This window comes from Oncorhynchus tshawytscha, unplaced genomic scaffold (assembly GCF_018296145.1).
Source record: "Oncorhynchus tshawytscha isolate Ot180627B unplaced genomic scaffold, Otsh_v2.0 Un_contig_2336_pilon_pilon, whole genome shotgun sequence".
Lineage (NCBI taxonomy): Eukaryota > Metazoa > Chordata > Actinopteri > Salmoniformes > Salmonidae > Oncorhynchus > Oncorhynchus tshawytscha.
The window spans coordinates 67,841-134,302 of NW_024609295.1; the positions used below are offsets into that span (position 1 = coordinate 67,841).

At 43.4% G+C, this 66,462-nt stretch overlaps 1 protein-coding gene and 1 pseudogene across 2 annotated transcripts; both read left to right on the top strand.

Annotated features, from left to right (window-relative positions):
* Positions 1-15,938: 15,938 nt before the first annotated feature.
* mrps33 (mitochondrial ribosomal protein S33) lies at positions 15,939-24,531 on the top strand. Of its 2 annotated transcripts, XM_042314786.1 has the most exons (4): positions 15,939-16,135; positions 22,486-22,706; positions 23,321-23,450; positions 23,488-24,531. In XM_042314786.1, exons 2-3 carry the CDS (start codon positions 22,492-22,494, stop codon positions 23,424-23,426), a joined length of 321 nt encoding a protein of 106 aa, XP_042170720.1. In that variant the 5' UTR covers positions 15,939-16,135; positions 22,486-22,491; the 3' UTR covers positions 23,427-23,450; positions 23,488-24,531. The 2 variants fall into 2 exon arrangements, with proteins under 2 accessions (XP_042170720.1, XP_042170719.1); XM_042314785.1 differs by having other exon boundaries at positions 15,940-16,135; positions 23,321-24,531.
* A 5,887-nt stretch (positions 24,532-30,418) lies between these two features.
* LOC121844551 lies at positions 30,419-59,220 on the top strand (annotated as a pseudogene).
* Positions 59,221-66,462: the final 7,242 nt, after the last annotated feature.

The following is a 66,462-nucleotide window of genomic DNA, read 5'->3' on the forward strand; positions in this document are numbered from 1 at the left end:
GATCTACTGTCTCTATTATATTATGACAGACCAGCTAGATCTACTGTCTCTATTATATTATGACAGACCAGCTAGATCTACTGTCTCTATTATATTATGACAGACCAGCTAGATCTACTGTCTCTATTATATTATGACAGACCAGCTAGATCTACTGTCTCTATTATATTATGACAGACCAGCTAGATCTACTGTCTCTATTATATTATGACAGACCAGCTAGATCTACTGTCTCTATTATATTATGACAGACCAGCTAGATCTACTGTCTCTATTATATTATGACAGACCAGCTAGATCTACTGTCTCTATTATATTATGACAGACCAGCTAGATCTACTGTCTCTATTATATTATGACAGACCAGCTAGATCTACTGTCTCTATTATATTATGACAGACCAGCTAGATCTACTGTCTCTATTATATTATGACAGACCAGCTAGATCTACTGTCTCTATTATATTATGACAGACCAGCTAGATCTACTGTCTCTATTATATTATGACAGACCAGCTAGATCTACTGTCTCTATTATATTATGACAGACCAGCTAGATCTACTGTCTCTATTATATTATGACAGACCAGCTAGATCTACTGTCTCTATTATATTATGACAGACCAGCTAGATCTACTGTCTCTATTATATTATGACAGACCAGCTAGATCTACTGTCTCTATTATATTATGACAGACCAGCAAGATTTACTGTCCCATTATATTATGACAGACCAGCTAGATCTACTGTCTCTATTATATTATGACAGACCAGCTAGATCTACTGTCTCTATTATATTATGACAGACCAGCTAGATCTTCTGTCTCTATTATATTATGACAGACCAGCTAGATCTACTGTCTCTATTATATTATGACAGACCAGCTAGATCTACTGTCTCTATTATATTATGACAGACCAGCAAGATTTGCTGTCTCCATTATATTATGACATACCAGCTAGATCTACTGTCTCTATTATATTATGACAGACCAGCTAGATCTACTGTCTCTATTATATTATGACAGACCAGCTAGATCTACTGTCTCTATTATATTATGACAGACCAGCTCAGATATACTGTCTCTATTATATTATGACAGACCAGCCAGATCTACTCTCTCTATTTTATTATGACAGCCCAGCTAGATCTACTGTCTCTATTATAATATGACAGACCAGGTAGATCTAATGTCTCTATTATATTATGACAGACGGGCTAGATCTACTGTCTCTATTATATTATGACAGACCAGCTAGATCTACTGCCTCTATTATATTATGACAGACCAGCTAGATCTACTGTCTCTATTATATTATGACAGACCAGCAAGATATACTGTCTCCATTATATTATGACATACCAGCTAGATCTACTGTCTCTATTATATTATGACAGACCAGCTAGATCTACTGCCTCTATTATATTATGACAGACCAGCTAGATCTACTGTCTCTATTATATTATGACAGACCAGCTAGATCTACTGTCTCTATTATATTATGACAGACCAGCTAGATCTACTGTCTCTATTATATTATGACAGACCAGCTAGATCTACTGTCTCTATTATATTATGACAGACCAGCTAGATCTACTGTCTCTATTATATTATGACAGACCAGGTAGATCTACTGTCTCTATTATATTATGACAGACCAGCTAGATCTACTGTCTCTATTATATTATGACAGACCAGGTAGATCTACTGTCTCCATTATATTATGACAGACCAGCTAGATCTACTGTCTCTATTATATTATGACAGACCAGCTAGATCTACTGTCTCTATTATAATATGACAGACCAGCTAGATCTACTGTCTCTATTATATTATGACAGAGCAGCTAGATCTACTGTCTCTATTATATTATGACAGAGCAGCTAGATCTACTGTCTTTATTATATTATGACAGACCAGCTAGATCTACTGTCTCTATTATAATATGACAGACCAGCTAGATCTACTGTCTCTATTGTAATATGACAGACCAGCTAGATCTACTGTCTTTATTATATTATGACAGACCAGCTAGATCTACTGTCTCTATTATAATATGACAGACCAGCTAGATCTACTGTCTCTATTATATTATGACAGACCAGCTAGATCTACTGTCTCTATTATATTATGACAGACCAGCTAGATCTACTGTCTCTATTATATTTATGACAGACCAGCTAGATCTACTGTCTCTATTATATTATGACAGACCAGCTAGATCTACTGTCTCTATTATATTATGACAGACCAGCAAAATATACTGTCTCTATTATATTATGACAGACAAGCTAGATCTAATGCCTCTATTATATTATGACAGACCAGCTAGATCTACTGTCTCTATTATATTATGACAGACCAGCTAGATCTACTGCCTCAATTATAATATGACAGACCAGCTAGATCTACTGTCTCTATTATATTATTACAGACCAGCAAGATTTGCTGTCTCCATTATATTATGACATACCAGCTAGATCTACTGTCTCTATTATATTATGACAGACCAGCTAGATCTACTGTCTCTATTATAATATGACAGACCAGCTAGATCTACTGTCTCTATTATATTATGACAGACCAGCTAGATCTACTGTCTCTATTATATTATGACAGACCAGCTAGATCTACTGTCTCTATTATATTATGACAGACCAGCTAGATCTACTGTCTCTATTATATTATGACAGACCAGCTAGATCTACTGTCTCTATTATATTATGACAGACCAGCTAGATCTACTGTCTCAATTATATTATGACAGACCAGCTAGATCTACTGTCTCTATTGTATTATGACAGACCAGCGAGATCTGCTGTCTCTATTATATTATGACAGACCAGCTAGATCTACTGTCTCTATTATATTATGACAGACCAGCTAGATCTACTGTCTCTATTATAATATGACAGACCAGCTAGATCTACTGTCTCTATTATATTATGACAGACCAGCTAGATCTACTGTCTCTATTATATTATGACAGACCAGCTAGATCTACTGTCTCTATTATATTATGACAGACCAGCTAGATCTACTGTCTCTATTATATTATGACAGACCAGCTAGATCTACTGTCTCTATTATATTATGACAGACCAGCTAGATTAACTGTCTCTATTATATTATGACAGACCAGCTAGATCTACTGTCTCTATTATATTATGACAGACCAGCTAGATTTACTGTCTCTATTATAATATGACAGACCAGCTAGATCTGCTGTCTCTATTAAATTATGACAGACCAGCTAGATCTACTGCCTCAATTATAATATGACAGACCAGCTAGATCTACTGTCTCTATTACATTATGACAGACCAGCAAGATTTACTGTCTCTATTATATTATGACAGACCAGCTAGATCTACTGTCTCTATTATATTATGACAGACCAGCTAGATCTACTGTCTCTATTATATTATGACAGACCAGCTAGATCTACTGTCTCTATTATATTATGATAGACCACCTAGATCTACTGTCTCTTTTATATTATGACAGACCAGCTAGATCTACTGCCTCAATTATAATATGACAGACCATCTAGATGTACTGTCTCTATTATATTATTACAGACCAGCAAGATTTGCTGTCTCCATTATATTATGATAGACCACCTAGATCTACTGTCTCTATTATATTATGACAGACCAGCTAGATCTATTGCCTCTATTATAATATGACAGACCAGTTAGATCTACTGTCTCTATTATATTATGACAGACCAGCTAGATCTACTGTCTCTATTATATTATGATAGACCAGCTAGATCTACTGTCTCTATTATATTATGACAGACCAGCTAGATCTACTGCCTCTATTATAATATGACAGACCAGCTAGATCTACTGTCTCTATTATATTATGACAGACCAGCTAGATCTACTGTCTCTATTATATTATGACAGACCAGCTAGATCTACTGTCTCTATTATATTATGACAGACCAGCTAGATCTACTGTCTCTATTATATTATGACAGACCAGCTAGATCTACTGTCTCTATTATATTATGACAGACCAGCTAGATCTACTGTCTCTATTATATTATGACAGACCAGCTAGATCTACTGTCTCTATTATATTATGACAGACCAGCTAGATCTACTGTCTCTATTATATTATGACAGACCAGCTAGATCTACTGTCTCTATTATATTATGACAGACCAGCTAGATCTACTGTCTCTATTATATTATGACAGACCAGCTAGATCTACTGTCTCTATTATATTATGACAGACCAGCTAGATCTACTGTCTCTATTATATTATGACAGACCAGCTAGATCTACTGTCTCTATTATATTATGACAGACCAGCTAGATCTACTGTCTCTATTATATTATGACAGACCAGCTAGATCTACTGTCTCTATTATATTATGACAGACCAGCTAGATCTACTGTCTCTATTATATTATGACAGACCAGCTAGATCTACTGTCTCTATTATATTATGACAGACCAGCTAGATCTACTGTCTCTATTATATTATGACAGACCAGCTAGATCTACTGTCTCTATTATATTATGACAGACCAGCTAGATCTACTGTCTCTATTATATTATGACAGACCAGCTAGATCTACTGTCTCTATTATATTATGACAGACCAGCTCAATATACTGTCTCTATTATATGATGACAGACCAGCAAGATATACTGTCTCTATTATATTATGACAGACCAGCTAGATCTACTGTCTCTAATATTTTATGACAGACCAGCTAGATCTACTGTCTCTATTATATTGTGACAGACCAGCTAGATCTACTGTCTCGATTACATTATGACAGACCAGCAAGATTTACTGTCTCTATTATATTATGACAGACGAGCTAGATCTACTGTCTCTATTATATTATGACAGACCAGCAAGATTTGCTGTCTCCATTATATGATGACATACCAGCTAGATCTACTGTCTTTATTATATTATGACAGACCAGCTAGATCTACTGCCTCTATTATAATATGACAGACCAGTTAGATCTACTGTCTCTATTATATTATGACAGACCAGCTAGATCTACTGTCTCTATTATATTATGACAGACCAGCTAGATCTACTGTCTCTATTATATTATGACAGACCAGCTAGATCTACTGTCTCTATTATATTATGACAGACCAGCAAGATCTACTGTCTCTATTATATTATGACAGACCAGCTAGATCTACTGTCTCTATTATATTATGACAGACCAGCTAGATCTACTGTCTCTATTATATTATGACAGACCAGCTAGATCTACTGTCTCTATTATATTATGACAGACCAGCTAGATCTACTGTCTCTATTATATTATGACAGACCAGCTAGATCTACTGCCTCAATTATAATATGACAGACCAGCTAGATCTACTGTCTCTATTATATTATTACAGACCAGCAAGATTTGCTGTCTCCATTATATTATGACATACCAGCTAGATCTACTGTCTCTATTATATTATGACAGACCAGCTAGATCTACTGCCTCTATTATAATATGACAGACCAGCTAGATCTACTGTCTCTATTATATTATGACAGACCAGCTCAGATATACTGTCTCTATTATATTATGACAGACCAGCTAGATCTACTGTCTCTATTATATTATGACAGACCAGCTAGATCTACTGTCTCTATTATATTATGACAGACCAGCTAGATCTACTGTCTCTATTATATTATGACAGACCAGCTAGATCTACTGTCTCTATTATATTATGACAGACCAGCTAGATCTACTGTCTCTATTATATTATGACAGACCAGCTAGATCTACTGTCTCTATTATATTATGACAGACCAGGTAGATCTACTGTCTATGTTATATTATGACAGAACAGGTAGATCTACTGTCTCTATTATATTATGACAGACAAGCTAGATCACTGTCTCAATTGTATTGTGACAGACCAGCTGGATCTACTGTCTCAATTATAATATGACAGACCAGATAGATCTAATGCCTCTATTATAATATGACAGACCAGCTAGATCTACTGTCTCTATTATATGATGACAGACCAGCAAGATTTGCTGTCTCCATTATATTATGGCAGACCAGCTAGATCTCCTGTCTCTATTATATTATGACAGACCAGCTAGATCTACCGTCTCTATTATATTATGACAGACCATCTAGATCTCCTGTCTCTATTATATTATGACAGACCAGCTAGATCTACTGTCTCTATTATATTATGACATACCAGCTAGATCTACTGTCTCTATTATATTATGACAGACCAGCTAGATCTACTGTCTCTATTATATTATGACAGACCAGCTAGATCTACTGTCTCTATTATATTATGACAGACCAGCTAGATCTACTGTCTCTATTATATTATGACAGACCAGCTAGATCTACTGTCTCTATTATATTATGACAGACCAGCTAGATCTACTGTCTCTATTATATTATGACAGACCAGCTAGATCTACTGTCTCTATTATATTATGACAGACCAGCTAGATCTACTGTCTCTATTATATTATGACAGACCAGCTAGATCTACTGTCTCTATTATATTATGACAGACCAGCTAGATCTACTGTCTCTATTATATTATGACAGACCAGCTAGATCTACTGTCTCTATTATATTATGACAGACCAGCTAGATCTACTGTCTCTATTATATTATGACAGACCAGCTAGATCTACTGTCTCTATTATATTATGACAGACCAGCTAGATCTACTGTCTCTATTATATTATGACAGACCAGCTAGATCTACTGTCTCTATTATATTATGACAGACCAGCTAGATCTACTGTCTCTATTATATTATGACAGACCAGCTAGATCTACTGTCTCTATTATATTATGACAGACCAGCTAGATCTACTGTCTCTATTATATTATGACAGACCAGCTAGATCTACTGTCTCTATTATATTATGACAGACCAGCTAGATCTACTGTCTCTATTATATTATGACAGACCAGCTCAGATCTACTGTCTCTATTATATTATGACAGACCAGCTAGATCTACTGTCTCTATTATATTATGACAGACCAGCTAGATCTACTGTCTCTATTATATTATGACAGACCAGCTAGATCTACTGTCTCTATTATATTATGACAGACCAGCTAGATCTACTGTCTCTATTATATTATGACAGACCAGCTAGATCTACTGTCTCTATTATATTATGACAGACCAGCTAGATCTACTGTCTCTATTATATTATGACAGACCAGCTAGATCTACTGTCTCTATTATATTATGACAGACCAGCTAGATCTACTGTCTCTATTATATTATGACAGACCAGCTAGATCTACTGTCTCTATTATATTATGACAGACCAGCTAGATCTACTGTCTCTATTATATTATGACAGACCAGCTAGATCTACTGTCTCTATTATATTATGACAGACCAGCTAGATCTACTGTCTCTATTATATTATGACAGACCAGCTAGATCTACTGTCTCTATTATATTATGACAGACCAGCTAGATCTACTGTCTCTATTATATTATGACAGACCAGCTAGATCTACTGTCTCTATTATATTATGACAGACCAGCTAGATCTACTGTCTCTATTATATTATGACAGACCAGCTAGATCTACTGTCTCTATTATATTATGACAGACCAGCTAGATCTACTGTCTCTATTATATTATGACAGACCAGCTAGATCTACTGTCTCTATTATATTATGACAGACCAGCTAGATCTACTGTCTCTATTATATTATGACAGACCAGCTAGATCTACTGTCTCTATTATATTATGACAGACCAGCTAGATCTACTGTCTCTATTATATTATGACAGACCAGCTAGATCTACTGTCTCTATTATATTATGACAGACCAGCTAGATCTACTGTCTCTATTATATTATGACAGACCAGCTAGATCTACTGTCTCTATTATATTATGACAGACCAGCTAGATCTACTGTCTCTATTATATTATGACAGACCAGCTAGATCTACTGTCTCTATTATATTATGACAGACCAGCTAGATCTACTGTCTCTATTATATTATGACAGACCAGCTAGATCTACTGTCTCTATTATATTATGACAGACCAGCTAGATCTACTGTCTCTATTATATTATGACAGACCAGCTAGATCTACTGTCTCTATTATATTATGACAGACCAGCTAGATCTACTGTCTCTATTATATTATGACAGACCAGCTAGATCTACTGTCTCTATTATATTATGACAGACCAGCTAGATCTACTGTCTCTATTATATTATGACAGACCAGCTAGATCTACTGTCTCTATTATATTATGACAGACCAGCTAGATCTACTGTCTCTATTATATTATGACAGACCAGCTAGATCTACTGTCTCTATTATATTATGACAGACCAGCTAGATCTACTGTCTCTATTATATTATGACAGACCAGCTAGATCTACTGTCTCTATTATATTATGACAGACCAGCTAGATCTACTGTCTCTATTATATTATGACAGACCAGCTAGATCTACTGTCTCTATTATATTATGACAGACCAGCTAGATCTACTGTCTCTATTATATTATGACAGACCAGCTAGATCTACTGTCTCTATTATATTATGACAGACCAGCTAGATCTACTGTCTCTATTATATTATGACAGACCAGCTAGATCTACTGTCTCTATTATATTATGACAGACCAGCTAGATCTACTGTCTCTATTATATTATGACAGACCAGCTAGATCTACTGTCTCTATTATATTATGACAGACCAGCTAGATCTACTGTCTCTATTATATTATGACAGACCAGCTAGATCTACTGTCTCTATTATATTATGACAGACCAGCTAGATCTACTGTCTCTATTATATTATGACAGACCAGCTAGATCTACTGTCTCTATTATATTATGACAGACCAGCTAGATCTACTGTCTCTATTATATTATGACAGACCAGCTAGATCTACTGTCTCTATTATATTATGACAGACCAGCTAGATCTACTGTCTCTATTATATTATGACAGACCAGCAAGATATACTGTCTCTATTATATTATGACAGACCAGCTAGATCTACTGTCTCTATTATATTATGACAGACCAGCTAGATCTACTGTCTCTATTATATTATGACAGACCAGCTAGATCTACTGTCTCTATTATATTATGACAGACCAGCTAGATCTACTGTCTCTATTATATTATGACAGACCAGCTAGATCTACTGTCTCTATTATATTATGACAGACCAGCTAGATCTACTGTCTCTATTATATTATGACAGACCAGCTAGATCTACTGTCTCTATTATATTATGACAGACCAGCTAGATCTACTGTCTCTATTATATTATGACAGACCAGCTAGATCTACTGTCTCTATTATATTATGACAGACCAGCTAGATCTACTGTCTCTATTATATTATGACAGACCAGCTAGATCTACTGTCTCTATTATATTATGACAGACCAGCTAGATCTACTGTCTCTATTATATTATGACAGACCAGCTAGATCTACTGTCTCTATTATATTATGACAGACCAGCTAGATCTACTGTCTCTATTATATTATGACAGACCAGCTAGATCTACTGTCTCTATTATATTATGACAGACCAGCTAGATCTACTGTCTCTATTATATTATGACAGACCAGCTAGATCTACTGTCTCTATTATATTATGACAGACCAGCTAGATCTACTGTCTCTATTATATTATGACAGACCAGCTAGATCTACTGTCTCTATTATATTATGACAGACCAGCTAGATCTACTGTCTCTATTATATTATGACAGACCAGCTAGATCTACTGTCTCTATTATATTATGACAGACCAGCTAGATCTACTGTCTCTATTATATTATGACAGACCAGCTAGATCTACTGTCTCTATTATATTATGACAGACCAGCTAGATCTACTGTCTCTATTATATTATGACAGACCAGCTAGATCTACTGTCTCTATTATATTATGACAGACCAGCTAGATCTACTGTCTCTATTATATTATGACAGACCAGCTAGATCTACTGTCTCTATTATATTATGACAGACCAGCTAGATCTACTGTCTCTATTATATTATGACAGACCAGCTAGATCTACTGTCTCTATTATATTATGACAGACCAGCTAGATCTACTGTCTCTATTATATTATGACAGACCAGCTAGATCTACTGTCTCTATTATATTATGACAGACCAGCTAGATCTACTGTCTCTATTATATTATGACAGACCAGCTAGATCTACTGTCTCTATTATATTATGACAGACCAGCTAGATCTACTGTCTCTATTATATTATGACAGACCAGCTAGATCTACTGTCTCTATTATATTATGACAGACCAGCTAGATCTACTGTCTCTATTATATTATGACAGACCAGCTAGATCTACTGTCTCTATTATATTATGACAGACCAGCTAGATCTACTGTCTCTATTATATTATGACAGACCAGCTAGATCTACTGTCTCTATTATATTATGACAGACCAGCTAGATCTACTGTCTCTATTATATTATGACAGACCAGCTAGATCTACTGTCTCTATTATATTATGACAGACCAGCTAGATCTACTGTCTCTATTATATTATGACAGACCAGCTAGATCTACTGTCTCTATTATATTATGACAGACCAGCTAGATCTACTGTCTCTATTATATTATGACAGACCAGCTAGATCTACTGTCTCTATTATATTATGACAGACCAGCTAGATCTACTGTCTCTATTATATTATGACAGACCAGCTAGATCTACTGTCTCTATTATATTATGACAGACCAGCTAGATCTACTGTCTCTATTATATTATGACAGACCAGCTAGATCTACTGTCTCTATTATATTATGACAGACCAGCTAGATCTACTGTCTCTATTATAATATAACAGACCAGCTAGATCTACTGTCTCAATTATATTATGACAGACCAGCAAGATATACTGTCTCTATTATATTATGACAGACCAGCTAGATCTACTGTCTCTATTATATTATGACAGACCAGCTAGATCTACTGTCTCTATTATATTATGACAGACCAGCAAGATATACTGTCTCTATTATATTATGACAGACCAGCTAGATCTACTGTCTCTATTATATTATGATAGACCAGCTTGATCTACTGTCTCTATTATATTATGAAAGACCAGCTTGATCTACTGTCTCTATTATATTATGAAAGACCAGCTAGATCTACTGTCTCTATTATATTATGACAGACCAGCTTGATCTACTGTCTCTATTATATTATGACAGACCAGCTAGATCTACTGTCTCTAATATATTATGACATACCAGATAGATCTACTGCCTCTGTTATATTATGACAGACCAGTTAGATCTACTGTCCCTATTATATTTTGACAGACCAGCTCAATATACTGTCTCTATTATATTATGACAGGCCAGCTAGATCTACCGTCTCTATTATATTATGATAGACCAGCTAGATCTACTGTCTCTATTGTATTATGACAGACCAGCTAGATCTACTGCCTCAATAATAATATAACAGACCAGCTAGATCTACTGTCTCTATTAACAGACCAGCTAGATCTGTCCAGATATTATGACAGTCTCAATTATATTATGACAGGCCAGCAAGATATACTGTCTCTATTATATTATGACAGACCAGCTAGATCTACTGTCTCTATTATATTATGATAGACCAGCTAGATCTACTGTCTCTATTATATTATGACAGACCAGCTAGATCTACTGTCTCTATTATATTATGACAGACCAGCAAGATCTACTGTCTCTATTATATTATGACAGACCAGCTAGATCTACTGTCTCTATTATATTATGATAGACCAGCTTGATCTACTGTCTCTATTATATTATGATAGACCAGCCAGATCTACTGTCTCTATTATATTATGATAGACCAGCTAGATCTACTGTCTCTATTATATTATGATAGACCAGCTTGATCTACTGTCTCTATTATATTATGATAGACCAGCTAGATCTACTGTCTCTATTATAATATGATAGACCAGCTAGATCTACTGTCTCTATTATATTATGACAGACCAGCTTGATCTACTGTCTCTATTATATTATGATAGACCAGCTTGTATTATGACAGGCCAGCTAGATCTACTTCCTCAATTATTATATGACAGACCAGCTAGGTCTACTGTCTCTATTATATTATGACAGACCAGCTAGATCTACTGTCTCTATTATATTATGACAGACCAGCAAGATATACTGTCTCTATTATATTATGACAGACCAGTTAGATCTACTGTCTCTATTATATTATGACAGGCCAGCTAGATCTACTGTCTCTATTATATTATGACAGACCAGCTAGATCTACTGCCTCTATTATAATATGACAGACCAGTTAGATCTACTGTCTCTATTATATTATGACAGACCACCTATATCTACTGTCTCTATTATATTATGACAGACCAGCTAGATCTACTGTCTCTATTATAATATGACAGACCAGCTAGATCTACTGTCTCTATTATATTATGACAGACCAGCTAGATCTACTGTCTCTATTATATTATGATAGACCAGCTAGATCTACTGTCTCTATTATATTATGGCAGACCACCTAGATCTACTGTCTCTAATATATTATGACATACCAGATAGATCTACTGCCTCTGTTATATTATGACAGACCAGTTAGATCTACTGTCCCTATTATATTATGACAGACCAGCTAGATCTACTGTCTCAATTATAATATGACAGACCATTAAACTGGATAAACAGATGTGTGCTCTGAATCTGTATGGTATGTATGTTCATTCCCCGTCATATATTTATAAAATGGGGTTGTCTTCAATTTTTTATGGATGTGCAATTATTCTCCAGCAAAATTACCCATGAAACTGTCCGAGTTTCATGAACAAGCCCTATCCTGGAAACTATGTTGATGTATACAACTTTTCAACCACACAAGACGACACATCTGTGGAACAACAAAGATGTCTTTGTTCTTTCCTAAGTGGTTTGTAATAAATATTATATTTGTGCTTGATTTATTTGATAAATAAGGAAATATACTCTCTTATAGGAAGGTCTTGGAAACATAGAACTTACCAAAACATAAATGTAATTCTATCTGCAAAGCAACACCTTCAAGATTTACTCAATTCATGAAATGTCATTTGTGTTTTGGAGAACGTGTCAAGATAGATGTGGAATTTATGTTTGAAGGTTTCCCCCCTGCTGGATAAGAAATGTAATAATAATAACTCCAACCAGATCTCTCCTAGAGGGAAATTCTTCTGGAATGCATATATTACTGAAATTTAACGGAAGAGAGCTTGGTTGCTCCCTCACACATTTAAAAAATAAAATAAAGTCAAGTCAAATAAGTTGACTTTAAAATGTTGCACAAAATATACCCTTGCAATAACTTGTCTAGTCATGGACTTAAAAGAAATACGCCTTTTCTGTGACAAAGGGGAAACTATTATACAAAAAAGAATTGATGAGTGTGTGACTCTGTGACGTTACAGTGCCTTGCGAAAGTATTCGGCCCCCTTGAACTTTGCGACCTTTTGCCACATTTCAGGCTTCAAACATAAAGATGTAAAACTGTATTTTTTTGTGAAGAATCAACAAGTGGGACACAATCATGAAGTGGAACGACATTTATTGGATATTTCAAACTTTTTTAACAAATCAAAAACTGAAAAATTGGGCGTGCAAAATCAGCCCCCTTAAGTTAATACTTTGTAGCGCCACCTTTTGCTGCGATTACAGCTGTAAGTCACTTGGGGTATGTCTCTATCAGTTTTGCACATCAGTTTTGCACATCGAGAGACTGACATATATACAAAGAAATTGTATTGTAATTTGAAATGTTATCATTTTAAAAAATCATCTAAATAAATAAAGATCTGACTGTACGACTTTACGACTTTAAAATTCCAATTTACTCAGTTGCATCTGACCGCAATCCACTGTCTTATCAGCCCAGCCCGGCAATTTATAAACTTGATCTCCACTATAAAAAGCATCTAGACATTATCTCACATTTCTTTTAGACTAATATTTCGATTTCAACAGTGGAGATTTGAATAAACCTTGCTGTCTCTCCAACGTTTTCAACATTGTTTCAATATTCAAATTCCATCTCCAGCTGTCCCATATCATAGCAATGAACAAGTAGGAGTCGCGACGAGACAGGCAGGCAGGCAGCGTTTCTCAGCCAGCCAAAATCATGAATCAGCTGGCATCATTTTTATGGATATATATATACAAAGAAATGTCACAAAACGAATTGCAGCAGCCTTTACAGCATCTGTGTTTAAACTGATATTGTTCCTGTAGCTGTGTTGTTGGCTAGCTCCTCTGAACAACTGTGTCCTGAAGAGAGAGCACATGTATCCAAATCAACGTCACTAGAAAAACAGCTTAAACAAATGTAACTGTAGCCAGTGTTATTCTTTTTTGAAGTGACTGTAAGTTAGCCGTAGTTGGCTAGCTAGCAAGAAGGGATAAGAACGAATTTGTCTCAGGCATCAAATTCAAAAGGGAAATAACCCAAGATGCCCTAACAATGTGCCGGTGTTGCCGTTTAATCTTGATTTACTTTTGTTGCACACGGAACTATTTTTGCGCTCGGTGTTTGCCCTTGCATAAACTGAAGAAACGTATGCTACCGATGCTTTTTGGCCCTTGGACTAAAATAAAAAAATCACTATATTGAACGTCTTCTGAAAAAACCCAGTTTAGCCACATAGTTTCTAAACAACCAACTTGTTTATGAAAGAGCTTCGTTGGTTTTAAAACCAATTGAAAAATCATAGCCAACAAGTCATAAATGTTCATGATCAGTTTCAAAACAATGCTCATCTGTCCTTTGATCTGATGAGTCCGAATTTGAGGTTTTTGGTTCCAATCACCATGTCTTTGTGAGACCAGAGTAGGTGATCGGATGATCGCTGCATGTGTAGTTCCCACTGTGAAGCATGGAGGAGGAAGTGTGATGGTGTGGGGGTGCTTTGCTGGCGCCACTGTCTGTGATTTATTTAGATTTCAAGGCACACTTAACCAGCATGGCTACCACAGCATTCTGCAGTGATTCTCCATCCCATCTGGTTTGGGCTTAGAGGGACTTAGTGGGACTATCATTTGTTTTCAACAGGACAATGACCCAACACACCTCCAAGCTGTGTAAGGGCTAAATATCCAAGAAGGAAAGTGATGGAGTGTTGCATCAGATGACCTGGCCTCCACAATCACTTGACCTCAACCCAATTGAAATGGTTTGGGATGAGTTGGACCGCAGAGTGAAGGAAAAGCAGCCAACAAGTGCTCAGCATATGTGGGAACTCCTTCAAGACTGTTGGAAAAGCACTCCAGGTGAAGCTGGTTGAGAGAATGTGAAGAGTGTGCAAAGCTGTCAAGGTAGCTACTTTGAAGAATATAAAATATATTTTAATTTAACACTTTTGGTTACGACATGATTCCACATGTGTTATTTCATAGTTTTGATGTCTTCACTATTATTCTACAGTGTAGAAAATAGTACAAATAAAGAAAAACCCTTGAATGAGTAGGTGTGTCCAAACTTTTGACTGGTACAATATGCTTCAGTAAGATTAGATTTTTAGTATTTATAGCAGTGGTTATCAACTGTACTGTAGGGATGGGACGTAAGTCGCTGGATATTGAGGTCGTGGTGGCAGCTGCAGTGAGGTATTTGGGTGTACAAGACTTGACATCAGAAGAGTTACAGGGTGTGTTGAGTGATGGTGTCCCGCCCTTTCAGGCTGTTGGTCTGAGGTAGAACTAGAGAGATTTAAATAGTGGAGTAAGGTGGTGGGTTTTTAGTGAGTGCAGGGTTAGATCGTAGGGTATTTTTTTTAAATGTATTTATTTTACATTTTCAAGCCACGTATAAGGTAGTTATACTCCAGTCTAGTAGGTGGCGGTAATGCAACATGTATTGGCTGCCAACCGCCGTTAAACATAATCGAAGAAGAATATTATAGAAGTGGAGGCATGCTTGAAGGTTAGCGACACATTGAACGAAATACAATAACAACTACTAGTGACACACAAACTGAGTAGCAAGTTATGCAATTATCGTGTAGAACATGGTAATATAATCTACATTTGGATATAACAAAGCCACAACACAAGTCGCGGTGATTCCAGGTATGTATTTGGCTGTGGACGCAGTGAGCCATTTTGTCATTCAGTCATATGTTTTCCTCTGTTGTAAAACTGATCATGAACGTTTATGATGTGTTTGACTATGATTTTTTCGATTGGTATTAAACCATGACCAATGAAGCGCTTTCATAAACTGGTTGGTTGCTTAGAAACTATGTGGCTAAACTGGGTTTACAGAAGACGTTCAATATGGCGATTTTTAATTTTAATCCCAGGGCCAAAAAAAGACCGGTAAACGTGTGTTTCTTCAGTTTATACAAGGACAAACACCGAGCGCACAAACAGTTCCGTGTGCAACAAAAGTAATCAAGGTAAAACGGCAACACCGAAATGTTTTTAGGGAAATAAACCCAAGATGTGCTGGGATTTCGATGCAAACATTCGTAACTTTTATTTTAAAAAATAATAATAATTGCAACTTTTTTACAAGTTGAGCCACAGTGTTAATTTAAATGAAAATGCCCGAGAAGCCGGTGTTTGCAGGATATTGTCACGGGTGTTAGGCCCGAGACAACCCTTCTTCCTTGTTTGCAAGCTGGCCAATTTAGTCCAGTCAAACAGATGAACAGTATCTACATTTTGTTTTAAGCTGTTGTCTAGTGACGTTTATTTGGATACATACATAACAATGAGCTAATGGGGCGTGGTTTCAGACCACGTGCTCTCTGTTCAGCGGACAGTAACACGGTCACTTTTCTTCTTCTTTTTTCAATTGAAATGTATGTCTCTGTCTCTCTCTAGCTGAGAAACGCTGTCGCGACTCTTACTTGTTCATTACTTTGATATGGGACAGCTGGAGATGGAATTTGAATATTGAAACAATGTTGCAAATGTCGGAGAGGCAGACAGCAACGTTTATACAAATCTCCGCTGTTGAAAACTAAATGTTGTTCTAAAAGAAATGTGAGATAATGTCTAGATGCTTTTTATAGTGGAGATCAAGTTCATAAATTGCCTGGCTGGGCTTATGAAACAGTGGATTGCTGTCAGATGCAACTGAGTAAATTGGAATTTTAAAGTCGTAGATTTAGCCAGTGGTAATTTGTGGAATAGACACTGGCTGGAATGTGCTTTTAACCAATCAGCATTCTGGATTAGACCCAATCGTTGTATACATTCATAACATTATCTAAGTGATGTTGTTGACGTTTAGTTACCTGGGTCAAGGTACAGCACATTTTTGGTGGGTGGCCCTTGGACTATTTAAAGAGGAACTACTTTGCAGATATGAAACACACAGTGGTGGAAAAAGTGCCTAACTGTTATACTTGAGTGAAAGTAAAGATTCCTTTTTATAGAAAATGACTCAAGTGAAAGTCACCCAGTAAAATACTACATGAGTAAGTGTTTGGATATAAATATACTTATGTGTCAAAAGTTAAAGTATAACTCATTTCAAATTCCTTATATTAAGCAAACCAGACGGCACGATTTTCTTGTTTAAATTGTTTTTTGACTGATGGCCAAGGGGCATACACCAACACTCAGACATAATTTACAAACAAAGTGTTTGTGTTTAGTGAGTCTGCCAGATCAGAGGCAGAAAACACTCAGGCACACTCAGGCACACTCAGGCACACTCAGGCACACTCAGGCACACTCAGGCACACTCAGGCACACTCAGGCACACTCAGGCACACTCAGGCAGGCACACTCAGGCACACTCAGGCACACTCAGGCACACTCAGGCACACTCAGGCACACTCAGGCACACTCCGGCACACTCAGACATAAATTACAAACTAAGAATGTGTTTCAGTGAGTCCACCTGATCAAAAGGCATTAGGGATGACCAGGGATGTTCTCTGTTTAGTGAGTCCTCCAGATCAGAGGCAGTAGGGATGACCAGGGATGTTCTCTGTTTAGTGAGTCCTCCAGATCAGAGGCAGTAGGGATGACCAGGGATGTTCTCTGTTTAGTGAGTCCTCCAGATCAGAGGCAGTAGGGATGATCAGGGATGTTCTCTTTGAAGTGCGTGAAATAGATTATTTTCCTGTCCTGCTAAGCATTCAACATGTAAAGAGTGCTTTTGGGTGTCAGGGAAAATGTACGGAGTAGAAGGTACATTTTATTTTCTTTACGAATGTAGTAAAGTAAAAGTTGACCGATTTTTAAATAGTAAAGTACAGATACCCCAAACGACTTCAGTAGTACTTTAAAGTATTTTTACTTCAGTAGTACTTTAAAGTATTTTACTTAAGTAGTACTTTAAAGTATTTTTATTTAAGTAGTACTTTAAAGTATTTTTACTTCAGTACTTTACACCACTGAAAACAGACAATCCATAATATCAGTCAAAAATATACAATTCCCAGTTTATGCTACGAAACCAACTTTTATAAGAGATTTTATAAATAGGTTATATTTGACTCTACATTCCATGACATACACCAAGGCATTGTTGTCAGAATAGGTCGATGCGGTTCAACACATGATTTATATAATAAACTAATACATTTCTTGGTACTCCAGAAAATATTGCTATCGTGTTGTAAATCAAATCAAATTTATTTATATAGCCCTTCATACATCAGCTGATATCTCAAAGTGCTGTACAGAAACCCAGCCTAAAACACCAAACAGCAAGCAATGCAGGTGTAGAAGCACGTGTGTAAGTCACAGCGGGCCTGGTACCATTCGGAATGCAGTCTGTTTCAATGGCTCATTATGTTTTTGGGGCAAAAATGGACAAATGTAACTAAGGCTGGGAATGTCAATACAATCACCGAGAGATTGAAAACCAGCTTCTATCTCAAGGCCATCAGATTTGCTAAAAAGCCATCTCTAACTCAGAGAAGCTTCTGCCTACATTGAGACCCAATCACTGGCCACTTTTTAATAAATAGACCGCTAGTCACTTTAAACAATGTCACTTGAAATAATGACACTTTAATTTTGTTTACATATCTTACATTAGTCATATCACATGTATATACTGTGTTTTATACCATTGATTGCACCCTGCCTGTGCTGCTCGGCCATCGCTCATCCATATATTTATATGTACATATTCTCATTCACCCCTTTAGATTAGTGTGTATTAGGTACTTTTGGGGAATTGTTACATATTACTGCACTGTCGGAACTAGAAGCATTTCGCTGAACTCTCATTTACATCTGCTAACAATGTGTATGTGACCAATAAGATTTGATTCAATCAAACTAGCAAGGCCAATGATCACAAGTCAGTTATAATGTGGCTGATAGGCTAGCGTATCTATTTATGGAGCAAGATAAAAAAACAGACTACATTTAACTAGATAGCTAGTTGCTAGGAGGATGTCATTGGAGGAGTGGGTGAGTGACTGACTTTTCCGGTGGCTACAGAGCTAGGGATGCAGGTGGCATTTGGTTAAGCTAGCAAGAAATATGAATCACTATTCTTAAATAAGAGTGAATTTGCAAACGCAAGAGATATGCTATCTACTTTGATTTCAGAGCGCAGAATAACTGCTGAATTTACCGATGCGCAACACCTGCTGAATATGACCGGTGTCAGTAAATGTAGGCTAAGTTAGACACCACACAAACAGCCTAACCAGCTCTGCTAGGTGGGAGTCAAATGGTCAGAGGTGAGGTGTTCTCTCATTTTGTGTCTGGAAGTAACTAACAAGCCAACTTTAGCCAGTTAGCTTGAGTGCTTGGTTGGGACAAGCCTGCATGGTTGGAAGGCTACAGAAGGGCGAGGAGGCTACAATTCCCCGTCGCTTTATTACATTATCCTTTTTTCTTCCCATGTTAGTGGTTTTCAATTGGTCAATTGGTCAATTTCCTGATATCTAATTGGTCGTTACAGTCTTGTCTCATCGCTGCAACTCCCGTACGGACTCGGGAGAGTCGAAGGTCGAGAGCCGTGCTCTCTCCGAAACACAACCCAGCCAAGCCGCACTGGTTCTTGACACAATGCCCGCTTAACCCGGAAGCCAGCCGCACCAATTGTGTCGGAGGAAACACCGTACACCTGGGGACCGTGTCAGCATGCACTACGCCCGGCCCGCCACAGGAGTCGCTAGTGCGCAATGGGACAAGAACATCACTGCCGGACAAACCCTCCCCTAACCCAGCCAATTGTATGCCGCCCCATGGGTCTCCCGGTCGAGACCGTTTGCGACAGATCCTGGACTCGAACCCAGAATCTCTAGTGGCACATCTAGCACCGTGATGCAGTGCCTTTGACCACTCTAGAGGCCCTAACAGTGCAATTTTGATGGCCAACTAGCTAAAAAAAGTTTGAGGGGTTGTGCTAATCTGGCTCTGACTAGCATTAGTTGTTGATCTTGTTGATGTGTGTGTATATAGTGAAAAGAGCCCACCTTGTCATGATTGTTTGATCAACAGGACTGAAGTTCCCAAATGTAAGAGGACCCCTGTGGTATTTGCAGAAATCCATTCAGGTGTATTTGTGGCTTTTGGTGAATGTGTTCTATTGCTCTAAAGTCGTGTTGTTGCAACTTCCTGTAAACACACAGTCCAGTTCAAAGTGAATAATGACAGGCCTCTGTGCAAATGGCTTTTGTATATAAGCCTACTGTAGTTCTGATTGGCTATGGGGCACCAGTCTGCATAGACTCTGATCCTGGACGAGACAGATGTTTTATTTACTGCAGTGTCTACTAATTGTCCAAACGCACGGCCACTTTCCCTCTATATTGCTATAGCATTTTCACAAATGCCCAAACATTTATGAACATGTGAAAATGGCCATATGACCAAGTGCTCGCTTGTCAGAAATGTCTGGGTTGTATAGGAACAGATTTTAATCAGAGTTCATGTTGCTAAAATGCAGTCCGTTCCACTTTAAATCCAGGAAACAGCCATTCAACTTGCCATTCACCAGCTTTTCAAGCTTAATAATGTCAAAATACATTTGCTAACTAGCTACCAACGAATGGAGTTTCGCTGAGCAGCTATCGTCATTACTGCCGTCACGACCTGTATGCACTTCCTAATGAGGTCTGGAAATAATCTATATTACATTCTGGGGGGAGAGCAGGCGGAATAGTATTACATTCTGGGGGGAGAGCAGGTGGAATAGTATTACATTCTGGGGGAGAGCAGGTGGAATAGTATTACATTCTAGAGCAGGTGGAATAGTATTACATTCTGGGGGGGGTAGAGCATTCTGGGGGGGGAATAGTATTACATTCTGGGAGTAGAGCAGGGGTAGAGCATTCTGGGGGGGGAATAGTATTACATTCTGGGGGTAGAGCAGGTGGAATAGTATTACATTCTGAGCAGGGGAGTACATTCTGGGAGCAGGTGGAATAGTATTACATTCTGGGGTTGAGCAGGTGGAATAGTATTACATTCTGGGAGTAGAGCAGGTGGGGGGAATAGTATTACATTCTAGAGGGGGTCTGAGCAGGTGGAATAGTATTACATTCTGGGGGAGAGCAGGGGTAGAGCAGGTGGAATAGTATTACATTCTGGGGGAGAGCAGGTGGAATAGTATTACATTCTGGGGGAGAGCAGGTGGAATAGTATTACATTCTGGGGGAGAGCAGGTGGAATAGGGGGAGAGCAGGTGGAATAGTATATTACATTCTAGTATTACATTCTGGGGGAGAGCAGGTGGAATAGTATTACATTCTGGGGGAGAGCAGGTGGAATAGTATTACATTCTGGGGGAGAGCAGGTGGAATAGTATTACATTCTGGGGGAGAGCAGGGGAATAGTATTACATTCTGGGGGAGAGCAGGGGAATAGTATTACATTCTGGGGGAGAGCAGGTGGAATAGTATTACATTCTGGGGGGAGAGCATTCTGGGGGGGAATAGTATTACATTCTGGGGGAGAGCAGGTGGAATAGTATTACATTCTGGGGGAGAGGGGGAATAGATTCTGGGGGAGCAGGGGAATAGTATTACATTCTGGGGGGAGAGCAGGTGGAATAGTATTACATTCTGGGGGTAGAGCAGGTTTAAACAACCAATTTAGATGTTATGTTCCTACACTGTTGTAGGTGATAAAACGGAGATCTGTCTATAATTACGAGATGCTCATGCCTCTGCTCTACCAATGGAAGTCGTTGTTACAAAGGCGACAAGTTTTCGTCCAATATAAGCCAATAGAAACAATATCTTAGGTCCAATATAAGCCAATAGTAACAATATCTTAGGTCCAATATAAGCCAATAGTAACAATATCTTAGGTCCAATATAAGCCAATAGTAACAATATCTGGCCATCCAGAAATACAACACAGATTTCTGCCCCATTGAAGCGCGCGTGTAATTTTTTGTGACGTTGTCAGCTAACCCGTCTATAGAAGTTATTATTTTTTAGGACATATTTGACCGATGTTTGCTGCTTCTCTTTCCTCTTGTCTTTCAGCGAGCTATGGCCAGCCTGTCCAACTACGCCGTACGCATGGCGCGTCTCAGTGCACGTATCTTTGGGGATGTGGCGCGTCCTACGGACAACAAGTCCATGAAGGTGGTCCAGCTGTTCAGGGAGCCGCCCATGGCCCAGAAAAAGGAGGTGTACGACTGGTACCCTCAACACAAGATCTACTATGCCCTTACGCAGAAGCTACGATACATGGGACTCTTCAGGTAGTACATGATGTGGTGATGGGCTTCATAGATCCATAGGGCTATTCATGGGAAAGGGATCTGGGTTGTTTTGGCATGTCTGTGTTTGGCAGTGTGCCGTAATGTTTACAGCCCTACTCTAGCCAGAACCACTGCTAGAGGCTTTAGAAGGTTCTTCTGGCTAACCACAGACAGGGAAATTAGTGTTCTAGACCCTGTTTGTCTCTGTGTTCTAACCAGACAGTGTTCTAGACCCTGTTTGTCTCTGTGTTCCAGACCCTGTTTGTCTCTGTGTTCCAGACCCTGTTTGTCTCTGTGTTCCAGACCCTGTTTGTCTCTGTGTTCCAGACCCTGTTTGTCTCTGTGTTCCAGACCCTGTTTGTCTCTGTGTTCCAGACCCTGTTTGTCTCTGTGTTCCAGACCCTGTTTGTCTCTGTGTTCCAGACCCTGTTTGTCTCTGTGTTCCAGACCCTGTTTGTCTCTGTGTTCCAGACCCTGTTTGTCTCTGTGTTCCAGACCCTGTTTGTCTCTGTGTTCCAGACCCTGTTTGTCTCTGTTCTTCAGTACAACTCCTTCAGTGTAGTATTAATTTAGCCCACATCAGTAACACCATTTCCTCCCTGTTTCCCCACCAGAGATGAACACGAGGACTTCAAGGAGGAGATGCGGCGGCTGAGGAAACTGAGAGGCAAAGGGAAACCCAAGAAGGGTGAGGGAAAGAGAGCCACCAAGAAGAAATGAGCACTTCCTTTCCCTGTCCTATAGGACCTGTGGATAAACCCAGCCCTGCCCTGTCATATAGGACCTGTGGATAAACCCAGCCCTGCCCTGTCATATAGGACCTGTGGATAAACCCAGCCCTGCCCTGTCATATAGGACCTGTGGATAAACCCAGCCTTTCCCTCTCATATAGGACCTGTGGATAAACCCAGCCCTGCCCTGTCATATAGGACCTGTGGATAAACCCAGCCCTGCCCTGTCATATAGGACCTGTGGATAAACCCAGCCTTGCCCTGTCCTATAGGACCTGTGGATAAACCCAGCCCTGCCCTGTCATATAGGACCTGTGGATAAACCCAGCCTTGCCCTCTCCTATAGGACCTGTGGATAAACCCAGCCCTGCCCTGTCATATAGGACCTGTGGATAAACCCAGCCAGCCCTCTCATATAGGACCTGTGGATAAACCCAGCCCTGCCCTGTCATATAGGACCTGTGGATAAACCCAGCCTTGCCCTGTCATATAGGACCTGTGGATAAACCCAGCCTTGCCCTGTCATATAGGACCTGTGGATAAACCCAGCCTTGCCCTATCATATAGGACCTGTGGATAAACCCAGCCTGTGGATAAACCCAGCCCTACCCTCTCATATAGGACCTGTGGATAAACCCAGCCCTACCCTCTCATATAGTACCTGTGGATAAACCCAGCCCTACCCTCTCATATAGTACCTGTGGGGGAATCACAACAGTCCTCGTTTGCTTTGGGACACCAGAGGAATGGCCTCCCTAACTGTGTTCACAACAGTAACATGTGACCCCACTCAGGATGTTCATAATGAATGGATCCTTGGAACAGCTGATGATGTGTGTTGAGAGGATCCTTTCATGTCCCCATCACAGAAGATCCTGTCTGATAAGTGACCGGTCTTTGACCGCTGTGTGTTTGGTACATAAAGCATTTCTGTTCTCATAGTCTCTGTACAGTGAAAGGGTGAAGGAGAACTGGAGGGCATCGGGTCATAGAACTGTGATGCTGGTATGTTCCTATTGACTGAGACAAAGCTGGTGTTTTACATCTGTTCTGAGTAACACCAGGTGTCATGAATTAAAAATACTGAAAACAAATCTGCTGAAATGTGACTCTCCAGTTTGTGACTGGTTTATTGCCATGCAAATACTGTGTTATACAATGTTGTTACTAGTGACTTAGTGTAACTACAGGAAACCCATTTAAAAACCTGATCTGTTCTCTTTATGAATTGAGGCCCAGTTTTTCAAAAGTGATCTGTATTTCTCCTATCGGATAAACTGGATAGATGTCGGTTCTATTCATTATATTTCTAATCATTTAGTCTGTTTATCTGACAGGAGATATGAATGGAGAGTCCGGTTCTATTCATTATATTTCTAATCATTTAGTCTGTTTATCTGACAGGAGATATGAATGGAGAGTCCTGTTCTATTCATTATATTTCTAATCATTTAGTCTGTTTATCTGACAGGAGATATGAATGGAGAGTCCTGTTCTATTCATTATATTTCTAATCATTTAGTCTGTTTATCTGACAGGAGAAACTCAGATAACTGTTGACAAACTAGTCCCAGAGGGTGGCTAGAGTTTGGATGTCACTCAATACGTGGATGTCTTTAATGTTGCTGATACACACACACACACACACACACACACACCGTTCGTAAAGCCATGTGAGTTCAGACCACCTTGATACACATGGGTACTGGTGTCGTGGGTCTTTTCCAGAGACTGACTGAGTACTTCCACCCTATTCCCTATGTAGTGCACTACTTTAGACCAGAGCCCTATTCCCTATATAGTACACTACTATAGACCAGAACCCTATTCCCTATATAGTGCACTACTTTAGACCAGAGCCCTATTCCCTATATAGTACACTACTTTAGACCAGAGCCCTATTCCCTATGTAGTGCACTACTTTAGACCAGGGCCCTATTCCCTATATAGTGCACTACTTTAGACCAGAGCCATATTCCCTATATAGTGCACTACTTTAGACCAGAGCCTTATTCCCTATATAGTACACTACTATAGACCAGAACCCTATTCCCTATATAGTGCACTACTTTAGACCAGAGAGCCCTATTCCCTATGTAGTGCACTACTATAGACCAGAGAGCCCTATTCCCTATATAGTACACTACTATAGACCTTTCTATAAAAGGAACAGGGTGGCATTTGGGAAGGACACTGATATTACTGGGCTCCTCTCTCTGTCCTCGCTGTCTCTCTCTCTCTCTGTCCTCGCTGTCTCTGTCCTCGCTGTCTCTCTCTCTCTCGGTCCTCGCTGTCTCTCTCTCTGTCCTCGCTGTCTCTCTCTCTCTCTGTCCTCGCTGTCTCTCTCTCTGTCCTCGCTGTCTCTCTCTCTGTATCTCTCGCTGCCTCGCTCGCGTAATATCCTCTGTCCCAGAGAGCTGTGTGGTTGCTCATCATGAGACCAGAACACTCATTTAACACCATGGTAGTTAAGCCAGAACCATAATCTTGATTATGTCCAATATAATACATTTAACATAACCCCAAAGATAGGTTTCAGTACGTGAAGGTAGGGACTTGTAAGATGTGTTTTTGACTATGCCCCCCCTTCTACATGCAGCCCTTCTACACTGAACAAAAATATAAATGCAGCAGTTTTGGTTCCATGAGCTGAAATGAAAGATATCATAAATGTTCCAGACGCACAAAAAGCTGATTTCTCTCCAATGTTAGACTCAAATGTGTTTGCATCCCTGTTAGTGAGCAGTTCTCCTTTACTGAGACCACATCCACCTGACAGGAGTGGCATACCAAGAAGCTGATTAAACAGAATGATTGTTACACAGGTGCACCTTGTGCTGGAGACAAAGGCCACTCTAAAATGTGCCGTTTTGTTACACAACACAATGCCAGAGATTTCTCAAGTTTTGAGGAAGAGTGTAATTGGCATGTTGACTGTTGGAATGTCCAGAACTGTTGCCAGAGAATTGAATGTTTATTTCTCTACCATAAGCCACCTTCAATGTTTTAGAATTTGGCAGTACGTCCAACCGGCCTCGCTACCGCACAACAATGTGTATGGCGTTGTGTGTGCAAGCGGTTTGCTGATGTCAACTTTGAGAACAGAGTGCCCAAAGGTGGCAGTTGGATTATGGTATGTGTAGGCATAAGCTACAGACAGTGAAAACAATGGCATTTTATCAATGGCAATTTAAATGCACAGAGATTCCGTAACGAGATCCTGAGGCCCATTGTCGTGCCATTCATCCTCCATCACCTCATGTTTCAACATGATAATGCACAGCCCCATGTCACTAGGATCTGTACACAATTCTTGGAAGCTGAAAATGTCCCAGTTCTTCCATGGCCTTCATACTCACCAGACATGACACCCATTGAGCATGTTTGGGATGCTCTGGATCGACCTGTACGACAGCGTGTTCCAGTTCCCGCCAATATCCAGCAACTTCACACAGCCATTGAAGAGGAGTGGGACAACATTCCACAGACCACAATCAACAGCCTGATCAACTCTATGTGAAGGAGACGTGTCGCGCTGCATAAGGCAAATGGTGGTCACACCAGATAGTGACTGGTTTTCTGATCCACACCAGATACTGACTGGTTTTCTGATCCACACCAGATACTGACTGGTTTTCTGATCCACACCAGATACTGACTGGTTTTCTGATCCACACCAGATACTGACTGGTTTTCTGATCCACACCAGATACTGACTGGTTTTCTGATCCACACCAGATACTGACTGGTTTTCTGATCCACACCAGATACTGACTGGTTTTCTGATCCACACCAGATACTGACTGATCCACACCAGGACTTTTCTGATCCACACCAGATACTGACTGGTTTTCTGATCCACACCAGATACTGACTGATCCACACCAGATACTGGGTTTCTGATCCACACCAGATACTGACTGGGTTTCTGATCCACACCAGATACTGACTGATCCACACCAGGTTTCTGATCCACACCAGATACTGACTGGGTTTCTGATCCACACCAGATACTGACTGGGTTTCTGATCCACACCAGATACTGACTGGGTTTCTGATCCACACCAGATACTGACTGGGTTTCTGATCCACACCAGATACTGACTGGGTTTCTGATCCACACCCCTACCTTTTATTTACGGTTTCTGTGACCAACAGATGCATGTCTTTCTTCCTAGTCATGAAATTGATAGATTAGTGCCACATTTATTTATTTCAGTTGACTGATTTCCTTACATAAACTGCAACTCAGTAAAATAATTTAAATTGTTGCATGTTGTGTTTATATTTTTGTTCAGTATAATTGGCAGGGTTGACTTGCCTACAGATTAAACCTGCCGTTTGATTTAACCAGAGATTCAGATAAAATGAAGAGATACCTACTGTATGTCTCCACCCTGACAATGGAAACTGTTGTCCATAGAGCGGGGAAGACTGCCTGTCACGCTCCCACCTCACTTTGGATTGGTGGATACATCTAGTTTATTTGAATATTTGGTTGAATATTCGATGAGGGGTTCCTGACGTCACCTGTCTGTAATTACGTCGAGAGTGAGACGCCTCATGAACAAGACTGTCAAGAACTGGGATAAACTGATTTGAAGTGGGGTTTTTTCTCAAAGTTGCCGGGATGTCACGTGTTCTACTTATATCAGCACGCTCGTAACAACCTAAACATGACAAATATTCTATTCAATCAAATTAGCCTCAAAAAGCAAATAAGCCATTACACTTTTTTGTTGACCAAAAGTCAACACTCCTTCTCATTATTTTACGTTGGGTTACTCAAATCAAATTCAAATCCAAGCTGCTTTATTGGCATGAAAAACATTGCGTCAATATTGCCCAAGCAACAATGTATACAATATAAATTGTAATAAAATAATGCAGAATAATAATATCAAATGGTAATACATAATAAAATAATAAAATGGTAACAGTTAATAGTATAAAAATAATAGGAATGAAAAAAAGCTAAAAATGGAAAATTAAACTATAACTAACTCACCATTACATCAGTACTACCACTAGCATCACCATGACTAATTCAGTACTATACCACCACTACCACAACCATCATTAATTAAACTGATATCATTACCATCACCCCTGCTACTCGTACCACTACTATTAGGAATAATAATCCCAACCATAATAATAATTAAGTTAATTATTCAATGTCTCTCAGGCTTTGGGAGGCAAATACATATTTGGCTGCAAGAGGAGTCGTTGCTCCTTCACCTATGCGTATTTGTTGTTTTTCCTTTTAATAAGATCAAATGTGGAATAAATGTAGTAATTTCTACGAATAATGAATCTCTTGGTGAGGATTATATTTCTCACAGTAAAGGAGAAAGTGCATCTCTGTTTCTACCTCCCCTGTCGTGCAGTGACCACATACACGCTCCTCTTTGGGTCGCCATGTCTTTACATCTCTGTTTCTACCTCCCCTGTCGTGCAGTGACCACATACACGCTCCTCTTTGGGTCGCCATGTCTTTACATCTCTGTTTCTACCTCCCCTGTCGTGCAGTGACCACATACACGCTCCTCTTTGGGTCGCCATGTCTTTACATCTCTGTTTCTACCTCCCCTGTCGTGCAGTGACCACATACACGCTCCTCTTTGGGTCGCCATGTCACATCTCTGTTTCTACCTCCCCTGCTGCAGTGACCACATACACAGTCCTCTTTGGGTCGCCATGTCTTTACATCTCTGTTTCTACCTCCCCTGTCGTGCAGTGACCACATACACAGTCCTCTTTGGGTAGCCATGTCTTTACATCTCTGTTTCTACCTCCCCTGTCGTGCAGTGACCACATACACAGTCCTCAGTCTTTACATGTCCCCTTTACATCTCTGTTTCTTTACATCTCTGTTTCTACCCCTGTCGTGCAGTGACCACATACACGCTCCTCTTTGGGTCGCCATGTCTTTACATCTCTGTTTCTACCTCCCCTGTCGTGCAGTGACCACATACACGCTCCTCTTTGGGTCGCCATGTCTTTACATCTCTGTTTCTACCTCCCCTGTCGTGCAGTGACCACATACACGCTCCTCTTTGGGTCGCCATGTCTTTTATTGTCTGGTTTCTATGTCAATCGGAGGTCACTCAGCCTGTACTTGGTAAGGATCTGTCTCTGCATCGTATCTCTGACAGAGTAGAGATAATCCATTCAATTTCAATTTAAGGTGCTTTATTGGCATGGGAAACATGTGTTTACATTGCCAAAGCAAGTGAAGTAGATAATAAACAAAAGTGAAATAAACAATAAAAATTAACAGTAAACATAACACTCACAACAGTTCCAAAAGAATAAAGACATTTCAAATGTCATATTATTATATATATATATATATATATATATATATACAGTGTTGTAACGATGTGCAAATAGTTAAAGTAAAAAAGGGACAATAAATAAGCATAAACATGGGTTGTATTTACAATGGTGTTTGTTCTTCACTGGTTTCCCTTTTCCTGTGGCTACGTTGGTCTCCATATAAATACTCCTCGCCTGGTGGACGAAACAACGCCACCTGCTGGAGGAGACAGATTTTGGGCCAAATTACCCCTCTCAGTTCGCCTTTTTACCTCTCTGGTCTAGCTGAGATTTTAACTACTGGAGTTAAAATCTCAGCTAGAGTTTGGTTTGCCTGTCTGTGTATGGTGGTAGACCTACAAAGGTTGGTGCTATACATTTGTTTTGTGGTTAATGTTTATTTGTATTTTGTTGAGAAGCGTTTTATTTTGCAGGTGCACTTGATGCAGTTGTAATTGGACCAGCTACTAATCAGTAAGCAAAATCATATGCGGTCACTGAAACAAATTAAATACTCGTTATTGACATAATAAACCAATAGAAATAGTCACTGACACAGAAAAGAGGAAAGTGGTACCCTGATTTCCTCGTGTACCCCAAAACCATCACATCCCGGTGCTTTACTAGGCAGCTACATTTCTTGAATCTGTCTCCCCCTCCTGTCTCCTCTCCTCGATTATTTTCCACTCAGCTGATCGCAGTTTAAAATGGCGGCGTTGAGGAGCGCCGAGTCCCCACCGCCCGTCTTCAACGGTGACACGATGGACCGAGACCCGGAGCGGGAGCGGGGACTGGAGGAGCTGGGAGCCTGCCTGGACCCCGCCTGTTCGGTGGGGATCCCGGAATGTCCGCAGGACGAGGAGGTATGGACCGGGGAGACGGGGGTGAAGCTGGGCATGGCGACACGGGGGTACCGAGTGGAGGTTGCTGGATGGGGATCTTTAGGAAACACCGGCTGTAATATGGATCGTGGGGATGCATTGCAGGGGGCGAGATGATGCACTAAAATGGAAATGATTTCCATCACTAACGTCTCCTTCGTCCTCTTGCCGTTATTCCTTAAGGTGCATTTTGCGTTAGACTACATCGATCACGTTAGATGTGTGTAATAGTACGCTGACGGCAGTGTTTATTTCAGGCCTGCCTATATTTCATTTGGTTTTCGAGTTTTTTTTTCTCTCTCCAGCAGGTCTCTCTCTCTCTCTCTCTCTCTCTCTCTCTCTCTGCGGCGGCTGCATCCCAGCTCTCTGTTCGCTACCTGGCACCGTTTGACTTCAACGATCTACCGCGTACGGCTTGATAATACATCGTTTTATATCGATATAGCTACAAACTTTTATTTATATTTATGAACAATTCATCAGGGATTTTCGTCAATTCGATGCAGAGAACCCCTTCGTGGGCTGTCGACGGGAGCTGATATGTTTGTACAAAGATCGGCTTTGTTTTGGTTGATAAAAATGTACATTATTTTACAATATAGATCCAATGTTATGGAGGTTCATGCAGAATTATTAGCGCACGAATATTAATAGCGATACACTAAGCTAGGCCTCTTCCATCGCCATGGCTCAAATGATATGCTCCTTGCTAACGTTACATTTATGTAAAGTTAAAACATATTTTTCAACAGCTATTTAAAAAAATATATTTTTGCTTTCAAAGCAAGAAGGCCTGTATCGAAGACATGCAATTCAAATAAAGATCATGATGCAACAGTCAAAAGGTATTTTGTGAGTGACATATCAAGCCCATCCAATTGACCATAATATAAAATAATGCCAAAATCACAATCACGTCATATTGTATCTAAATAGTCAAATAGAAAAAGCTGTAAGTTGTGCAACGAGCCAAACCAAAATCCTCAATCAATTCCCTGTCAGCTTAACTTTGGGACCTTGAGTAACCTGCTGTTGATACTAGTGGTTTCTCTGGTTACAGTAGAACTCATAAACCAATTCACCTGGGATCCAGGTAATTACATCAATTAGTAGGCCAAATTAGTCCGATTTTTTTTAAAGGTATATTCAGATAGCTAAACTTTCTCCTTCCCAAAAGTGCTTGACCGATGTTATTGTATGCCTTCTCAATAAATACAATATCTTTATTGTCTGTTGAAATTTTGTCCGCGCGGGATATCTGCAAATCTTCAGGATATCTTCCAAGCTTAGTGAATAACATTGGCCCCCATTCAGCAGTCAACAGAATCCAAATAGAATCAAACAGAATTCAAATAGAATGCACATAGAATCAAACAGAATTCAAATAGAACAGTTAGACAGGCTCCAGAACTTTGGCTACTAGTAAGTATTTTTGAAACCTCCAGCTTTGGGCAGGATGTGTCAATGTGTAGTTCATACATGCATAATCTATGCGCAAGAATTACTGTCTTACCTCAATTAGCCACGGAATCCCGAGTTTGAAAGCAACAGTATTTCTGGAAGCTGTGCTGCTGCCCCCCCCAACCCCTCCTCCCACATGGGCTATCCCCCTAGCAATTTGATTTCTAGCCAATGAGCTTCAGCCCCTCGCCATTTTGAGTGACAACGAATCAAGATGCAGAGTGGAGAGAGTAATGACATATCTGTTCCGATGTGACGTAGTACGCAATTTTATCGAGAACCACTATTGGCTAGTGAGCGTTACTTTCAGAACTACTTAGCTAAAAAGTACCGGAGAATCTCTTTAATGGTCATAGAATCAGAGAATGTCATTGAATTTGAATTATATAATTTTTGATCACAAGTCATATTGCCCCAAAACAGTAAAACATTGTCCAGACTGAGGCCAATTAGAGTCCAGAGGTGTCACAGCCACCTGCCCCAGATATGCACATGATGTGCGCATTCGGAGTTATTTTCATGAAACAGTACTTGCCGGCCTCACGTTTCTATCCACAGTTTTTATGCAAGTAGTCATACCGTATTAAAAGTGGGAGTTTCTCCCATTCTTCTCTGCAGATCCTCTCAAGCTCTGTTCGGGTTGCATTGCTACACAGCTATTTTCAGGTCTCTCCAGAGATGTTTGATCGGGTTCAAGTCCGGGCTCCGGCTGGGCCACTCAAGGACATTCAGAGACTTGTCCCGAAGCCACTCCTGTATTATCTTGGCTGTGTGCTTAGGGTCGTTGTCCTGTTGGAAGGTGAACCTTTATCCCAGTCTGAGGTCCTGAGAGCTCTGGAGCAGGTTTTCATCAAGGATCTCTCTGTACTTTGCTCCGTTCATCTTTCTCTCGATCTTGACTAGTCTCCCAGGCCCTGCTGCTGAAAAACATCCCCACAGCATGATGCTGCGACCACCATGCTTCACCGTAGGGATAGTGCCAGGTTTCCTCCAGAAGTGACGCTTGGCATTCAGGTCAAAGAGTTCAATCTTGGTTTCATCAGACCAGAGAATCTTGTTTCTCATGGTCTGAGAGTCCTTCAAGTGCCTGTTTGGCAAACTCCAAGCTAGCTGTCATGTTCCTTTAACTGAGGAGTGGCTTCCGTCTGGCCACTCAACCATAAAGGCCTGATTGGTGGAGTGCTGCAGAGATAGTTGTCCTTCTGGAAGCTTCTCCCATCTCCACAGAGGAACTCTGGAGCTCTGTCAGTGACAATCAGGTTCTTGGTCACCTCCCTGACCAAGGCCCTTCTACCCCGATTGCTCAGTTTGGCGGGGTTGCCAGCTCTATGAAGAGTCTTGGTGGTTCCAAACTTCTTCCATTTTAAGAATGATTGGAGGGCACTTGGGGACCTTCAGTGCTGCTGACATTTTTTGCTACCCTTCCCCAGATCTGTGCCTCAACACAATCCTGTCTCGGAGCTCTACGGACAATTCCATCGACCTCCATGGCTTGGTTTTTGCTCTGACATGCCCTGGCAACTGTGGGACCTTTTTATAGACACTTATGTGCCTTTCCAAATCATGTCCAATCAATTGAATTTACCACAGCTGGACTCCAAGTTGTAGAAACATCTCAAGGATGATCAATGGAAACAGGATGCACCTGAGCTCATTTTCGAGCCTCATCGCAAAGGCCCTGAATACTTAAGTTAATAAGCTATTTCTGTTTTGTTTTTAATACATTTCTAAAAACTTGTTTTGGCTTTGTCATTATGGGGTATTGTGATGTCATTATGGGGTATTGTGACGTCATTATGGGGTATTGTGTGTAGATTGAGGAGTGTTTTTTTAAAAACATTTTTAAAGCGATTTTAGAATAAGGCTGGAACGTACCAAATGTGGAAAAAGTCAAGGGGTCTGAGTACTTTCCGCAGTCACTTTACATATATTTAAATGATTTGTGCTCATAAAGAATGTGGACGGTACTCAAACCACTCAAGATTGATCAGAGTATCAAACTCTTATGTAGCTTACGATCATTTCAATGAGACCATTTCAATGAGACCCCTAAAATGCTAGAAAGGATTTGGTTGGGCTTTTCAAGACCGCCCTAATATCAAATCATGTTCTGAGATCTATCATATCTGGGGGGGGGGGGCTTGTCTTTAGTTCTAGGCCTACTCTCTGGATGTACAGGCGCTTCCATGCATTTAACCAGTGACGGGGAAGGTTTGTGTGACTGGTTATTTTAGGATCCGTGGCCCACGGTAGAGACACTGGTTTATCAAGCATTTTCTCACATAGAACATGTTCTTTCTAACTGAAGCCCCTGAAGAGGAATTGGTTTGTTATGGTGGGATACTGTCTATACAAAGACTAGTGGTGCATGGTTATGGTGGGATACTGTCTATACAAAGACTAGTGGTGCATGGTTATGGTGGGATACTGTCTATACAAAGACTAGTGGTGCATGGTTATGGTGGGATACTGTCTATACAAAGACTAGTGGTGCATGGTTATGGTGGGATACTGTCTATACAAAGACTAGTGGTGCATGGTTATGGTGGGATACTGTCTATACAAAGACTAGTGGTGCATGGTTATGGTGGGATACTGTCTATACAAAGACTAGTGGTGCATGGTTATGGTGGGATACTGTCTATACAAAGACTAGTGGTGCATGGTTATGGTGGGATACTGTCTATACAAAGACTAGTGGTGCATGGTTATGGTGGGATACTGTCTATACAAAGACTAGTGGTGCATGGTTATGGTGGGATACTGTCTATACAAAGACTAGTGGTGCATGGTTATGGTGGGATACTGTCTATACAAAGACTAGTGGTGCATGGTTATGGTGGGATACTGTCTATACAAAGACTAGTGGTGCATGGTTATGGTGGGATACTGTCTATACAAAGACTAGTGGTGCATGGTTATGGTGGGATACTGTCTATACAAAGACTAGTGGTGCATGGTTATGGTGGGATACTGTCTATACAAAGACTAGTGGTGCATGGTTATGGTGGGATACTGTCTATACAAAGACTAGTGGTGCATGGTTATGGTGGGATACTGTCTATTAACAAAGACTAGTGGTGCATGGTTATGGTGGGATACTGTCATTATGACAAAGACTAGTGATTGCATGGTTATGGTGGGATTTCTGTTTTGACAAAGACGAGTGGTGCATTTATTTTGGGATACTGTCTATTCAAAGACTAGTGGTGCATTTATTTTGGTTGTTGTGTGAAGACATTTTGACAGGGTGTGATTTCATTTTGACAGTCGGTTGTGATTTCATTTTGACAGTCGGTTGTGATTTCATTTTGACAGTCGGTTGTGATTTCATTTTGACAGTCGGTTGTGATTTCATTTTGACAGTCGGTTGTGATTTCATTTTGACAGTCGGTTGTGATTTCATTTTGACAGTCGGTTGTGTAATGATGTGTATTTTAATGTTTACAGTCGGTTGTGAAGTTTGGGACGCAGCGAAGAGACAGAACAACCAGTAGCTTAGTCTTCCACTACTAGTGTCTAATGGCTGCTTCCAAAACGCCACCCCTAGTCCCTTTGTTTAGCCTACTGCTCTACTTTTGACCACGACCGATAGGGACCCATAGTGCACTACTTTAGACCAGAGCCCTATGTAGGGAATAGGGCTCTGGTCTAAAGTAGTGGACTATATAGGGAATAGGGCTCTGGTCTAAAGTAGTGGACTATATAGGGAATAGGGCTCTGGTCTAAAGTAGTGGACTATATAGGGAATAGGGCTCTGGTCTAAAGTAGTGCACTATATAGGGAATAGGGCTCCATTTGGAACAGAGACATGCTATGCCTCTGCAATGTCTATAGTCACCATCTCAGTCAATGTCATTAGGCTATATAACGGTATGATGTGACGTTCATAATTAGTATGTGTGTGTGTGTGTCCTCTTAGATCTGGAATATCAAACAGATGATCAAGCTGACACAGGAGCACTTAGAGGCACTACTGGACAAGTTTGGAGGAGAATGTAACCCCCCGTCCATATACCTGGAGGTGAGTTACCCTGTGAGGAGGAGGAGGTACCCCTCTGTCCATATACCTGGAGGTGAGTTACCCTGTGAGGAGGAGGAGGTACCCCTCTGTCCATATACCTGGAGGTGAGTTACCCTGTGAGGAGGAGGAGGTACCCCTCTGTCCATATACCTGGAGGTGAGTTACCCTGTGAGGAGGAGGAGGTACCCCTCTGTCCATATACCTGGAGGTGAGTTACCCTGTGAGGAGGAGGAGGAGGTACCCCTCTGTCCATATACCTGGAGGTGAGTTACCCTGTGAGGAGGAGGAGGTACCCCTCTGTCCATATACCTGGAGGTGAGTTACCCTGTGAGGAGGAGGAGGTACCCCTCTGTCCATATACCTGGAGGTGAGTTACCCTGTGAGGTGAGGAGGAGGAGGAGGTACCCCTCTGTCCATATACCTGGAGGTGAGTTACCCTGTGAGGAGGAGGAGGTACCCCTCTGTCCATATACCTGGAGGTGAGTTACCCTGTGAGGAGGAGGAGGTACCCCTCTGTCCATATACCTGGAGGTGAGTTACCCTGTGAGGAGGAGGAGGTACCCCTCTGTCCATATACCTGGAGGTGAGTTACCCTGTGAGGAGGAGGAGGTACCCCTCTGTCCATATACCTGGAGGTGAGTTACCCTGTGAGGAGGAGGATGTACCCCTCTGTCCATATACCTGGAGGTGAGTTACCCTGTGAGGAGGAGGAGGAGGTGAGTTACCCTGTGAGGAGGAGGAGGTACCCTCTGTCCATATACCTGGAGGTGAGTTACCCTGTGAGGAGGAGGAGGTACCCCTCTGTCCATATACCTGGAGGTGAGTTACCCTGGAGGTGAGGAGGAGGAGGTACCCCTCTGTCCATATACCTGGAGGTGAGTTACCCTGTGAGGAGGAGGAGGTACCCCTCTGTCCTGGAGGTGAGTTACCCTGAGGAGGAGGAGGTACCCCTCTGTCCATATACCTGGAGGTGAGTTACCCTGTGAGGAGGAGGAGGTACCCCTCTGTCCATATACCTGGAGGTGAGTTACCCTGTGAGGAGGAGGAGGTACCCCTCTGTCCATATACCTGGAGGTGAGTTACCCTGTGAGGAGGAGGAGGTACCCCTCTGTCCATATACCTGGAGGTGAGTTACCCTGTGAGGAGGAGGAGGTACCCCTCTGTCCATATACCTGGAGGTGAGTTACCCTGTGAGGAGGAGGAGGTACCCCCCCTGTCCATATACCTGTGAGGAGGTGAGTTACCCTGTCCATATACCTGGAGGAGGAGGAGGAGGTACCCCTCTGTCCATATAGTTACCTGGAGGTGACCCCTCTGTCCATTACCTGTGAGGAGGAGGAGGAGGTACCCCTCTGTCCATATACCTGGAGGTGAGTTACCCTGTGAGGAGGAGGAGGTACCCCTCTGTCCATATACCTGGAGGTGAGTTACCCTGTGAGGAGGAGGAGGTACCCCTCTGTCCATATACCTGGAGGTGAGTTACCCTGTGAGGAGGAGGAGGATGTACCCCTCTGTCCATATACCTGGAGGTGAGTTACCCTGTGAGGAGGAGGAGGTACCCCTCTGTCCATATACCTGGAGGTGAGTTACCCTGTGAGGAGGAGGAGGTACCCCTCTGTCCATATACCTGGAGGTGAGTTACCCTGTGAGGAGGAGGTACCCCTCTGTCCATATACCTGGAGGTGAGTTACCCTGTGAGGAGGAGGAGGTACCCCTCTGTCCATATACCTGGAGGTGAGTTACCCTGTGAGGAGGAGGAGGATGTACCCCTCTGTCCATATACCTGGAGGTGAGTTACCCTGTGAGGAGGAGGAGGAGGTACCCCTCTGTCCATATACCTGGAGATGAGTTACCCTGTGAGGAGGAGGGTAACTCCTTTTATGTTTGAGGTTCTTGAAAGTAGCCACTCTTTGCCTTGAAGACAGCTTTGCACACTCTTGGCATTCTCTCAACAAGCTTCATGAGGTAGTCACCTGGAATGAATTTCAATTATCTTTTGTGCCTTGTTAAGTTAGTTTGTGGAATTTCTTTCCTTAGTGCGTTTGAGCCAATCAGTTGTGTTGTGACAAGGTAGGGGTGATATACAGAATATAGCCCTATTTGGTAAAAGACCAAGTCCATATTATGGCAAGGACAGCTCAAATAAGCAAAGAGAAACGACAGTCTATCATTACTGTAAGACATGAAGGTCAGTCAATCCAGAAGATTTCAAGAACTTTGAAAGTTTCTTCAAGTGCAGTCGCAAAACCCATCAAGCACTATGATGAAACTGGCTCTCATGAGGACTGCCACAGGAATGGAAGACCTAGAGTTACCTCTGCTGCAGAGGATAAGTTCATTAGAGTTACCAGCCTCAGATTGCAGCCCAAATAAATGCTTCTCAGAGTTCAAGTAACAGAGACATCTCAACATCAACTGTTCAGAGGAAACTGTGTGAATCAGGACTTCATGGTCGAATTGCTGCAAAGAAACCACTACTAAAGGACACCACTAAGAAGAAGAGACTTGATTGGGCCAAGAAACACGAGCAATGGACATTAGACTGGTGGAAATCTGTCATTTGGTCTGATGAGTCCAAATGAGATTTTTGGTTCCAACCGCCATGTCTTTATGAGACATAGAGTAGGTGAACAGATTATCTCTGCATGTGTGGTTCCCACCGTGAAGCATGGAGGAGGAGGTGAACAGATGATCTCTGCATGTGTGGTTCCCACCGTGAAGCATGGAGGAGGAGTTGTGATGGTGCTTTGCTGGTGACACTGTCTGTGATTTATTTAGAATTCAAGGCACATTTAACCAGCATGGCTACCACAGCATTCTGCAGCGATATGCCATCCCATCTGGTTTGGGCTTAGTGAGACTATTATTTGGGATGAGTTGGACAGCAGAGTGAAGGAATAAAAGTGCTCAGCATATGTGGGAACTCCTTCAAGACTGTTGGAAAAGCATTCCAGGTGAAGCTGGTTGAGAGAATGCCAAGCGTGTGCAAAGCTGTCATCATGGCAAAGGGTGGCTACTTTGAAGAATCTAAAATATATTTAGATTTTGTTTAACACTTTTTTTTGGTTACTACATGATTCCACACATGTTATTTCATAGTTTTGATGTCTTCACTATTATTCTACCATCTAGAAAATAGTCAAACCTGGAATGAGTAGGTGTGTCCAAACTTTTGACTGGTTATGGATGGATGATTAAAAAATGTGTGTATTGTCTCTGTAGGGGTATGAGGAGTACACCAGTAAGCTGTGTGTGTGTTGTCTCTGTAGGCCTATGAGGAGTACACCAGTAAGCTGTGTGTGTGTGGTGTCTCTGTAGGCCTATGAGGAGTACACCAGTAAGCTGTGTGTGTGTTGTCTCTGTAGGCCTATGAGGAGTACATCAGTAAGCTGTGTGTGTGTGTGTGTGTGTGTGTGTGTGTGTGTGTGTGTGTTGTCTTTGTAGGTGTACACCAGTAAGCTGTGTGTGTGTTGTCTCTGTGTGTGTGTGTGTGTGTGTGTTGTCTCTGTAGGCCTATGAGGAGTACACCAGTAAGCTGTGTGTGTGTGTGTGTGTATTTCAGTAAGCTGTGTGTGTTGTCTCTGTAGGCCTATGAGGAGTGTGTGTGTGTGTGTGTGTGTTGTCTCTGTAGGCCTATGAGAGTACACCAGTAAGCTGTGTGTGTGTGTGTGTGTGTGTGTGTTTGTCTCTGTAGGCCTATGAGAGTACACCAGTAATGTAAGCTGTGTGTGTGTGTTGTCTCTGTAGGCCTATGAGGAGTACACCAGTAAGCTGTGTGTGTGTGTGTGTTGTGTAGGCCTATGAGGAGTACACCAGTAAGCTGTAGGTCTCTGTAGGCCTATGAGGAGTACACCAGTAAGCTGTGTGTGTGTGTGTGTGTCTCTCTGTAGGCCTATGAGGAGTACACCAGTAAGCTGTGTGTGTGTGTGTGTGTGTGTCTCTGTAGGCCTATGAGGAGTACACCAGTAAGCTAGGTGTGTGTGTCTCTGTAGGCCTATGAGGAGTACACCAGTAAGCTGTGTGTGTGTGTGTGTGTGTGTGTGTGTGTTGTCTCTGTAGGCCTATGAGTACACCAGTAAGCTGTGTGTGTGTGTGTTGTCTCTGTAGGCCTATGAGGAGTACACCAGTAAGCTGTGTGTGTGTGTGTGTGTTGTCTCTGTAGGCCTATGAGGAGTACACCAGTAAGCTGTGTGTGTGTGTGTGTGTGTCTCTGTAGGCCTATGAGGAGTACACCAGTAAGTGTGTGTGTGTGTGTGTGTGTGTGTGTTGTGTGTGTGTGTGTGTGTGTGTGTCTCTGTAGGCCTATGAGGAGTACACCAGTAAGCTGTGTGTGTGTGTGTGTGTGTTGTCTCTGTAGGCCTATGAGGAGTACACCAGTAAGTGTGTGTGTGTGTGTGTGTTGTCTCTGTAGGCCTATGAGGAGTACACCAGTAAGCTGTGTGTGTGTGTCTCTGTAGGCCTATGAGGAGTACACCAGTAAGCTGTGTGTGTGTGTTGTCTCTGTAGGCCTATGAGGAGTACACCAGTAAGCTGTGTGTGTGTGTGTGTGTGTCTCTGTAGGCCATGAGGAGTACACCAGTAAGCTGTGTGTGTGTGTGTGTGTGTGTGTGTGTTGTCTCTGTAGGCCTATGAGGAGTACACCAGTAAGCTGTGTGTGTGTGTGTGTTGTCTCTGTAGGCCTATGAGGAGTACACCAGTAAGCTGTGTGTGTGTGTGTTGTCTCTGTAGGCCTATGAGGAGTACACCAGTAAGCTGTGTGTGTGTGTCTCTGTAGGCCTATGAGGAGTACACCAGTAAGCTGTGTGTGTGTGTGTCTCTGTAGGCCTATGAGGAGTACACCAGTAAGCTGTGTGTGTGTGTGTGTGTGTGTCTCTGTAGGCCTATGAGGAGTACACCAGTAAGCAGTGTGTGTCTCTGTAGGCCTATGAGGAGGAGTACACCAGTAAGCTGTGTGTGTGTGTGTCTCTGTAGGCCTATGAGGAGTACACCAGTAAGCTGTGTGTGTGTGTGTGTGTTGTCTCTGTAGGCCAATGAGGAGTACACCAGTAAGCTGTGTGTGTGTGTGTGTGTCTCTGTAGGCCTATGTGTACACCAGTAAGCTGTGTGTGTGTGTGTGTGTTGTCTCTGTAGGCCTATGAGGAGTACACCAGTAAGCTGTGTGTGTGTGTGTGTGTTGTCTCTGTAGGCCTATGAGGAGTACACCAGTAAGCTGTGTGTGTGTGTGTGTGTTGTCTCTGTAGGCCTATGAGGAGTACACCAGTAAGCTGTGTGTGTGTGTTGTCTCTGTAGGCCTATGAGGAGTACACCAGTAAGCTGGACGCTCTGCAGCAGAGGGAGCAGCAGCTCCTGGAGGCCATGGGGAACGGGACAGACTTCTACTCCTCGTCCCCTACGCCCCCTTCCCTCCTGGATGGGGGTTTGAGCTGTTCTGGGGGATCCGGGGGCACCCAGTTCCTTCTCCCCTCCGCCCCCAACACCCTGGCTGTCCTCCAGACCCCTACAGACGGACGGGCCAATCCCCGCTCCCCTCAGAAACCCATCGTCAGGGTGTTCCTGCCCAATAAACAGCGGACCGTGGTGAGTAAGGGGTGGTTATAATACATATACCTCTTGGTGTAGAAGGTGGGAGGGGTTAGGGTGGCTGTGGGAGGGGTTAGGGTGGCTGTGGGAGCGGTTAGGGTGACTGTGGGAGGGGTTGGTGTAGGCTGTGGGAGGGGTTGGTGTAGGCTGTGGGAGGGGATAGGGTGGCTGTGGGAGGGGTTAGGGTGGCTGTGGGAGGGGTTCGGGTGGCTGTGGGAGGGGTTCGGGTGGCTGTGGGGGGTTGGTGTAGGCTGTGGGAGGGGTTGGTGGCTGTGGGAGGGTTTGGGTGGCTGTGGGAGGGGTTGGGGTGGCTGTGGGAGGGGTTGGTGTAGGCTGTGGGAGGGTTGGTGTAGGCTGTGGGAGGGGTGGCTGTGGGAGGGGTTGGGGTGGCTGTGGGAGGGGTTAGGGTAGGCTATGGGAGGGGTTGGTGTAGGCTGTGGGAGGGGTTGGGGTGGCTGTGGGAGGGGTTGGTGTAGAAGGTGGAAGGGGTTGGGGTGGCTGTGGGAGGGGTTGGTGTAGGCTGTGGGAGGGGTTGGTGTAGGCTGTGGGAGGGGTTGGGGTGGCTGTGGGAGGGGTTAGGGTAGGCTATGGGAGGGGTAAGTGTAGGCTGTGGGAGGGGCATAGGGTGGCTGTGGGAGGGGTTGGTGTGGGCTGTGGGAGGGGTTGGTGTAGGCTATGGGAGGGGCATAGGGTGGCTATGGGAGGGGTTGGTGGTGGCTGTGGGAGGGGCATAGGGTGGCTATGGGAGGGATGGGAGGGGTTGGTGTAGGCTATTGGAGGGGTTAGGTGTAGGCTATGGGAGGGGTTGGTGTGAGATGGCCTGTATTGATGACATTAGGCAGTAGTTGGGGAGAGATGGCCTGTATTGGTGACATTAGGCAGTAGTTAGGGAGAGATGGCCTGTATTGGTGACATTAGGCAGTAGTTAGGGAGAGAAGGCCTGTATTGGTGACATTAGGCAGTAGTTAGGGAGAGATGGCCTGTATTGGTGACATTAGACAGTAGTTAGGGAGAGATGGCCTGTATTGGTGACATTAGACAGTAGTTAGGGAGAGAGGTTCTGTATTGATGATATTAGACAGTAGTTAGGGAGAGATGGCCTGTATTGGTGACATTAGGCAGTAGTTAGGGAGAGATGGCCTGTATTGGTGACATTAGGCAGTAGTTAGGGAGAGATGGCCTGTATTGGTGACATTAGGCAGTAGTTAGGGAGAGATGGCCTGTGGTGACATTAGACAGTAGTTAGGGAGAGATGTCTGTATTGGTGACATTAGACAGTAGTTAGGGAGAGATGGCCTGTATTGGTGGATTAGATGGCCTGTTGGGATAGAGACAGCCTGTATTGGTGATATTAGACAGTAGTTAGGGAGAGATGGCCTGTATTGGTGACATTAGACAGTAGTTAGGGAGAGATGGCCTGTATTGGTGATATTAGACAGTAGTTAGGGAGAGATGGCCTGTATTGGTGACATTAGGCAGTAGTTAGGGAGAGATGGCCTGTATTGGTGACATTAGGCAGTAGTTAGGGAGAGATGGCCTGTATTGGTGACATTAGGCAGTAGTTAGGGAGAGATGGCCTGTATTGGTGACATTAGACAGTAGTTAGGGAGAGATGGCCTGTATTGGTGACATTAGACAGTAGTTAGGGAGAGATGGCCTGTATTGGTGACATTAGGCAGTAGTTAGGGAGAGATGGCCTGTATTGGTGACATTAGACAGTAGTTAGAGAGATGGCCTGTATTGGTGATATTAGACAGTAGTTAGGGAGAGATGGCCTGTATTGGTGACAGTAGTTAGGGAGAGATGGATGGCCTGTATTGGTGATATTAGACAGTAGTTAGGGAGAGATGGCCTGTATTGGTGATATTAGACAGTAGTTAGGAGAGATGGCCTGTATTGGTGACATTAGACAGTAGTTAGGGAGAGATGGCCTGTATTGGTGACATTAGACAGTAGTTAGGGAGAGATGGCCTGTATTGGTGACATTAGACAGTAGTTAGGGAGAGATGGCCTGTATTGGTGATATTAGACAGTAGTTAGGGAGAGATGGCCTGTATTGGTGACATTAGACAGTAGTTAGGGAGAGAGGGCCTGTATTGGTGATATTAGACAGTAGTTAGGGATAGATGGCCTGTATTGGTGACATTAGACAGTAGTTAGGGAGAGATGGCCTGTATTGGTGATATTAGACAGTAGTTGGGGAGAGATGGCCTGTATTGGTGATATTAGACAGTAGTTAGGGAGAGATGGCCTGTATTGGTGATATTAGACAGTAGTTAGGGAGAGATGGCCTGTATTGGTGACATTAGACAGTAGTTAGGGAGAGATGGCCTGTATTGGTGATATTAGACAGTAGTTGGGAGAGATGGCCTGTATTGGTGATATTAGACAGTAGTTGGGGAGAGATGGCCTGTATTGGTGATATTAGACAGCCTGTATTGGTGATATTAGACAGTAGTTAGGGAGAGATGGCCTGTATTGGTGACATTAGACAGTAGTTAGGGAGAGATGGCCTGTATTGTGAGGCCATTAGACAGTAGGCCAGTAGTTGAGAGAGATGGCCTGCCTGATATTAGACAGCCTGTATTGGTGATATTAGACAGTAGTTAGGGAGAGATGGCCTGTATTGGTGACATTAGACAGTAGTTAGGGAGAGATGGCCTGTATTGGTGATATTAGACAGTAGTTAGGGAGAGATGGCCTGTATTGGTGACATTAGACAGTAGTTAGGGAGAGAGGTTCTGTATTGATGATATTAGACAGTAGTTAGGGAGAGATGGCCTGTATTGGTGACATTAGACAGTAGTTAGGGAGAGAGGGCCTGTATTGGTGATATTAGACAGTAGTTAGGGAGAGATGGCCTGTATTGGTGACATTAGGCAGTAGTTAGGGAGAGATGGCCTGTATTGGTGACATTAGGCAGTAGTTAGGGAGAGATGGCCTGTATTGGTGATATTAGACAGTAGTTGGGGAGAGATGGCCTGTATTGGTGATATTAGACAGTAGTTAGGGAGAGATGGCCTGTATTGGTGACAGTAGTTAGGGAGAGATGGCCTGGCCTGTATTGATGATATTAGACAGTAGTTGGGGAGAGATGGCCTGTATTGGTGATATTAGACAGTAGTTAGCGAGAGATGGCCTGTATTGGTGATATTAGACAGTAGTTAGGGAGAGAGGTTCTGTATTGGTGATATTAGACAGTAGTTAGGGATAGATGGCCTGTATTGGTGATATTAGACAGTCGTTAGGGAGAGAAGGCCTGTATTGGTGATATTAGACAGTAGTTAGGGATAGATGGCCTGTATTGGTGATATTAGACAGTAGTTAGGGAGAGATGGCCTGTATTGGTGATATTAGACAGTAGTTAGGATAGATGGCCTGTATTGGTGACATTAGACAGTAGTTAGGGAGAGATGGCCTGTATTGGTGATATTAGACAGTAGTTGGGAGAGATGGCCTGTATTGGTGATATTAGACAGTAGTTAGGGAGAGATGGCCTGTATTGGTGATATTAGACTGTAGTTAGGAGAGATGGCCTGTATTGGTGACATTAGACAGTAGTTAGGGAGAGATGGCCTGTATTGGTGATATTAGACAGTAGTTGGAGAGAGATGGCCTGTATTGGTGATATTAGACAGTAGTTGGGGAGAGATGGCCTGTATTGGTGATATTAGACAGCCTGTAGATATTAGAAGTAGTTAGGGAGAGATGGCCTGTATTGGTGACATTAGACAGTAGTTAGGGAGAGATGGCCTGTATTGGTGACATTAGGCAGTAGTTAGGGAGAGATGGCCTGTATTGGTGACATTAGACAGTAGTTAGGGAGAGATGGCCTGTATTGGTGACATTAGACAGTAGTTAGGGAGAGAGGTTCTGTATTGATGATATTAGACAGTAGTTAGGAGAGATGGCCTGTATTGGTGACATTAGGCAGTAGTTAGGGAGAGATGGCCTGTATTGGTGACATTAGGCAGTAGTTAGGGAGAGATGGCCTGTATTGGTGACATTAGGCAGTAGTTAGGGAGAGATGGCCTGTATTGGTGACATTAGACAGTAGTTGGAGAGAGATGGCCTGTATTGGTGATATTAGACAGTAGTTGGGAGAGATGGCCTGTATTGGTGACAGTAGTTAGGGAGAGATGGCCTGGCCTGTATTGATGATATTAGACAGTAGTTGGGGAGAGATGGCCTGTATTGGTGATATTAGACAGCCTGTATTGGTGATATTAGACAGTAGTTAGGGAGAGATGGCCTGTATTGGTGACATTAGACAGTAGTTAGGGAGAGATGGCCTGTATTGGTGACATTAGACAGTAGTTAGGGAGAGATGGCCTGTATTGGTGATATTAGACAGTAGTTAGGGAGAGATGGCCTGTATTGGTGATATTAGACAGTAGTTAGGGAGAGAGGTTCTGTATTGGTGATATTAGACAGTAGTTAGGGATAGATGGCCTGTATTGGTGATATTAGACAGTAGTTAGGGAGAGATGGCCTGTATTGGTGATATTAGACAGTAGTTAGGGAGAGATGGCCTGTATTGGTGATATTAGACAGTAGTTAGGAGAGATGGCCTGTATTGGTGATATTAGACAGTAGTTAGGGAGAGATGGCCTGGCCTGTATTGATGACATTAGACCGTAGTTAGGGAGAGATGGCCTCTTGGTGATATTAGACAGTAGTTAGGGAGAGATGGCCTGTATTGGTGACACTAGACAGTAGTTAGGGAGAGATGGCCTGTATTGGTGACACTAGACAGTAGTTAGGGAGAGATGGCCTGTATTGGTGATATTAGACAGTAGTTAGGGAGAGATGGCCTGTATTGGTGATATTAGACAGTAGTTAGGGAGAGATGGCCTGTATTGGTGATATTAGACAGTAGTTAGGGAGAGATGGCCTGTATTGGTGACACTAGACAGTAGTTAGGGAGAGATGGTCTGTATTGGTGACACTAGACAGTAGTTAGGAGAGATGGCCTGTATTGGTGATATTAGACAGTAGTTAGGAGAGATGGCCTGTATTGGTGACATTAGACAGTAGTTAGGGAGAGATGGCCTGTATTGGTGATATTAGACAGTAGTTAGGGAGAGATGGCCTGTATTGTGACATTAGACAGTAGTTAGGAGAGATGGCCTGTATTGGTGATATTAGACAGTAGTTAGGGAGAGATGGCCTGTATTGGTGACATTAGACAGTAGTTAGGAGAGATGGCCTGTATTGGTGATATTAGACAGTAGTTAGGGAGAGATGGCCTGTATTGATGACATTAGACAGTAGTTAGGGAGAGATGGCCTGTATTGGTGATATTAGACAGTAGTTAGGGAGAGATGGCCTGTATTGGTGATATTAGACAGTAGTTAGGGAGAGATGGCCTGTATTGGTGATATTAGACAGTAGTTAGGGAGAGATGGCCTGTATTGGTGATATTAGACAGTAGTTAGGAAGAGATGGCCTGTATTGGTGACACTAGACAGTAGTTAGGGAGATGGCCTGATGGACAGCCTGTATTGGTGATATTAGACAGTAGTTAGGGAGAGATGGCCTGTATTGGTGACATTAGACAGTAGTTAGGAGAGATGGCCTGTATTGGTGACATTAGGCAGTAGTTCGGGAGATGGCCTGTATTGGTGACATTAGACAGTAGTTAGGGAGAGATGGCCTGTATTGGTGACATTAGACAGTAGTTAGGGAGAGAGGTTCTGTATTGATGATATTAGACAGTAGTTAGGGAGAGATGGCCTGTATTGGTGACATTAGGCAGTAGTTAGGGAGAGATGGCCTGTATTGGTGACAGTAGTTAGGGAGAGATGGCCTGGCCTGTATTGATGATATTAGACAGTAGTTGGGGAGAGATGGCCTGAGTGATATTAGACAGCCTGTATTGGTGATATTAAGACAGTAGTTAGGGAGAGATGGCCTGTATTGGTGACATTAGACAGTAGTTAGGGAGAGATGGCCTGTATTGGTGACATTAGACAGTAGTTAGGGAGAGATGGCCTGTATTGGTGATATTAGACAGTAGTTAGGAGAGATGGCCTGTATTGGTGATATTAGACAGTAGTTAGGGATAGATGGCCTGTATTGGTGACACTAGACAGTAGTTAGGGAGAGATGGCCTGTATTGGTGACACTAGACAGTAGTTAGGGAGAGATGGTTCTGTATTGGTGATATTAGACAGTAGTTAGGGATAGATGGCCTGTATTGGTGATATTAGACAGTCGTTAGGGAGAGAAGGCCTGTATTGGTGATATTAGACAGTAGTTAGGGATAGATGGCCTGTATTGGTGACATTAGGCAGTAGTTAGGGAGAGATGGCCTGTATTGGTGACATTAGACAGTAGTTAGGGAGAGATGGCCTGTATTGGTGATATTAGACAGTAGTTAGGGAGAGATGGCCTGTATTGGTGATATTAGACAGTAGTTAGGGAGAGATGGCCTGTATTGGTGATATTAGACAGTAGTTAGGGAGAGATGGCCTGGCCTGTATTGATGACATTAGACCGTAGTTAGGGAGAGATGGCCTCTTGGTGATATTAGACAGTAGTTAGGGAGAGATGGCCTGTATTGGTGACACTAGACAGTAGTTAGGAGAGATGGCCTGTATTGGTGACACTAGACAGTAGTTAGGGAGAGATGGCCTGTATTGGTGATATTAGACAGTAGTTAGGGAGAGATGGCCTGTATTGGTGATATTAGACAGTAGTTAGGGAGAGATGGCCTGTATTGGTTACACTAGACAGTAGTTAGGGAGAGATGGCCTGTATTGGTGACACTAGACAGTAGTTAGGGAGATATGGCCTGTATTGGTGACACTAGACAGTAGTTAGGGAGAGATGGCCTGTATTGGTGACACTAGACAGTAGTTAGGGAGAGATGGCCTGTATTGGTGATATTAGACAGTAGTTAGGGAGAGATGGCCTGTATTGGTGACATTAGACAGTAGTTAGGGAGAGATGGCCTGTATTGGTGATATTAGACAGTAGTTAGGGAGAGATGGCCTGTATTGATGACATTAGACAGTAGTTAGGAGAGATGGCCTGTATTGGTGATATTAGACAGTAGTTAGGGAGAGATGGCCTGTATTGGTGATATTAGCCAGTAGTTAGGGAGAGATGGCCTGTATTGGTGATATTAGACAGTAGTTAGGGAGAGATGGCCTGTATTGGTGATATTAGACAGTAGTTAGGAGAGATGGCCTGTATTGGTGATATTAGACAGTAGTTAGGAGAGATGGCCTGTATTGGTGACATTAGGCAGTAGTTAGGGAGAGATGGCCTGTATTGGTGACATTAGGCAGTAGTTAGGGAGAGATGGCCTGTATTGGTGACATTAGGCAGTAGTTAGGAGAGATGGCCTGTATTGGTGACATTAGGCAGTAGTTAGGGAGAGATGGCCTGTATTGGTGACATTAGGCAGTAGTTAGGGAGAGATGGCCTGTATTGGTGACATTAGGCAGTAGTTAGGGAGAGATGGCCTGTATTGGTGACATTAGACAGTAGTTAGTGAGAGATGGCCTGTATTGGTGACATTAGACAGTAGTTAGGGAGAGAGGTTCTGTATTGATGATATTAGACAGTAATTAGGGAGAGATGGCCTGTCCTGTATTGGTGATATTAGACAGTAGTTAGGAGAGATGGCCTGGCCTGTATTGATGATATTAGACAGTAGTTGGGGAGAGATGGCCTGTATTGGTGACATTAGGCAGTAGTTAGGGAGAGATGGCCTGTATTGGTGATATTAGACAGTAGTTAGGGAGAGATGGCCTGTATTGGTGACACTAGACAGTAGTTAGGGAGAGATGGCCTCTTGGTGATATTAGACAGTAGTTAGGGAGAGATGGCCTGTATTGGTGACACTAGACAGTAGTTAGGGAGAGATGGCCTGTATTGGTGACACTAGACAGTAGTTAGGGAGAGATGGCCTGTATTGGTGATATTAGACAGTAGTTAGGGAGAGATGGCCTGTATTGGTGATATTAGACAGTAGTTAGGGAGAGATGGCCTGTATTGGTGATATTAGACAGTAGTTAGGGAGAGATGGCCTGTATTGGTGACACTAGACAGTAGTTAGGAGAGATGGCCTGTATTGGTGACACTAGACAGTAGTTAGGAGAGATGGTCTGTATTGGTGACACTAGACAGTAGTTAGGGAGAGATGGCCTGTATTGGTGATATTAGACAGTAGTTAGGGAGAGATGGCCTGTATTGGTGACATTAGAGAGTAGTTAGGAGAGATGGCCTGTATTGGTGATATTAGACAGTAGTTAGGGAGAGATGGCCTATATTGATGACATTAGACAGTAGTTAGGGAGAGATGGCCTGTATTGGTGATATTAGACAGTAGTTAGGGAGAGATGGCCTGTATTGATGACATTAGACAGTAGTTAGGAGAGATGGCCTGTATTGGTGATATTAGACAGTAGTTAGGGAGAGATGGCCTGTATTGGTGATATTAGACAGTAGTTAGGAGAGATGGCCTGTATTGGTGATATTAGACAGTAGTTAGGGAGAGATGGCCTGTATTGGTGATATTAGACAGTAGTTAGGGAGAGATGGCCTGTATTGGTGACACTAGACAGTAGTTAGGAGAGATGGCCTGTATTGGTGATATTAGACAGTAGTTAGGGAGAGATGGCCTGTATTGGTGATATTAGACAGTAGTTAGGGAGAGATGGCCTGTATTGGTGATATTAGACAGTAGTTAGGGAGAGATGGCCTGTATTGGTGACACTAGACAGTAGTTAGGGAGAGATGGCCTGTATTGGTGACACTAGACAGTAGTTAGGGAGAGATGGTCTGTATTGGTGACACTAGACAGTAGTTAGGGAGAGATGGCCTGTATTGGTGATATTAGACAGTAGTTAGGGAGAGATGGCCTGTATTGGTGACATTAGACAGTAGTTAGGGAGAGATGGCCTGTATTGGTGATATTAGACAGTAGTTAGGGAGAGATGGCCTGTATTGATGACATTAGACAGTAGTTAGGGAGAGATGGCCTGTATTGGTGATATTAGACAGTAGTTAGGGAGAGATGGCCTGTATTGATGACATTAGACAGTAGTTAGGGAGAGATGGCCTGTATTGGTGATATTAGCCAGTAGTTAGGGAGAGATGGCCTGTATTGGTGATATTAGACAGTAGTTAGGAGAGATGGCCTGTATTGGTGATATTAGACAGTAGTTAGGGAGAGATGGCCTGTATTGGTGATATTAGACAGTAGTTAGGGAGAGATGGCCTGTATTGGTGACATTAGGCAGTAGTTAGGGAGAGATGGCCTGTATTGGTGACATTAGACAGTAGTTAGGGAGAGATGGCCTGTATTGGTGACATTAGGCAGTAGTTAGGGAGAGATGGCCTGTATTGGTGACATTAGGCAGTAGTTAGGGAGAGATGGCCTGTATTGGTGACATTAGGCAGTAGTTAGGGAGAGATGGCCTGTATTGTGTGACATTAGACAGTAGTTAGGGAGAGATGGCCTGTATTGGTGACATTAGACAGTAGTTAGTGAGAGATGGCCTGTATTGGTGACATTAGACAGTAGTTAGGGAGAGATGGTTCTGTATTGATGATATTAGACAGTAGTTAGGGAGAGATGGCCTGTCCTGTATTGGTGATATTAGACAGTAGTTAGGGAGAGATGGCCTGGCCTGTATTGATGATATTAGAGAGTAGTAGTTGGGGAGAGATGGCCTGTATTGGTGACATTAGACAGTAGTTAGGAGAGATGGCCTGTATTGGTGATATTAGACAGTAGTTAGGGAGAGATGGCCTGTATTGGTGACACTAGACAGTAGTTAGGGAGAGATGGCCTGTATTGGTGATATTAGACAGTAGTTAGGGAGAGATGGCCTGTATTGACAGTAGTTGATATTAGACAGTAGTTAGGGAGAGATGGCCTGTATTGGTGATATTAGACAGTAGTTAGGGAGAGATGGCCTGTATTGGTGACACTAGACAGTAGTTAGGGAGAGATGGCCTGTATTGGTGACACTAGACAGTAGTTAGGAGAGATGGCCTGTATTGGTGACACTAGACAGTAGTTAGGGAGAGATGGCCTGTATTGGTGATATTAGACAGTAGTTAGGGAGAGATGGCCTGTATTGGTGACACTAGACAGTAGTTAGGGAGAGATGGCCTGTATTGGTGACATTAGACAGTAGTTAGGAGAGATGGCCTGTATTGGTGACACTAGACAGTAGTTAGGGAGAGATGGCCTGTATTGGTGATATTAGACAGTAGTTAGGGAGAGATGGCCTGTATTGGTGACATTAGACAGTAGTTAGGGAGAGATGGCCTGTATTGGTGATATTAGACAGTAGTTAGGAGAGATGGCCTGTATTGGTGACATTAGACAGTAGTTAGGGAGAGATGGCCTGTATTGGTGATATTAGACAGTAGTTAGGGAGAGATGGCCTGTATTGGTGATATTAGACAGTAGTTAGGGAGAGATGGCCTGTATTGGTGACACTAGACAGTAGTTAGGGAGAGATGGCCTGTATTGGTGACACTAGACAGTAGTTAGGGAGAGATGGCCTGTATTGGTGACACTAGACAGTAGTTAGGGAGAGATGGCCTGTATTGGTGATATTAGACAGTAGTTAGGGAGAGATGGCCTGTATTGGTGATATTAGACAGTAGTTAGGGAGAGATGGCCTGTATTGGTGATATTAGACAGTAGTTAGGGAGAGATGGCCTGTATTGGTGACACTAGACAGTAGTTAGGGAGAGATGGCCTGTATTGGTGACACTAGACAGTAGTTAGGGAGAGATGGCCTGTATTGGTGACACTAGACAGTAGTTAGGGAGAGATGGCCTGTATTGGTGACACTAGACAGTAGTTAGGGAGAGATGGCCTGTATTGGTGACACTAGACAGTAGTTAGGAGAGATGGCCTGTATTGGTGATATTAGACATAGGCCTGTATTGGTGATATTAGACAGTAGTTAGGGAGAGATGGCCTGTATTGGTGACACTAGACAGTAGTTAGGGAGAGATGGCCTGTATTGATGACACTAGACAGTAGTTAGGGAGAGATGGCCTGTATTGGTGACACTAGACAGTAGTTAGGGAGAGATGGCCTGTATTGGTGACACTAGACAGTAGTTAGGGAGAGATGGCCTGTATTGGTGACACTAGACAGTAGTTAGGGAGAGATGGCCTGGGCCTCTGCTGTGCAGGTGGCAGCATACTCTCGATCTCTGTAATTGTTTCACTCTTTATTGCGTTGATGCATTTCTTCATCGGATGTTACGTCAGTTTTAAAAACCACAGCCCTTTGACATAATTACAACACCAACCTCCTCTGTGTTGTTTTATACATGTAGTTTCCTGTTTTCTTTACTGGAAGGTGAAGTCTTCATTAGAAGTGTCATGCTACATAAAGGGGGGTGGAGCCTAAAGTACAGATGACTTAAGCTACAGGATTTAGGGTTGTGATGCTAGGCTATTAGCTCGTTGACGATAATAAGCACACAGTTCTGTTGACGTCAGTGTGATTGGAGCCCAGTCTGTGTCTTGGTAGATGTACTCTTGGTTCTCTACTGTAATGCTGTGACCTACTCCTCCCATTCTATACTTCAACATGACATTGAACCAATGCAGAGGAGTGTTGTCACCGTATCAGAATGTTGTTTTTTGAACTGTAAATCTTTATTGATTTAAAAAAAATAAAAAAATGTTTTTTTAAACTGGGTGAATCAAGATGTATACTAGGTCTTATTCTCAGTACAGGTGAATGCATGTTATTCACCTGTACGGCAGGGTAGCCTAGTGGTTAGAGCGTTGGACTAGTAACTGGAAGGTTGCAAGTTCATATCCCCAAGCTGACAAGGTACAAATCGGCCGTTCTGCCCCTGAACAAGGCAGTTAACCCACTGTTCCTAGGGCCGTCATTGAAAATAAGAATTTGTTCTTAACTGACTTGCCTAGTAAAATAAAGGTAAAATAAAAATAAAAAAAATAAATAGGAGTGTGACATGCATTGAGTTATTCAGCTTGTTTTTCGCTGATGTCATACACAACCACAAACCCTTCTGTTTCGGACTAAGTGGTATCTTCTTGCATTGTAATGTGTCCGAGCCTGTCGGGACGGTTTCAACATCTCTACACCATTTTAAAATATACTTTCCACCGGCTCAGAAATGAGCCGAATCACATCGCACGGAGCAAAGACGTCAGTTCAACATCTAGTTTTTATTTACTTTTGGTTGAGTTGTCAACTGATGTGAAATAAAATTAAAATAAGAAATTAAAGTCATTTTAATTTAAAAGTTAGGTGGTCCACAGTAAAATGAGTCCTATATCGACATTACCTGAAAGGCCGCTCAGCAAGGAAGAAGCCACTGCTCCAAAACCGCCATAAAAAAAGCCAGACTGCACATGGGGACAATGATCGTACTTTTTGGAGAAATGTCCTCTGGTCTGATGAAACAAAAATAGAACTGTTTGGCCATAATGACCATCATTATGTTTGGAGGAAAAGGGGGAGGCTTGCAAGCCGAAGAACACCATCCCAACCGTGAAGCATGGGGGTGGCAGCATCATGTTGTGGGGGTGCTTTGCTGCAGTAGGGACTGGTGCACTTCACAAAATAGATGGCATCATGAGGAGAGAAAATTATGTGGATATATTGAAGCAACATCTCAAGATATCAGTCAGGAAGTTAAAGCTTGGTCACAAATGGGTTTTCCAAGTGGTCATTGCCCATAAGCATACTTCCAAAGTTGTGGCAAAATGGCTCAAGGACAACAAAGTCAAGGTATTGGAGTGGCCATCACAAAGCCCTGACCTCAATCCTATAGAAAATGTGTGGACAGAACTGAAAAGGCGTGCGTGAGCAAAGAGGCCTACAAAGCTGACTCAGTTACACCAGCTCTGTCAGGAGGAATGGGCCAAAACCCAACTTATTGTGGGAAGCTTGTGGAAGGCTACCCAAAACGTTTGACCCAAGTTAAACAATTTAAAGGCAATGCTACCAAATACTAATTGAGTGTATGTAATCTTCTGACCCACTGGGAATGTGATGAAAGAAATAAAAAGCTGAAATAAATCATTCTCTCTACTATTATTCTGACATTTCACATTCTTAAAATAAAATGGTGATCCTAACTGACCTAAGACAGGGAATTTTGACTAGGATTAAATGTCAGGAATTGTGGAAAAACTGAGTTTAAATATATTTGGCTAAGCTGTATGTAAACTCCCGACTTCAGCTGTATATAGTTATCTTGTTATATAGTTATGTAGTTCTAGTTGTGTATGGTCTATACCTGCTGTTCAGTCTCTGAAACTAACTGTATGGTTCCTCTCGGTCTGTCCAGTCTCTGAAACTAACTGTATGGTTCCTCTCGGTCTGTCCAGTCTCTGAAACTAACTGTATGGTTCCTCTCGGTCTGTCCAGTCTCTGAAACTAACTGTATGGTTCCTCTCGGTCTGTCCAGTCTCTGAAACTAACTGTATGGTTCCTCTCGGTCTGTCCAGTCTCTGAAACTAACTGTATGGTTCCTCTCGGTCTGTCCCAGGTCCCAGCCCGCTGTGGCATGACGGTCAGAGACTCTCTGAAGAAGGCTTTAATGATGAGGGGACTAATCCCTGAATGCTGTGCTGAAACAGGATACAGGATGGGTTCCACACACACACACCAGTCACACACACACACACACCTTGGCCAAAAGATAAAATCTCCACTTTGTGTCTTTTACATTCCACATTCTGTCAATTGAAGCTCCTGTACAACTTTGTAATCGTTTCAGAACAGTGGAGATCAGTAAGGGGTCAATGTACAGTCCCACTGTAAGGGGTCAATGTGCAGTCCCACTGTAAGGGGTCAATGTGCAGACTCTCTGAAGAAGGCTTTAATGGGACTAATCCACACTGTCCCAAGGGGTCAATGTGCAGTCCCACTGTAAGGGGTCAATGTGCAGTCCCACTGTAAGGGGTCAATGGAGTCCCACTGTAAGGGGTCAATGTGCAGTCCCACTGTAAGGGGTCAACACAGTCCCACTGTGGCCAAAAGTAAAATCAGTCCCACTTTGGGTCTTTTACAGTCCCACATTAAGGGGTCAATGTGCAGTCCCCTGTACAACTTTGTAATGTGCAGAACAGTGGGGTCAATGTGCAGTCCCACTGTAAGGGGTCAATGTGCAGTCCCACTGTAAGGGGTCAATGTGCAGTCCCACTGTAAGGGGTCAATGTGCAGTCCCACTGTAAGGGGTCAATGTGCAGTCCCACTGTAAGGGGTCAATGTGCAGTCCCACTGTAAGGGGTCAATGCAGTCCCACAGGGGTCCCACTGTAAGGGGTCAATGTGCAGTCCCACTGTAAGGGGTCAATGTGCAGTCCCACTGTAAGGGGTCAATGTGCAGTCCCACTGTAAGGGGTCAATGTGCAGTCCCACTGTAAGGGGTCAATGTGCAGTCCCACTGTAAGGGGTCAATGTACAGTCCCACTGTAAGGGGTCAATGTGCAGTCCCACTGTAAGGGGTCAATGTGCAGTCCCACTGTAAGGGGTCAATGTGCAGTCCCACTGTAAGGGGTCAATGTGCAGTCCCACTGTAAGGGGTCAATGTGCAGTCCCACTGTAAGGGGTCAATGTACAGTCCCACTGTAAGGGGTCAATGTGCAGTCCCACTGTAAGGGGTCAATGTGCAGTCCCACTGTAAGGGGTCAATGTGCAGTCCCACTGTAAGGGGTCAATGTGCAGTCCCACTGTAAGGGGTCAATGTACAGTCCCACTGTAAGGGGTCGATGTGCAGTCCCACTGTAAGGGGTCGATGTGCAGTCCCACACTTGCACAATTCAGTTTATTTTATTGTACTTTGTTGAACAAGGTAAATCATTGAACACATTCTCTTTTACAACAACAACCCACACAAGTATACTAAACTCAACCACAACCCAGTGAACTCCTCTTCCTGTCACCTGTCTCAGAGAGAAGAAGCCTCTTGGCTGGGACACAGACATCTCCTGGCTGACGGGGGAGGAGCTACACGTGGAAGTGCTGGAGAACGTTCCTCTGACCACACACAACTTTGTGAGTATGACTTGAAACTATGGAATTGGTACTAGAATTTCATATGATTGGGCAGGGGTGCAGCCTGGGAGGGCATGGGCCCACCTACTTGGGAGTCAGGCCCACACACTTGGGAGTCAGGCCCAGCCAATCAGAATGAGTTTTTCCCCACAAAAGAGCTTTATTACAGACAAAAAATACCCCTTGGGCTTATGGTAGAGAAAGCAACATTACATTTTCTGGCAACAGTTCTGGTGGACAATCCTATAGTTAGAATGTCAATTGCACACTCCAAAACTTGAGACATCTGTGTCATTGTTCTGTGTGACAAAACTGAAAAAAAAAAAAGTGGCCTTTTACACAGATGAGTGGTCTTTCCATCTCCATGGACAGAAGGTACCAGTCACTAGTTACTGACGTTCCTGATCTATTTTCTAACTGTCTCCGTCTCTGTCTCTCTCTGTTTCTGTCTGTTCCCCCAGGTGAGGAAGACGTTTTTTACGTTGGCCTTCTGCGATTTTTGCCGGAAGCTTCTGTTCCAGGGGTTCCGATGTCAGACGTGTGGCTATAAGTTCCACCAGCGTTGCAGCACGGAGGTGCCGCTCATGTGTGTCAACTACGACCAGCTAGAGTGAGTTATCCATCGATTTGATCAGTTCAACTACGACCAGCTAGAGTGAGTTATCCATCGATTTGATCAAATGAATCAATTCAACTCGTTGAGGAAAGGGGATGGGACTTGGTGTGTGACGTTATTCTGTTGGTTTGCACGCAAGTGTTGTTTTTCCTTGTTTGAGACGGACGTTAGCTTGACCTGTCCCCGAGACGGACGTTAGCTTGACCTGTCCCCGAGACGGACGTTAGCTTGACCTGTCCCCGAGACGGACGTTAGCTTGACCTGTCCCCGAGACGGACGTTAGCTTGACCTGTCCCCGAGACGGACGTTAGCTTGACCTGTCCCCGAGACGGACGTTAGCTTGACCTGATCTGCCCCTTCAGCTTATTGCTAGTGTCCCAGTTCTATCCTGTATGTTGGGTCTCTGCTAGTGTCCCAGTTCTATCCTGTATGTTGGGTCTCTGCTAGTGTCCCAGTTCTATCCTGTATGTTGGGTCTCTGCTAGTGTCCCAGTTCTATCCTGTATGTTGGGTCTCTGCTAGTGTCCCAGTTCTATCCTGAATGTTGGGTCTCTGCTAGTGTCCCAGTTCTATCCTGTATGTTGGGTCTCTAGTGTCCCAGTTCTATCCTGTATGTTGGGTCTCTGCTAGTGTCCCAGTTCTATCCTGTATGTTGGGTCTCTGCTAGTGTCCCAGTTCTATCCTGTATGTTGGGTCTCTGCTAGTGTCCCAGTTCTATCCTGTATGTTGGGTCTCTGCTAGTGTCCCAGTTCTATCCTGTATGTTGGGTCTCTCTCTAGTGTCCCAGTTCTATCCTGTATGTTGGGTCTCTGTCTCTAGTGTCCCAGTTCTATCCTGTATGTTGGGTCTCTGCTAGTGTCCCAGTTCTATCCTGTATGTTGGGTCTCTGCTAGTGTCCCAGTTCTATCCTGTATGTTGGGTCTCTGCTAGTGTCCCAGTTCTATCCTGTATGTTGGGTCTCTGCTAGTGTCCCAGTTCTATCCTGTATGTTGGGTCTCTGCTAGTGTCCCAGTTCTATCCTGAATGTTGGGTCTCTAGTGTCCCAGTTCTATCCTGTATGTTGGGTCTCTAGTGTCCCAGTTCTATCCTGAATGTTGGGTCTCTAGTGTCCCAGTTCTATCCTGTATGTTGGGTCTCTGCTGCAGTTTGCTGCTGGTGTCGAAGTTCTTTGAGCACCACCCCATCACCCAGGAGGAGGTGTCGTCAGAGGGCACCACCCCCGTGTCCGAGGCCTACCCGTCACTGCCCCCGTCCGACTCCACCGGGTGAGTCTCACAGCTGTCCTGATCCCATTCTCACCTCGGCACATTTGAAGGAAAGGAGACGAGGAGAGGAAGCCATTTTTGAAGACTACTGAAACACAGACTTGATAATCTTATATCAAATCAAAATCAAATCAATGGTGTTTTGATTGATTTATATCTCCTTGCTAGATTCAATGTAGACTGGAATCTCTGCTAATGCTTTGCCACATGTCCCCAGTGAGATGACCCTCCCCTCTTAACCGCTCTCTGAACCCAGGTTCCTGTCCCCGTCTAAGTCCATCTCCATCCCCCCAGAGTTTCAACCCCCATCCTCCCTGACCACTGACCCTCTCTCTCTCTCTGACGCCCAGGTCCCTGTGCCACGCCAGCGTGTCCCCGTCCAAGTCCATCCCTATCCCCCAGAATTTCAGGCCCGGAGAAGAGGACCACAGGAACCAGTTTGGACAGAGAGACCGCTCGTCCTCCGCTCCCAACGTCCACATCAACACCATCGAACCCGTCAACATAGACGTGAGTCCAATATCCCCTTTTTGTCTGTGTGTCCGATGGCTCAGACACTCCCCCTGCTGGAGACAAGTAGTACTGCTACTGTAGAATGTGTATGTGGCAGCACTAGTGAAGGGGGTGCTCATCTGGGTCGAGTCGTGTTCTGTAATTCTTGGCCAAATACAGCATAGTAATCATACCTTTTTATTTTAACTAGGCAAGTCGGTTAAGAACAAATTCTTATTTATGTTGACGGCCTACCACCGGGCCAAACCCGGAACGACGCTGGGACCAATTGTGCGCCGCCCCTATGGGACTCCCAATCACGGACTGTTGTGATACAGCCTGGAGTCGAACCAGGGTGTCTGTAGTGACGCCTCTAGCACTGAGATGTAGTGCCTTAGACCGCTGCAACACTCGGGAGCCCCTTAAAGAGGAAATGACAGCGTTTTTTTTAGCAACGTGAGATCTTAGTCTTTTCATATTCACCCCAGGAAGAACCGTGCCCTTTTATGGTCATTTCACCTTTTCATACATTTATAGAATATTTGGGCATTTGTGAAAATTCTATAGCAATATAGAGGGAACGTGGCCGTGCGTTTAGACAATGTAATAGACACTGCAGTAAATAAAACATCTGTCTCGTCCAGGACCAGAGTCTACGCAGACTGGTGCCCCATAGCCAATCAGAACTACAGTAGGCTTATATACAAACAAGCCGTTTGCACAGAGGCCTGTCATCATTCACTATGAACTGGACTGTGTGTTTACAGGCAGTAGGGCCTGTCAGTCCCTATGAACTGGACTGTGTTTACAGGCAGTAGGGCCTGTCAGTCCCTATGAACTGGGCTGTGTGTTTACAGGCAGTAGGGCCTGTCAGTCCCTATGAACTGGACTGTGTGTTTACAGGCAGTAGGGCCTGTTTACAGGGCCTGTCAGTCCCTATGAACTGGACTGTGTGTTTACAGGCAGTAGGGCCTGTCAGTCCCTATGAACTGGACTGTGTGTTTACAGGCAGTAGGGCCTGTCGTAGGGCCTGTCATCCCTATGAACTGGACTGTGTGTTTACAGGCAGTAGGGCCTGTCAGTCCCTATGAACTGGACTGTGTTTACAGGCAGTAGGGCCTGTCAGTCCCTATGAACTGGGCTGTGTGTTTACAGGCAGTAGGGCCTGTCAGTCCCTATGAACTGGACTGTGTGTTTACAGGCAGTAGGGCCTGTTTACAGGCAGTAGGGCCTGTCATCATTCACTTTGAACTGGACTGTGTGTTTACAGGCAGTAGGGCCTGTCATCATTCACTATGAACTGGACTGTGTGTTTACAGGCAGTAGGGCCTGTCAGTCCCTATGAACTGGACTGTGTGTTTACAGGCAGTAGGGCCTGTCAGTCCCTTTGAACTGGACTGTGTGTTTACAGGCAGTAGGGCCTGTCAGTCCCTATGAACTGGACTGTGTGTTTACAGGCAGTAGGGCCTGTCAGTCCCTTTGAACTGGACTGTGTGTTTACAGGCAGTAGGGCCTGTCATCATTCACTATGAACTGGACTGTGTGTTTACAGGCAGTAGGGCCTGTCATCATTCACTATGAACTGGACTGTGTGTTTACAGGCAGTAGGGCCTGTCAGTCCCTATGAACTGGACTGTGTGTTTACAGGCAGTAGGGCCTGTCAGTCCCTATGAACTGGACTGTGTGTTTACAGGCAGTAGGGCCTGTCATCATTCACTATGAACTGGACTGTGTGTTTACAGGCAGTAGGGCCTGTCAGTCCCTTTGAACTGGACTGTGTGTTTACAGGCAGTAGGGCCTGTCATCATTCACTTTGAACTGGACTGTGTGTTTACAGGCAGTAGGGCCTGTCATCATTCACTATGAACTGGACTGTGTGTTTACAGGCAGTAGGGCCTGTCATCATTCACTATGAACTGGACTGTGTGTTTACAGGCAGTAGGGCCTGTCATCATTCACTTTGAACTGGACTGTGTGTTTACAGGCAGTAGGGCCTGTCATCATTCACTATGAACTGGACTGTGTGTTTACAGGCAGTAGGGCCTGTCATCATTCCTTTGAACTGGACTGTGTGTTTACAGGCAGTAGGGCCTGTCATCATTCACTATGAACTGGACTGTGTGTTTACAGGCAGTAGGGCCTGTCATCATTCACTATGAACTGGACTGTGTGTTTACAGGCAGTAGGGCCTGTCAGCCCCTATGAACTAGACTGTGTGTTTACAGGCAGTAGGGCCTGTCAGTCCCTATGAACTGGACTGTGTGTTTACAGGCAGTAGGGCCTGTCAGTCCCTATGAACTGGACTGTGTGTTTACAGGCAGTAGGGCCTGTCAGTCCCTATGAACTGGACTGTGTGTTTACAGGCAGTAGGGCCTGTCAGTCCCTATGAACTGGACTGTGTGTTTACAGGCAGTAGGGCCTGTCAGTCCCTATGAACTGGACTGTGTGTTTACTGGCAGTAGGGCCTGTCAGTCCCTTTTGAACTGGACTGTGTGTTTACAGGCAGTAGGGCCTGTCAGTCCCTATGAACTGGACTGTGTGTTTACAGGCAGTAGGGCCTGTCATCATTCACTATGAACTGGACTGTGTGTTTACAGGCAGTAGGGCCTGTCATCATTCACTATGAACTGGACTGTGTGTTTACAGGCAGTAGGGCCTGTTTACAGGCAGTAGGGCCTGTCATCATTCACTTTGAACTGGACTGTGTGTTTACAGGCAGTAGGGCCTGTCATCATTCACTATGAACTGGACTGTGTGTTTACAGGCAGTAGGGCCTGTCAGTCCCTATGAACTGGACTGTGTGTTTACAGGCCGTAGGGCCTGTCATCATTCACTGTGAACTGGACTGTGTGTTTACAGGCAGTAGGGCCTGTCAGTCCCTATGAACTGGACTGTGTGTTTACAGGCAGTAGGGCCTGTCAGTCCCTTTGAACTGGACTGTGTGTTTACAGGCAGTAGGGCCTGTCATCATTCACTATGAACTGGACTGTGTGTTTACAGGCAGTAGGGCCTGTCAGTCCCTATGAACTGGACTGTGTGTTTACAGGCAGTAGGGCCTGTCAGTCCCTATGAACTGGACTGTGTGTTTACAGGCAGTAGGGCCTGTCATCATTCACTATGAACTGGACTGTGTGTTTACAGGCAGTAGGGCCTGTCATCATTCACTATGAACTGGACTGTGTGTTTACAGGCAGTAGGGCCTGTCATCATTCACTATGAACTGGACTGTGTGTTTACAGGCAGTAGGGCCTGTCAGTCATTCCTTTGAACTGGACTGTGTGTTTACAGGCAGTAGGGCCTGTCATCATTCACTATGAACTGGACTGTGTGTTTACAGGCAGTAGGGCCTGTCAGTCCCTATGAACTGGACTGTGTGTTTACAGGCAGTAGGGCCTGTCAGTCCCTATGAACTGGACTGTGTGTTTACAGGCAGTAGGGCCTGTCAGTCCCTATGAACTGGACTGTGTGTTTGTGTGTTTACAGGCAGTAGGGCCTGTCATCATTCACTTTGAACTGGACTGTGTGTTTACAGGCAGTAGGGCCTGTCATCATTCACTATGAACTGGACTGTGTGTTTACAGGCAGTAGGGCCTGTCAGTCCCTATGAACTGGACTGTGTGTTTACAGGCAGTAGGGCCTGTCAGTCCCTTTGAACTGGACTGTGTGTTTACAGGCAGTAGGGCCTGTCAGTCCCTATGAACTGGACTGTGTGTTTACAGGCAGTAGGGCCTGTCAGTCCCTTGAACTGGACTGTGTGTTTACAGGCAGTAGGGCCTGTCATCATTCACTATGAACTGGACTGTGTGTTTACAGGCAGTAGGGCCTGTCATCATTCACTATGAACTGGACTGTGTGTTTACAGGCAGTAGGGCCTGTCAGTCCCTATGAACTGGACTGTGTGTTTACAGGCAGTAGGGCCTGTCAGTCCCTATGAACTGGACTGTGTGTTTACAGGCAGTAGGGCCTGTCATCATTCACTATGAACTGGACTGTGTGTTTACAGGCAGTAGGGCCTGTCAGTCCCTTTGAACTGGACTGTGTGTTTACAGGCAGTAGGGCCTGTCATCATTCACTATGAACTGGACTGTGTGTTTACAGGCAGTAGGGCCTGTCATCATTCACTGTGAACTGGACTGTGTGTTTACAGGCAGTAGGGCCTGTCATCATTCACTTTGAACTGGACTGTGTGTTTACAGGCAGTAGGGCCTGTCATCATTCACTGTGAACTGGACTGTGTGTTTACAGGCAGTAGGGCCTGTCATCATTCACTATGAACTGGACTGTGTGTTTACAGGCAGTAGGGCCTGTCAGTCCCTTTGAACTGGACTGTGTGTTGACAGGCAGTAGGGCCTGTCATCATTCACTATGAACTGGACTGTGTGTTTACAGGCAGTAGGGCCTGTCATCATTCACTATGAACTGGACTGTGTGTTTACAGGCAGTAGGGCCTGTCAGCCCCTATGAACTGGACTGTGTGTTTACAGGCAGTAGGGCCTGTCAGTCCCTATGAACTGGACTGTGTGTTTACAGGCAGTAGGGCCTGTCAGTCCCTATGAACTGGACTGTGTGTTTACAGGCAGTAGGGCCTGTCATCATTCACTTTGAACTGGACTGTGTGTTTACAGGCAGTAGGGCCTGTCAGTCCCTATGAACTGGACTGTGTGTTTACAGGCAGTAGGGCCTGTCAGTCCCTATGAACTGGACTGTGTGTTTACAGGCAGTAGGGCCTGTCAGTCCCTATGAACTGGACTGTGTGTTTACAGGCAGTAGGGCCTGTCAGTCCCTATGAACTGGACTGTGTGTTTACAGGCAGTAGGGCCTGTCAGTCCCTATGAACTGGACTGTGTGTTTACAGGCAGTAGGGCCTGTTTACAGGCAGTAGGGCCTGTCATCATTCACTATGAACTGGACTGTGTGTTTACAGGCAGTAGGGCCTGTCAGTCCCTATGAACTGGACTGTGTGTTTACAGGCCGTAGGGCCTTTCATCATTCACTGTGAACTGGACTGTGTGTTTACAGGCAGTAGGGCCTGTCAGTCCCTATGAACTGGACTGTGTGTTTACAGGCAGTAGGGCCTGTCAGTCCCTTTGAACTGGACTGTGTGTTTACATGCAGTAGGGCCTGTCATCATTCACTATGAACTGGACTGTGTGTTTACAGGCAGTAGGGCCTGTCAGTCCCTATGAACTGGGCTGTGTGTTTACAGGCAGTAGGGCCTGTCAGTCCCTATGAACTGGACTGTGTGTTTACAGGCAGTAGGGCCTGTTTACAGGCAGTAGGGCCTGTCATCATTCACTTTGAACTGGACTGTGTGTTTACAGGCAGTAGGGCCTGTCATCATTCACTATGAACTGGACTGTGTGTTTACAGGCAGTAGGGCCTGTCAGTCCCTATGAACTGGACTGTGTGTTTACAGGCAGTAGGGCCTGTCAGTCCCTATGAACTGGACTGTGTGTTTACAGGCAGTAGGGCCTGTCAGTCCCTATGAACTGGACTGTGTGTTTACAGGCAGTAGGGCCTGTCAGTCCCTTTGAACTGGACTGTGTGTTTACAGGCAGTAGGGCCTGTCATCATTCACTTGAACTGGACTGTGTGTTTACAGGCAGTAGGGCCTGTCATCATTCACTATGAACTGGACTGTGTGTTTACAGGCAGTAGGGCCTGTCATCATTCACTTTGAACTGGACTGTGTGTTTACAGGCAGTAGGGCCTCATCATTCACTATGAACTGGACTGTGTGTTTACAGGCAGTAGGGCCTGTCAGTCCCTTTGAACTGGACTGTGTGTTTACAGGCAGTAGGGCCTGTCATCATTCACTATGAACTGGACTGTGTGTTTACAGGCAGTAGGGCCTGTCATCATTCACTATGAACTGGACTGTGTGTTTACAGGCAGTAGGGCCTGTCATCATTCACTATGAACTGGACTGTGTGTTTACAGGCAGTAGGGCCTGTCAGTCCCTATGAACTGGACTGTGTGTTTACAGGCAGTAGGGCCTGTCAGTCCCTATGAACTGGACTGTGTGTTTACAGGCAGTAGGGCCTGTCAGTCCCTATGAACTGGGCTGTGTGTTTACAGGCAGTAGGGCCTGTCAGTCCCTATGAACTGGACTGTGTGTTTACAGGCAGTAGGGCCTGTTTACAGGCAGTAGGGCCTGTCATCATTCACTTTGAACTGGACTGTGTGTTTACAGGCAGTAGGGCCTGTCATCATTCACTATGAACTGGACTGTGTGTTTACAGGCAGTAGGGCCTGTTTACAGGCAGTAGGGCCTGTCATCATTCACTTTGAACTGGACTGTGTGTTTACAGGCAGTAGGGCCTGTCATCATTCACTATGAACTGGACTGTGTGTTTACAGGCAGTAGGGCCTGTCAGTCCCTATGAACTGGACTGTGTGTTTACAGGCCGTAGGGCCTGTCATCATTCACTGTGAACTGGACTGTGTGTTTACAGGCAGTAGGGCCTGTCAGTCCCTATGAACTGGACTGTGTGTTTACAGGCAGTAGGGCCTGTCAGTCCCTTTGAACTGGACTGTGTGTTTACATGCAGTAGGGCCTGTCATCATTCACTATGAACTGGACTGTGTGTTTACAGGCAGTAGGGCCTGTCAGTCCCTATGAACTGGACTGTGTGTTTACAGGCAGTAGGGCCTGTCAGTCCCTATGAACTGGACTGTGTGTTTACAGGCAGTAGGGCCTGTCAGTCCCTTTGAACTGGACTGTGTGTTTACAGGCAGTAGGGCCTGTCATCATTCACTATGAACTGGACTGTGTGTTTACAGGCAGTAGGGCCTGTCATCATTCACTGTGAACTGGACTGTGTGTTTACAGGCAGTAGGGCCTGTCAGTCCCTTTGAACTGGACTGTGTGTTTACTGGCAGTAGGGCCTGTCAGTCCCTTTTGAACTGGACTGTGTGTTTACAGGCAGTAGGGCCTGTCAGTCCCTATGTGTGTTTACAGGCAGTAGGGCCTGTCATCATTCACTATGAACTGGACTGTGTGTTTACAGGCAGTAGGGCCTGTCATCATTCACTATGAACTGGACTGTGTGTTTACAGGCAGTAGGGCCTGTCAGTCCCTATGAACTGGACTGTGTGTTTACAGGCAGTAGGGCCTATCAGTCCCTATGAACTGGACTGTGTGTTTACAGGCAGTAGGGCCTGTCAGTCCCTTTGAACTGGACTGTGTGTTTACAGGCAGTAGGGCCTGTCATCATTCACTTTGAACTGGACTGTGTGTTTACAGGCAGTAGGGCCTGTCAGTCCCTTTTGAACTGGACTGTGTTTTACAGGCAGTAGGGCCTGTAGGCAGTAGGGCCTGTCATCATTCACTATGAACTGGACTGTGTGTTTACAGGC

Coding starts and splice junctions, on each gene's coding strand:
- mrps33 (XM_042314786.1), top strand. CDS start 22,492: ATGGCCAGCCTGTCCAACTACGCCGTACGCATGGCGCGTCTCAGTGCA. Junction 22,707..23,320: donor CGATACATGGGACTCTTCAG/GTAGTACATGAT, acceptor TTTCCCCACCAG/AGATGAACACGAGGACTTCA.